The following is a 70,198-nucleotide window of genomic DNA, read 5'->3' on the forward strand; positions in this document are numbered from 1 at the left end:
GAAAGCAAAGGTTCCTCTAGTTCCCATAGGCTATGAAAGGAACACCTGTCATTTAACCAATGGAACAAGTCTGGAGCTATAACCTTTAATTCCTCACTTGCCCCCTCCCCTGCAGACCCCTGTGAAGGACAGCCTAGGACACCATCTGCCTGCAGTGTCCAAGTTGCCAGAGTTGCCCACTTAGGGGCTCAGCAGAGGGCCCTGTGTCCAGGGGGCAGCTGAGGCTCCTGGCCAGCCATGTCTGCCCCTTAAAAGAGACCCAGGAGCTCTGCCTGTCCTAGCTGCTCCCAGAACATGGGTCAGGACTTTGGAAGGAGCACATTCCTCTGGAAAATAAAAGGGAATGTGCTAGACCTCAGAAAGCTCAAGCTAGGGAGCATCAGGCTCTGGAGTTGGGAAGGGAAGAAGCCCGAAGACATTTCTTCAGCTGGTCCCAGCACAGGTCTCCCAGGAAGGGGCGTTCCTTCAGTCCCAGCCCCTCACACTGCCTCTCTCTACAGTTTAGTGCCATTCTCACCTCACTCCGGTCTCAAGGCCTCGGGCTTAGGGAGAGGGCGAGGTTGTCACATTTTGCCTCCAGTATAGTTATGTTTTGCTACCACCTTTAGTTATCATCATCATAAACATTTAGTGAGCATTTATTATGCACCAGGTACTAACTCCCTTAATTCTCACAACAGCTCTACATGAAATATATTAGTGACATGCCCACTTTATAAGTGAAGAAATCTATTATTCTAGAGCGTGTGTCACTTCCCCAGTGTCATCCGGAATACTGGGAACCGAAATGTGAACTCAGGTCAGTCTTACCCCAGGACTCTAGACAGACCCTAACAACTCTCTGCCATCTCCCTGAGTAGCATCTCCTGTTGAGTGGGGTCCTCCTGGAGCATTCATCTTTGCATTCATCTGTTTGCTGAATGAATGAATGAATGAATGTCATGCTCATAGAAGAGTGTGAGTGGTCTCCACAGCAAAGGTACTGGCCAGGATCTGACATCTTCCCCACTCGAACTCAAGTTTCCAACACCTGGGCGCAATGCCACTCAGCCCTCCTCTCCCCTGCACCCTGGCCACACCCTCCAGGGCCCAGAACTCACATGGGCTTGGTGAAGAGTCCTGTCACCTTCTTACAGCTCTTATTGTCTCCCCCACACACCCCACATTTGTCGAACTTCTTCTTGGAGCCCAGGTGTCCGTCGCAGCCGGCCTTGATGCACTTGCCCTGGACGCAGACTGAGGTTGAGTCGGGGGTACACAAGGTACCGTCCACCACCTGCAGCGCCCCCAGGAGGGGAGAAAAGGAGAGAGGGACAGCTCAGCTGGATGTTTCCCTGAAGGCCTTGAACCTTCTCTGACCTCCCGGCCCAGGCTCGCTCACCTTGGGTGCCAGCACGTAGAAGTAGCCGGTGCCGTTGGCTCGGCAGATGAGCTTGCACTTGTCCTGGGGAGACACGCCTGAGTACTTGGGCACCCATGACACAGTGAGGGTGAGCCGGTTGGTGCTGTGGTTGTAGCCATTGAAGGCCTCACACTGTTCCTCCCGGAAGCTCTTGCCAGAGGCTGGGGAGGGAGAAAGCAGGTGCAGAAAGCTAAAGGGAGGGGCCAAGGTGGGGGCAAAGTAGCTCAGCCTCCCATGGCTCTAAACAGCCCTTCCCCACCCTCAGCTGAGTGATCCTCAGCACTGAAGCCACCCCATCTAAAGGACTAAAGCCGGCTGGGACCACCGGATGCAAGGCATGGACAGTAGGCATCTCCCAGGCACTGTGCCACCTTCCCCAGGAATCTGGCCTTACAGCCAGCCAGCTGTAACAGGTGTCCTAATCCTCTGTGCCCTCGAACCAACCCTTCAGCAGTCTACGGAAGCTATTTTCAGAATGTTATTAAATGTATAAAATACATAGATTATGAAGGATACCAATTATATTGATATACAATTACCAATACATTTGAAACATATTGTGATATATGTTCTTTTTAACACATTAAATTAATAAGACTCAATAATGAGTCTAAAACGACTGCAACTTCAAAATAGAGACAAGTGCAAATGGCATTTTGAGAAATCTGTGAGGACTAAAATGTAATGTGAAATATCCATGACTTCTATTGGTGACAAAGTCATAGGTAGGGTTACTACTCAATTTTGGATAGAAAGATTAGCAAAAATACTAAATTTCTAATTGAAGGAAATTCTAAATTTTAATTTAAAAAGGTTAGTAAAAATAAAGATGTCATTTTCTTCCCACCTGAGGTCATGGGCCTTGGGTAATGAATTCCTGCTTATGATGATGGGCCTTGGAGTACGTAACCAAGGGGACTTCTAGTGTCTCATTCCCTTGGGCCATCTAGCCTCCCAATCTAAGCATCCGGAACAAGCGCCCTTGCCCAGGGAGTAGACAGAGAAGTTATCCTAAAAGGAATGTGCACTGTGCATCCTCAGGCTCCGGCCTAAGGTATAGAACCTTGATGGCAGTAACTCTGTGGCCATGAATGACCCAGAGTGGGGGCTGTGGCCTCCAGCCTGGCCTTCCCCAGGCCCAGGGCAGCGCTGCCCTCCCTCCTCACCTGAGCTGGGGCAGGGCTCCAGGCTGCAAGATCGGTACTTCACCCTCACTCCCTCGCAGTACTTGCCCCCGTTGGCAGGGGTGGGGTTGCTGCACTGCCTCCTGGCCAGCTGCACTCCCCCGCCACAGGTGCGGGAACAGGGGCCGTAGGGCTCCCATTTGGCCCAGGAGCCATCCACCTGTGAGGAAGAGTGTGTTATACTCCTGCAGGGTTGGGGTGCCACACCCGCACCCTGAGCCTGCAGAACAGCGACATGGTACAACCTCCACGACCCCATCCCGCCGGAATGAAGCCAAATTCTGCAGTCTCCTCTGCCCTCACCACAGGGGTGGTCTTGAGCAAGTAGAGAAACTTCCTAAGTTTCAGATCCTTCATCCACAAAAACAAGGCCATAATACTCAGGTGTGTAGTCACACAGAAGATTTAAATGATGCAACGTGCATGAAATTCCTAGTGCTGTGCTTGCCACCCTGCCCGAGTTCAAAGCTTCTCCTTATCTGTTGTTAGTGTACCTACAAGTCTCTAAACCTAAGGCATGGCCAGTCCCAGTCTTGCCAGTAAACCACAGATACCTGGATATTCTTATCTGTAAATGTTTATCTGTCATTCAGACTTTTCCTAAAACCAGACTGATCTTAACCTCAACAGGGAGCTGCCTTTAAAAACATTTCACTATAAGCAGTCCCAATGCTGTGCTAAGAGGAGATGCACATAAGAGACTGTTAAGCAATCTTAAAACTCTATTTGGCTTTGGGCTGAATTATGCAGTGTTGTCTTATTTTTAAGAGGGTGGAGAGGGGATAGGAAATTTATAGTCTTCGTGATGTTTTTCTTATGATGACAGTAAAGTGAGTTTTTATCCCCTGAGCACACATCAGTTGGGCAATAAAGGAATCAGCCCCGTTGAACAAGCCTGGGATTAAAACGCAGTCACAGATCATCCAAAACCACTAATCCACATGGAGCTCATCAGGAGCTGGCTGCGTGCAATATAAGAGCTTTCATTTATGCATAGATGCAGCATATTTATTCTGTCTGTCCTTCTGTCAGTTCTTGCTTCATTGTGTCACTATGACTATTCCATCCTGTAGAAAACACTTGCCCTCAGCCCTGCTTTCTCCTCAAGCTGGAGCCCCACCATTCCATCCTTCCACCCTTTTACTCTAGGAGAGCCCTCGCTGTCTGCTTTCTCCCTGCTCCCTGCTCAGTGCTGGCAATGTGGGTCCCGTCCCCATCATGCCTTGGAAGCTGCTCTCCCTCAGCAAGGACCTCTAAAGACTGAAAGAGCCTGCGTAGGCCCTGCCATCTCCAGTTTTTCGGTTATTTAACATTGTTCCTGTGGCTTCTGACAGTTTTTTGCCGGGAATCACTTCTTCCCACCCATTCTACAGGGAGCATTCCTCAGGCTCCTCCCACATGCCAGTTATTCATTCATTCACCGAATATTCAATGAGCTCCTTCTACCTGCCTGGTACCATCTGCAGTAAATCCTCTCCCTCAAAGCGACTGCATCCTAGCAGGGCAAGGTAGACAATAAAAGTAAGCCTGTGCACAGAGTGTCAGGTGGGGCTAAAAGCAGGGGGGGGAAGAGAGGTGGGAAGGAAGGGCCTTGGAGAGCTGGGCTGCTCTGAATTATAAGGGATCACAGAGGCCGCACTACTGAAGTGACATTTTTGCAGAGGCCTAAAGGAAGTACAGCAGTGAGCTGTGCAGAGATTGGGGAAAGAGCATTCCATGCAGAGGGAGCAAACGCAAAGACCTGGAGAAGGGAGGTGCCTGGAGTGCTCCAGGATCACAGAGCGAGAGAAACAAGAGAGGAGGAGAGTTAGGGCTCACTCATTCTAAGAGACAAATAAAGCCCCAGAAGTGGCATGACCTGGCTTACATTTTAAAGGCTCCCTCTGGCTGCTATGGTGGAAATAGTCTGTAAGCAGATCAGTCAGGGAGCAACCACAGTAACCCAAGGAACATGTGATGGAGGCTTGGACCAGGGTGACAGCAGATGAGGTGGTGAGAAATGGCTGAATCCTGGATTTATTTTAAAAATAGAGTCAATAGGAATTGGTGAGGTATTGGATGTGAAGTGAGAGGTAAGTGGCGTTGGTATGAGCAACCGGAAGATGGAGCCAAAGCAGGTTCAGGGAGCTGATCAAGAGCTCAGTTTCCCAGATGTTGAATTTACAGTTTATCGGTTACCCACATGGAGATGTCAAGATCCAGTGGGGCCTGTAGTTCAGGAGATAGGTCTGTGCTGGAGATACAAATCTGGGCATCTTCGACATAGAAATACAAATAGTGTTTAAAGCCCAGTGGTCTAGATGAATCACCTAAGAAGTTAGTGTGAGTGGTGAGGAGAGCTGGGGACTGAGCCCTGGGGCTCTCCGACTTTGGGAAAGCAAGGGCATGAAAAAGGATCCATAAAGGAGACTGAGACGGGGCAGGCTGGAAGGGAGTCTGAAGGGAGGCGGGAACCAAGAGACAGTGAAGACATCTCCCCAGGAGAGAAAGCATCGCCGTACAAATGCTGCTAATAGTCAGGCAATGTGACTTTCGCCACATGGAGGCCATTTCTTGGTCTTACTAAGTTATTGTGGAGAAAAGGTGGGAATGAAAGCCTCATTGGAATGCACTCCAGAGAAAAATAGCGAGACAGGAATTGCACAGAGCAAGTTTATACAACCCTTTCAAGGAACTCTGCTGCAAAGGGAGTCAAGAGATGGGATGCAATACGCGGAGAGGAAGCAGGATCATGAGAAGTTCTGGGTGAGACAGGACACATTACAGCAGGTTTGTACCCTGCTAGGAATGATAACTCAGGAGGGGAAATCTGACACTGCAGGGGAGAGGGAATTGATGGAGTGCTTTCCTCAAATGGATGAGAGGGGACAGCATTCCAGTGCAAAGCATGAAGCCCGGCCTCAGATGAGAGCATGGGCAGGTCATCCGCCGTCAAGGAGGAAGCAGAGTTATCGGCACAGAACAGGTCGGACGGTGGATGTAGTGGTGGGAGTTGGTAGAAATTCTAATTATGTTATTGCTTCCTTTTCTTAGTGAAATAGGAAGGTCTCTGGCAAAAGTGAAAATGAGGAAGAAACAGTTGGTGATGGGAGGAGAGAGGTGACAGTGTGAAATACTAGTTTAGGAGGTTGAGAAAGCAAGTGAACTAGAGAAACAACATCTGATACGACTCCTGGGCAGCATTACGGGCCCACCTAAGCTTCCAAGTCATGAATTTAAACTGAGACCAGTGAGCACAATTGCATTCCTTCCCCAGCCACATCCATCTGTACTGGCACAATCAAGGAGGTGAGAGTCAACAGTGTATGTGAAGGAGTGACTTTAACAACGAGCCAGGGAATCCTAGCTCAGTAAAGAGGTTGGCGAGGGCATGAGAAACGTGAGAAACAATAGCAAGATGGCCAGATCAAAAGATTGTAGGTCCAGACGGGATTGAAGAATTGTTGGAGTCCAAACACTGAAGGGAGGGAGCGAGAAAACAAGGCCTTGGTGGCCAGAGTGTTCTTGCAGCTGAGATCACTAGGGGCTGCTGTGATCACCAGAAGAAGCTTGCGTTTGACCTTGGCTGACGAGGACAGTGTCCATGTGAAGGGCTAGGCTTCAGTTGAAACAGGGTGGAGAAGAAACTGTTTATAAAAGAGGTTGAAGATATAGTGCACTTTGCCGCTGATGGACTGAGAATTCCAGAAAGCATGTGGAAAGGTTGTGATTCTCGGATCACATTTCTGTATCTAATATCCTCCTGACTCATCTCAGGAGCAGGGGCTGGCCAGGGCCTTCTGGTCTAACTGCATCAGCCTGGTGGTCAAGGCAACTGCAATCCAGCCCCAAACCACCTTCCCAAAGATGCTCTGACAGAGCCCTCACCCATCCAATGCTCCAGCTTGTCCCACGGCCCTGACTTGGCTTCGTCTCTGCTCCATCCCTCCTTACTCACCCCTTCAGGCTCTCTTCAAATCTGACCCCTCATCAAAGTGTTTGCAGACCCCTCTAACGATCACTAATCTTCATCGCCTGTGCTCCCATGGTACATTTTCATACTTCTGCCTCAACACATCACACGCACCTCCCTGTCTTGTGTTAATTCCACTTCCAGCTTCCCTACTGGCCTGTGAGCCCTCTGAGACATGGCCCAGTTTTATTTGTTTTTCTGACCACCACTGTATCTTACATAGCTCCCTGAACACAAGGGGTTGTTGCCTAATAAATGGCTTCTGTTTAATTAAAATATATATTCCCAGAACACAGAAAAAGATTTGACATAATTCTGTACCACACCCCTCGCAGGGCAAATTGCTAAAATGCCTAGTGAATGCTTTTGATTATATTGCTCCTGGGTACACACAGCCCCAAACCCAGCCTTCCTGCAGCAGGGTGGTGGTGGGGAGGGGGTGATCCTCACCAGGGTCGAGGGAGCAGAGGGGCTTCCCATTCCTGCCTGGAAAGTACAAATCCCTTTACTGTCCCAACCCAGGACCTGAAGAAAGTTTTTATTATATTCAGAGAATATTTGGGGTTTTAAATGTGTTCTGGTTGGACTGCTATTCAGGAAAAATAAAGTTTGTTCAATTGTGGTTCAGCTTCAAAAAACAAAAATCACAACTGAAACTGACATTTGGTTAGGGACATAGCAGGTTACTGGGGCGTGCCCAGGGGGCTGCTTCCTCTCAGCTCTGAGCCTTGCTCATCTCTGCCCACAGCTCCCTGAACACGGAACACACTCAGAAAGAGCTGATGAGGGATGGAAGGAGCCAACGAATGAGCAACTCCAAATATCAAGTGTTCAGCTTTGGGTCCAGGGCTCCTCCCAGGTGGGGCGAGGTGCAGAGCTCAGCGCTGGGACCCCTCACTCTGGTTGAAGGGTTTGCCCACCTGCCTAAGGCCTCGCCAGGCTTTCTCACCTACATATCTTTTCTCTCCAGTCTTAGAGTCAAGAAGGTAACAGAATCACAGACAGGGAAATCGAGGCACAGCACAGCAATGTGATACAGTTATGGCCCCACAGCCAACCTGGGTTGAGACAAGTTCCCAGTGGAGGCCCCGGAGTCTACCCCCCTCCAGCATACTCACCTTGTACTTATTGAGGTTGTGTCTCTCCACACAGGTCCCCTTGAGGCAGAACTTGCCGTCGCCGCAGCTGGTGCCATCCGCCCAGGGGAAGTGGCGGGTCTGGCACACCATCTGCCCCTTGGCCTTGCCCGTGCACCACAGTTTGGTGCAGTACTGCATGTAGGGACAGGGCTTGGAGCCCACCCCAAAGGCCAGCTCGCACTGCTGGCTCAGGGTGTAGCTGGCACCCGGCAGGTCCTCGGGCAGGGCGATGGGCTTGCTGGGCTGGTCCAGGAGGCAGTCTCCTGCAGGGAGCCAAGGGTACTCATGAGGGATGAGCTGGGGAAGGTGAGGCTTGGCTAGCCCAGTGTCTGAATGCAGCAAGGGGCAATGGAATGGACCCGCTTCAGAGCCACCTCTTTGGGGTCATGCACACTGTGGGTAACAAAGGACAGGCCCCGAGATGTGGCGAGCACCGCCAACCCTGACACTGGCACTCCTGCTCTGTCGCCCTCGCTTACCATGCCCACTGTCCAGGAAGTCAGTGATGATGGCGGCACTGCAGGCTGACCAGGGGTTGGCACGGTCGATCTGGATGAGCGTTGGGGACATCATGTGGTTGGCTTGGAGTTTCCCGAACACCTCCTCACACACTTTCACATTGTCATGGGGCATGTTGAACACGTGGCCTGTGCGGTGAGGCAAGAAGACTCAGTGGGCTGTGCAGTTAGAAGGCATAGGGGAGGCTGGGAAACTAGGGAGCCCATGTCAATGGTTTTCAGGCCGGTAATTTCTACGTATTGATAGGTCGCTTAGCAGATGTCCCCAAGATCATGTTCTGAGAGAGGATCCCTAAGGCTTCGGGACATGAGAAAGCAAAGACATGTCCATGTGTCTCCCCGCTCACCCCGCTGAGCACCCAGGGAACCCAGAAAGACCCGGGAGGGGAGCTCTCCCCCCACCCGAGAGCCCCTCCAGCCTTACCCAGCTCGTGGGCAGTGGTGAAGGCTGATGGGAGCCCATCGTCCTCGATCACAGAACAGCTTCTCTTGGGGTCGCACATGGTGCCCACATCGGCCATGCCCAGCGTGTCACAGGTGGTGGCCCCACACAGGTCCTGCCGGGCAAGGGAAGCAGAAGCCAGCGGGAGGTTAGAGACAGTGGCAGAAAGGCCCTGAAGGGAAGAGAGCATTCCAGCTCATTCCCGGTCCAAGCTAAGGGGGGCAGCACCTTTGCAGCCAGGCCCTTTCCCGGGGGCTGTGGGGCTATTCATGGAATGGACTGGGCTGAGGGGGGAAGGCCTCCGAAGACAGCTTGTGGCTCACAAATCCTATCCAGGGAGAGCCTGTGGGAGGAAATGAGGAGGTACAGAATTAAACTGCAGGGCCACCGCTTTATATAGCACTGGCCTTCCAGACCAGAAAATCGTGGTTCGCACAGCCAGCGAGTCTCCGGTTGTGCCCAACTGAGGCAGGCGGGGGGAGGCAGGCAGCTCTCCAGCAGTCAGCTCTGTGCAGCCTCGGTCTTGAACGGCCACGAATTAAGCTCAGACGCTCAGCCACAGGGTCACTGGCCATGGACCCTCCAGTGCCTGCGATCTGGCCTCCTTGGGTTGGGAGGAGGCAGAGGGAGCCCCAGGTGGACACAAGCCCCTACCCAGACACAGGCCACTTGCTACGGAAGCTCAAGGGACCATGGCCTCAATGGCTGCTAGGAAGAAAAAACGAATTAAGTGGATTGTGACCTAAGCAGGAAGGTCCCTCTTCTACCCTGAAACGTAACTTGCAACAGGAAGTAGGGCCTCTAGCAGCAACCCTGACGGGAAGCACTTCCAGCGGGTGTGGAAGGGCAGTGGGGCTGCTGGGAAGCTGTCTCTAAGAATGTATTGAACATTGTGGGCCAGCGATGCATGTGTACCTTAAAGGCCCAGGAGTCGGAGACAGAATAAGACCCTTGCACACATTCTGCTCCTCTTGAGGGACACTGTTGGACCGGAGATGCTGGCATTCTCCTCTCTCCATCTTTGCCTTTCACGTCTAGGGCATTTTACAGCTGACAAGAAACATTGCATGCATCACCTCATTGCAGCCCCACAACAGTCTTTGGAGCTGGATATAATATTATGCCTATTTGTCAAAGGTGGAAACTGAGACTCCTGATCATAGTTAGTCATGGGGATGATTTAGTAAATGCTGACACTGTGCATGCACTTCACACAGGACCCTGCAGAATCCTCAGAACATCCTGCTGGAGTAACGACTATCATTATCATCACCTTCCGCTCCGACTATCATTATCATCTTCCGCAGGCAAGGAAACTAAAGCTCAGAGGGGTGCATGTCTCGGGCAGAAGCGTGCCCTCGGGGTCTGGAACAGGCAGTGCTCTTTCCCAAACCTCGCAGCCAATTGCCCAGCAACTCCTGAGCTAATGCTCCAGAGACAAAGCTGTGCGTGTTCTCCTCTGGGAGCCACGGTGTTTACAGGCACACACACACAGAGCTGCTCTCAGCTTTGTTCCCTTGAGGGCTGTGCATGTGTGTGCAGGTGCCTGCTGACATGGGGAAAAGGTGAGGTCAGGTGGCACAGGAGGAAAAGTGGCCACAGTACAGAAAATCAGCAAAATTTAACCAGACGCACTCAGACGTTTACCACCTGAGCAGTCAAACTTGGCTTCCCCTGGTCAGGTGATAGTCACACCTCCTAATGAGTGAAGTTATCCGGCCAGAGAACCTCCGGGGTGACCAGGCTGAACCCACAGCCAAGGGCGAGCGACACGCATGAGCAGCCTTGATCTGCTGTCCTGTGCTGGCACGTGGCCTGCCTTCTACTGCTGGGAGTCCCACAGGGTGAACCTCAAATTCCCTTCTTGTCCAACGACCTTTCCCTCCCCAAAGGCTCATGTCCCAGAAAGTTCTCCTTCCCCAGGATTCTGAAACCTAGAAGACAACCGCTGCCAAGACTTGGGAGGGGAAGTTCACCTGACAAGCAGTCTAGGGAACCTGACAGCTGGGGAACAGGAGTAAATCATATGGACCAGCTTGTGATGCAGCTAAGGGCCCACGATGAGGAAGGGGCATAAGGAAGGGGGTTGGGCAATGGGACCCATATGTCCCTGGATGCTAGAGTACAGAACCCCCTAAGGTGGTGGCCTCTGATAAGACAAGCATGCCACACTGCCCTGAGGCCACCACGTACACTCACTGTTGACCTTATGAGGGAGAGGGCTCAGAAATAAAGAGCCTGGATCTGGTCCTGGTCCCATCTCCCAGTAGATGCGTGACTTTGGGCAAGTCGCATCTCTCGTCAGGGCCTCAGCTACGAGCACTGGGGAAGGGCCCATTCTCACCTAGAACCAAGACTATACCAGGGCCTTGAGCCTCTGCTCCCTCCCCAGTGCCAGGGCACTCAGCCCCTCCTGCCTTCTGGGTTGAGAAGGAGCATGGAGAATGGTATACTTTCAGAATGGAATACCCCTGAAGATGATCTTGTCTACTGACCCATGAGGTGTAGAGTGAAACTGACTCACAGAAAGTGAAGGCCACCCATGTGCAAGTTCACAGTCCTATCCCCTCTGCTCACCAGAAATAACTGGAGCAGGTAGGGAGCTCAGACCGAGGTCCAGGCAGCCACTGGAGCTCAGCTGCCCTGCAGCCGCCTCTGTGCTGGGAGGTCCTCAAAGCCAGAGCCTCCTTCCTCTGAGGGAGGGTGGACTCTCTGCGGAGCAAAGACAAGCAGCTGCAGGCCATTCCTGGCCAGGAGCAACCTGTTCTTTCCATTAAGAAATCCCAGTTTCCCTGGATCAAACAAGGGGAACAAGGAGAGAGCCGGCAAATTTCCTGAGGGTCAGGGTGTAGCTGAGAGCAACTGTCCTAGGGTAACCAGTTCCTTCACTGTGGCAAGATGCAGCTGTTTGGGGTCAGAGGCTCTGCCTGTCCCTCTTCCCCTGGTCAGTGCTGGGCCACAGTGCAGTGAGCGCCTGCAGGCGGTGTGCAGGGCCCACTGGGGCCTCATTGGTGGCACTAAATGGCTCCACCCTCTGGAATGAACTCAGATGCACTCAGACTGCTTTAACCTCTTCAGCTCAGGCTCTTGTCTCCATAAATGGAAATTGCTCTGGCTCTTCCCGCCTAGAAAATGTACACACTTCCCAGCCCAGTCCCTACCTGCCTCATGATTTCTGATAATTTGTCATTTCTCCTTGTAGCTGCAGCTGCTGTCCCAGATGACCCAGGAATCATCTTGGGTAAGAGCTTAATCCTCGTGGATTATTCTTGTCTAACTGACCTTTTCTATAAAATAGTTTAAAGATTGGAGCCACAATTTGAAAATAAATAAATAAGAAGAACATCTTGCAGTGGCCAGGCCCATTTTATCAAGGCGGCTCCCTACACTTCCACCACAACTCCCAGCAGCACTCTTCCCACCTCCTCTCACTTCCCCTGCCATGTACCGAGGTGCTCAGCATTTTCCAGCAGGAAGGAGAAACCCACCAAAATCAATCGCATTAATTTTTTCTAAAGGGGCAGAAGATACTTGTGTTCTCTGGTAACCGACCTCCTGCTCACATTGAACTCCCGGCCACATCACGGCACCCACTATTACACTCACGGAGCTTCAGAGGCATCCTGTCCTTCTGCAGATGAGCAGACAGGCTCAGTGGACTCAGATTATCACCCAAGGCCGCACGGCTACCAAGTGAAGAATGGGGTCCCAAATCCATGCCTTTGACACCAAGGTCAACACCTGCATTGGTGTTACCACTGTTTCCCATCTGAGTCTCTAACCTGTTTCCCATCCGAGTGTGTCATGCATCACTGTATTTTCTCATCCAACCCAAATTCACTCTCATCCTCGAGGATGCAAGGATCTCACTTAGCTAGAAGGAAAAAAAATCTAGCAAGTCAGTGCTGGGTAAAGAAAATAACCTGCCCTATAACTTCTATGTGCAGATTCCGCCTCACTGGGATATAAACCCCTCAGGGTGTACAAATGGTAAAATAGCAACAGACTGAGATCACCAAAACCCCAAGATCTACCTCAGTGAGGAAGAAGAGGTACCCAAAGCTTGCAAGAAGACCGAACTTTCTTTAGAAACCATCAGTTCCCGAGGGCGCACATACCAAATTCAGGGAGAGTGGCTCACCTTTCCTGAGTTCCTACTATGTGCCAAACGCTGTTCGAGGAGTTTCACCTGTAGTGGCTCATTCGATCCTCACAACAGCTTTAGGAGGGAGGTGCCATTATGAAGTCCCATTTTACAGATGAGACCCCGAGAAGCTAAGTTACCAGGCCAGAGTCAAACAGTGAGCCCAGGTTGGGCAGAGACGGAGGGGGAGATGGAAGATTGAAATCCAGGCAGTGCAGCCGCAGAACTGATCAATTCCCACGAACCTGAACTGTTTCCAGTGCACATGCACCTCGAGAATGAATGGGCTGGGGAATCTCAAGAGGGCAAGAGTGTGCACCCCACATCCCAGCCCCAGAGCACGGTTATGAGAGGGAGAGGCCAGGGGAGAGGGGACCTGCAGGATTAGGTGCCGAGAGTGCTCTTAGAGCAGTGTCCTCGCCACCTCCTTGGATGAATAAGCCCTTGGCTCCGTGCCCCACACCTGCACTGACACACTGACCCCATCCCTGTTGTGTACTCTGCCCGCTGGCTCCTCAAGGGGCCCCTCCTTTCTCCAGGGAAAAGTCTGATGGCAAAGAGCCAAGATGAAATGCCAGAGGAACCCAGAACTCCCTCTCCCCACCCTGCAGCCTGACAGCCTGCAACAGCGCTGGATTAATGATCCCCGGGGAGGGAGGTGAGCTACCTGAGCACCGCAGCTACGCGCAGTCCTTTCACTATGTCAGCGCCTTCCTCCTGTGGACACATACTGACAAGGGCAATGTGCAGGGGCCCAGCAGAGGGCCACAAAGGTGTAAAGAGGCTGCCTTAAAGGAGCTGACAGATCAGTGGGACTGGCAAATGCTGGAGTCCACAGTTTACACACCAAAACAGGAATGTCATCAGACAGGTGTTAAGTAAACTTGCAAGGGCAATGGGACAGAATGCTTTAAATCAAGCCTGTCGCAAATGTAACATCTGGCAGAGGACCTGTAGGTAATCATTTAACAATAACAGACATGTATAGTCCCCCTCTGCACCCATGGGGTATACGGTCCAAGACCCCCAGCAGATGCCTGAAACTATGGATAGTAATGAACTCTACATATACTACGTTTCTTCCTAGGCATACACACCGATGATAAAGTTTAATTTATAACAGGCACAGTAAGAGATTAGCAATAAAATAGAACAGTTATAACAATATGCTGTAATAAAAGTCACGTGAATGTGGTCTCTCTCAAAATATCTTACTGTACTCACCGCTTCGCTTAAAGGGAGTACTTCACAGCGTCTCGCTGGTGTGCCTCCTGCACTTTGGGGCCACTCAGAAAAATCAGGGTGACTCGAATACAAGCACTGCGACATCACAGCAATCAGTCTGATAGCCCAGAGGGCTACTAAGTGACTCAGGGCACACAATTTAAAACTTATGAATTGTTTATTTCTGGAAGTTTCCATCTAATATTTTCAGACTGCATTTGACAGCAGGTAACTGAAACCGTGGATAAGGGGGAACTACTGTCCTGAGTGACTACCAAGGTAGTGATGAGAGCAGCTGCCATTAACTAACTGGGTGCCTACTCTAGAACACTTGGCAGCTTCTCCTTGCAACAGCCGTTAAGTTAGGTACCATCACTGTCACCCTTATCCTCACTCCATGCCTCAAACAGCTGATTCAATGCCTGTTGCTAAAAGTGCCAGCGTAAGGATTCAAACTCGGCTTGCCTGACTCCTGTGTTCTTCCATCTCGCCAATCAACCGAAGTCAGGTGTCAAGGCAAGCAGAGGGTAAGTGCAGAGAGTGATACAGCTACAGAGAGGTTCAAGGAAGGAGACGACAAGACCCAAGGAGGGAGGAAACCTCATTTGCCTTCCTGACTAAACCAGTGTTTAAAAAAAAAAAAAAAGACTCCAGTGCACATTGCCATTGGCTGACCTACCTGGTATAAGGGAGACAAGCAGGGAGAAGAGGAATCACCCTGAGAGTCAGGGAGAAATCTGACTCCACGCCTTCCTCTCCACCCCCCATCTTCCTCCCTCCCAGAAGGCGTGGTCTTAAGTTTCTACTTAGTGATATTTATAAAATATTAAAAATTAAACCTGCAGAAGCCCCTCTCTGTTAATATCCTCCAAGGCCTGACTTGGAAAAAGATCCTGACAAAACTATGATTCTTTTTATTGTATTGGAAGATACGCGTAAAATACATATTATCATTTTATTTTTTAACATTTCATTTTTTATCTGAATATTACATTTCACTGCCATATGGCAACTAGTTTATTAAAGAAAGAACCGGCTTCTATTGCAAATGAGTTTCCAGAATGCTGCTCCACTCTGCACAGTACAGAGATGTATGTATTATATCCCCCCACAAGGCACAGAAGGACCCAAGGCCCAGGAAGGTAAGCGCCGAGCTTGGGCTTGTGAGAGGCAGAAAGGTAAGAGTATGAATTAAGAGAATAAAAGAGAAGGGAAAGATGGCAAAGAGCCTGCCTCAATAACGTTCTAAAAATGTCAGAGGAGAGCATGGAAGAAAACGGGGAGAGGAGAAGGAGAGGGGATGGGGTGAAGTGGTACCAAGCGCAACAGAAAAAGTAAAGTAAATGAAAGACCAAGAAGGCAGAAAAACCAAAATTACAAATCCTAAAAAAAAAAAGTCAGTCCAAAGGAGGAAGTGTCACAAATAGCAAAACAGATGGCTGGATGGAGGAGAGGTGGCCTACATGGTGGACAACAAGCTTCCTGCCCCCTCACCACCAGCTCCCAACCCCAGGGCCTTTCTGGAGCCCTGTCCCTCTGATGCTTCCCAGGCTCTCGTTTAAGAAGAATGACCCCCTCGCTTGACTTCCAGCGGAGGAGGGGCCAAGCCTCCCCCAGGGTGCTTAATCCACCATATTGTAATGAGCTGTTTTCTTGTTGGGGTCCCTGACATGTGGGGAATTCCTGGGGGCCAGAGGCCACGTCTTACTACTATCTGCATCTCCACAGCCCAGGGTAGTTCCTGGAAATAACAGATGCTCCATAAGTATTAAAAGAATGTATGAACAAATGAATGAAAGCCAGTCTGTCACAGAGCTCCCCAAACAGCAGAGAGTTTCAGGGGACAGGCACTGGGCCTGAAGAGAGAAGGGTCTCAGCATGGGATAGCTGGCTCCTGCCGCCCAGTGCAACAGGAAGCCTCAGAAACTTCTCTCCTCGTAGAAGTAAATGTCCACCCAGCAAGCCTGGCTCAGTTTCTGCACAATCCTGGTTCCAATCCTATGCTGACCTCACCCCGCTGTTATGAGGCTGAAAGCTGATCGCTTTAGAAACTCAGATGTGCTCGCTTTCTCCAGGAACATGAACTTTCTCTGAATCTCTAAGTAAACTCCTCAAATTGTCAAAATACTTGTCGTATGATCAATTTTTTTCTCCTTCGTGCACAGGATACTCCCTGGGTCTTGTCTTCCCAATGTTTTGATTTCAACACCCCACACCCCTCCCTCTGCTTGCCAAGCGGACAGCATCTCCCCACAGCCCGGCCCAGACTTGTTTCATGCACAGCAACTCGACTGTCAGTAGAAAGGGGGGCTCCGGTGCCTGCAGGTCTTGTCGCTCTTACCGCTTTCCTTTCAGGTACCCCTAGCACCTGGAGCCCCAGGGGACCAAGCCCGGCCCCTTCCTAGCCGCTTTCTCTCTGTGGAAACCACAACTAGAGTGTGATCAGTTAGAAAGAGTCACTAGCCTTTTTCAGATTTCTCTGGAAGTATAAAGAAACAGGTGACTCTAAAGGCGTCTATCATTTCCAAGTCTTTATAAACAAAAGGTGACTTACAATTCAAACAAACTACATATATAGTATATGTATATAGATATGTTCAAATTTTAGTTTGAAATGCATTGATTACGTCAACTTTATAAACCAGATTTAAGCAGAGTAGCTCATGCATGTGACTTAAAAGATGACTACTGACCCTTACAAAGTGAAACAAAAGTCCCTCTTGTTGGAGGGTGGCGGGAGACTCCTCCAGGTTCCCGGAGCCCACATCTGCCTGGGTCTGGAAAGCGCAGCTGTGCGCGCATGTTCTCATCGCATACTGTACCTTCCCGGGGGAGTTCGGGAATGAGCCGTTCCTAAGACTCTGGGAATGCAGCAGGCTCCGAAGCCTGCGCTGGCAAGGAGGTGAGGGAGCGCTGTTTACTCTAATGCGTAGAGCACATACGTGGAGAACGGACCTGCCAACCCCGCCTCCCCGCCTCTCCCTTTGCCCTATAGACGCCTAAGAGAAAGAGAGCTTCTAAAAGTCACATCTTGCTAATCACTATTTCTGACCCAAGTGGTCATACATCTTGGACCCCTTACGCATTGTCCACCTAGCCCCCTGGGGGTCTAGCAGACATCCCTGACAAACAGAAGCTGTCGTGCCGTTTGATGGTTTCTTCCTCAAAAGGCGGATCCTCCTGATGGCATGGCCCATATTCCCAGCAGGACTCCTCTTCCTAGGGCTGTCTCCAAAGGTCAGCCCAGCCCCTGGGAAGCGGAGCCTGAGGTCTGGTGCTTTAGAGCCAGCGAGTGACCTCCACAGGGCATCCCAGGTAGCAGATGAACAACAGCTGCTTTGCCCATTAAGATATACTGTTCTCAGCCTTTGCTTTCTTCCCCAGGCAATCTGGCTGCCAAGTTGGCCTGCGTGCAGAGGTCAAGCCACCTCCTTTGTAGTTTCCCCATGACTCAGGCGGTGCTTGCAGGGCTGGGCAGTGGCAGCTCTATAGACCTCAGTTGGAAGAATGAGCGCAAGGAAACAGACTCGGGCCAAAGACCTCCCTAGAGAAACCAGGTGGTGGGAGGGGAAGGCTGGGAAAGGAGGAAGTTCAACTCCAGGAAGGGACTAGCTGTGCCAAATGGGTTAGTGTAGAAGACTCCAGCTCCAGCCCCAAGTGCGCCAGTCCAGCTTCGAGGGGCCATGTGGAAACTGTGGAGACTCAGAGCCCCACAGGTCACCACGGATTCTGTGCCATCCCCAGAAGGCTGTGGCTAAAATAACAAAGCAAGGGCATGGCACAGATTCAAGTCACAACCCCCAAAATCCGAGGGAGCAGGTCACATGAATGCCCTCTTCCTCCCAGTCTCCCGTATCTATGAAATTTTAAGAGTCTAAAAACTTCACAGTACTCCAACATCTACAAATGTAAATTTTCACAGATCCGTAGCAAAAGGCAGAGCTGCTTTTCTGATCTGCTTTCCAATCCCATTATCCAGTCTCTTTCCAACTAGGGTCTTTAAGTGCCCTTTACTGCACTCACACCGCTTCACCCTGCCAGGGGCAGAAGCTGGAGCGCTGCAGTCAAGGGCACCCAGTGAAGTTCCAGTGATTCCAGGTCATGAGCAACCTTGCCCGCTCTGTTCCGCGGCACACATCAGGGCGAACGGGTCACCCTCCACCAACAAGGTCATGGGAAAACTGAAAAGAGATCTCCCCAGCTCAGCTCCAAGTGAAACCCCAAGCTCCAAACAGGTGCCCTAACTAGTCCCCCTGCTCTGAATGCACCGGAAGCCCTTCAAATAGAAGACAGGCCCAGCCCAGAAGGGTGTAGGAAAGGCAGCAATGACAGAGGGAATGGTCCCAGTACTTGAGTCTGTCCTTTCACTGTAACCTACAAAATATCCCAAATGATTCCCTCCATCCCAATCCAGGTTTTCCCAGACCCAGAACAGAGAGGATACCTGAGCGTGTTGCCCATGAGAAATGTAGCCAGGCGCTTAACTGGGCCCTTTGGATCACCTTCCAGTTCTACAAGCAGAGGGAGGAAGCCTAGGTGTCTGAAGCAACTTAGGCGCCCGGGTAGAAAGGGGCGGACTGTTCCCGCCCTCTCCAGTGCCATCCTCAGAGCGCCCCCTATCGGCCTCAAAGACAAAGTGCGGCTCCTGGGCGGCAGCTTCCTGGGCGCCGGCCCCTTGGCGCCGACTCCAGGAGGCGCTGATTGGCCACGCCGGGCCCACACCTTCCAGGGAGCAGGCGCCCCGCTGACCGCCCACGTGCGTCCAGACGCACGCGAGCCAGGGCTCTGCTGAGCAGAGGAGCGGGCTCTCCCTGCAGGATCTAAAGTGAGAATTGGAAGAGATCAAGGAAACTTGAACTCGGGGGACACCGCGCGGCACAAAGCGCATTTGGAGAGCTAAGGGCAGTGACCTTATGAAAGTGAAGGTATGTAGGTCCAGAGAGGTGACAGGTCAACTTACCTGCCTGGTGAAGAGGATGGCGGTGTCCCAGTACTCGGGGTGCTTGTCGCTCACTTTGTTCAGCTTCTTCTGCCAGGCACAGAAGTTGCGCAGCGTCAAGGCCGCGTTGCCTGTGACCTTGGGCCCAGCGTCGCGGTCTCCGAGAAGCAGCACCTTGACCACGACGATGCTGATGGGGTTAAGAATGCTGGGATGGCGGTAGAGTCGCGCCGCGGTGGCCAGCAGCGTCAGCAGATAATGCTCCAAGTCCTCGCCGTGGAACTTGACCATTGACTCGTCCGCCACCACCAGTGTCTCCACGTACCGCGGGATGGACACGAAGCGCTTGGCGCGCCCAGACCTGCGCCGGCTGCGACTCTCCCCTAAGCCGGTCCGCCGAGGCTTGTAAGGGTCGAGAGCCCGCAGGATGGCGGGGTTCCAGCCTGAAGCCACCCCGCAGCGGGAGGTGGGATCCCCGGGAGGCCCGCCAGGGGCGCCGCGGCGCTGGAGGAGGTGTGCGCCCTGGCTGTTGCGCTGCGCCGCCGGCGCGCTGGCGTTGGGCAGCGGGCTAATGACATACTCAGCGCCTCGGTAACCGAAGGCGCCGCGTAGCCCCCCGCACAGGCTCACGGCAGCGAACGAATCCGGCTCGGCGTTCACGTCCCCGGAGTAAAAGCAACGTCGCAGGTCTGGCGAGTTCCCGGGGAGCCCCTGGAGGGGGACACCCAGATGCTCAGTGGCGAAGGCGGGAGCCAGGAACTGAGCATCCGGCGTCAGGTGTAGGTAGAAGTCCTCCTGAAACGCCGTGATCTGAAAAATGAGCCCCTGATCCCCGGGGTCCTCGGGACCCCGCCGGTAGTACTGGCGGCCGTTGATGTCCGGGTCCAGTCGGATGGGCACCACCACCTCCCGCTCTGGCTCTGAGCCGCCCGCGGGTCCCCCGGCGAGCGCCAGGGTTAAGATGCCCAGCAGAAGCATGGCGCCGGGAGGCGCACACCCGGGCTCCCGGAGCGGCCGCCCGCGCGCTCTCCGTGCAGCCCGCGCCCCGGAACCGCCGCCGCTCGGGGCAGCCCGCAGCTCCCAGAAAGGCGAGCGCGGGGGCGGCTCCTCCCGGCGCGGGGAGCGGGCGCCCGCCTGCCCGCCTCCTACCTGTGCCCCCCTTCCCGGCGGAGCGCGCCCCTGGAACTTCAGCGCGGTCGCTGTCAAGTGCAGGGACGGAGACTGCAGCCGAGAGCTGCAGGGAGGCGCCGGGCCGCTGCTCCCAGCCCCAGCCACTCGCCGCGCCACGGACCCGGCGCTGGGCGAGCCTATTAAAGGCCCCCTTCTCTTTGGACGGCCCCGTCGGCGCCCCTCCCTCTCTCGCCTCCCAGCCTCCCAAAGCTTGCAGCCCCGAGCCTCCAGGGGCCACCAAAGAACTCGGTCCCGCCTCCGGAGCCGAGAGCGGGGAGGGAGTGGCTTTGAGCTGAGGCAGGAGGCGTGGGCTGGCCGAGAAACCGGCGCTGGAATCTCGGTTCGAGTTTTTTTGCCCTCTAGTTATGCCCTAGTGCCCGACACATGGGTTACTTCTGCCCCGACGGACCTCCGCCCACTCCCTGGGGTCTTAGCCTTGACCTCAAGGCAGTTGGGTTGAGGAGTTGAGAATGAAGGCCCACCACTGACCCCCCTCTCCCAGCCCCTCCTGTTGCAACATCCCTGCTGGTTCTTCATCACAGTGTCCCCCTAATAGACCCAGAACCGAGAATTATCCCTGTAAATGTCCTATTGCCAGAAAGGCAACTTCCCAGGAACACGGAGAGCCCTTCTGAAACCCAGGGCCGCCTCTGCCCACAGCCTGCCCAGGGGGCCTGGAGCGCTGGATGGGTTGGTGCAGATTGTTACATTTCCAGGAATTTTGCCAGCCAGCTGTTAAACACAGCCATTATTAAAAGCTAAATTACGTAAACTTACAGTTATAAATTATGTTTAGAAAGAAACCTCATCACTTCCTAACTGACCATTAGCCTCGGGACCAGCAACCCTCCAGGACAGCCCACAGCTCCCAGGAGAGCGCAGAGGGAGATAGGAAGGAAATGCTAAGTGGTGTGCGACTCTTCCTCTCCCCACTAGGGGCATCACAACCCGAGCTTGGAATAGATCCTGGAGGGAGTATTTACACCACAGAAATAGGCCAACGCTACCACTCCCGGCTTAGCCAAGGGAGGGGGGCCCTTGTTCAACACTGACCAGCTCACCAGTGCCTGGAGGGGATGTGGAGAATGTGGTTGTCTTCCTGCCAGGGAGGGGCTGAGGGACCAGTGTGCAGTAGAAAAATCAGGGGGTGCTTCACCCATGAGTTTATCTCATTTGATCCTTGACCAAGTACCATGCAGGGCCCTGGCTTGAGAGACTGAGTGCGGGTGGGTGGAGACAGACCATCTAGTCATGAGTTCCCGTGTAGTTTGGAAGGGACCCCGAGGAGCCCTGTTTCAAGCTCTGGTCCTTGAGATCCTCCATGTCTCTCGGTAAAATCAACTGCATTCTTCTGGCAAGGAAGGAAGGCAAGCAGAGAAAGGAAGGCTTTCCTTGTTTCTCCTGATACCTAGACTATCTTCACAGAACCCGAAGGCTCTGAGTTGAGTTTAGAAGAAGAGAAGACAGAATTATGAAACATAACAAGGAGGCGGTGTGGAAGCATTTTGACATTTTCTTAGGGTAGTGGCAACTCACGTAAACAATTCCATAGTTGAAGGGAAGGGGAAGCTGGGACTGCTCCATCGGTGAGGAGCACTTTGTATCCATTATCTTCTCCCCGATAAAGGATCCACTCTTCCAAGAGCCCCCTGGGGCCTCGGAACAGGAAGACTGCCCGGATGCCCATCGCTCTCCAGGGGCCCCTCTTCCATTGAGATTCATGGGGCTGAAACCCATTATGGGCGTGAGTAAGACAGGGGTGTTTATGCTCTGTAAATGAAAGGGAAAGTGTGCATGTGGGAGGACTGTGTGTCAGAGAGAGGGAGTTCATGTTTACAAAGGCCCATGTGTTTGAGTGTTTAAAGAGGGACTATAATTAAAGAGAAACTCAGACAACCACGGGCAATCATAAGCCACTTATATAGGGCAAGCAATTGTTTTCCTATACCCAGCAGTTATCATGGTGACTTACAAGGTTTCCAAAGACATTTTACTTTCACTGTGATCAGCGGGGTTTGGCCAGGGCTGCAGCATGTCAGTCAAGCTCCCTCTTCCCCAATCTCAGCGGAACCGGCTCACCTCTGGGCACAGAAACCCCGCGTGTGGACTTCCTCAAAGTCACTAGCATGCATTGAGCACTTACTCTGTGCTAAGCACTGCACCAAGAGTTCTACACACATTGTCTTACCTAATAGCAGAGGTTCCTAACCGGGAATTGGGGACTCTAGGTATCTGCTGAGTACACAGCACGCTGGAGTAGAAGTGAAAACTCAGCATCGGTACTCCATTTGCATCACTGATCTGATTCTCTGACTTGATTTCCTCGCCTGTCGAAAGAAGAGGGGTTATCCTAGGTCAGAGGTCTTCAGTCACAAGACTGCATTAGGAATCTCTGGTCTAGATAAAATCTAAGCTCACTTCCAGATCAAACATTACAGGACTGATCGAGGCCTGCGGAAGGCAACGTAGCGCAATGATTAAGAGCCCAGGCTTGGAGAACCCAGGTGTGCATCTGGGCTCCACCGGTCTCAGTTGTGCAATTGCAGATAAGTTGCTCTACTCCCCAAAGCCTCCACCTGTTCATTATTAAAATTAGGATAACAATACTGCTCATCTCTGTAGTTATCACGAGGACAAAATAAGTTAATACTTAAACAGTGCTCAGAAGTGCTTAATGCATTTTTTTCAAAAGTTACTTAAATGTTATCTAACAGTGCTGTTAATATTCTCATTTATTATTATTATTTTTTTACTACCACCAAGCCTTACTCGGCCCCCCAAGATGACTGCCATCATCAACTTCCAACGGTTTCTGGTATTTCTAACTGGGAAGGGAGGAAAGCTAATGGGAACTCTCAGCTTCCAAGGTTCCTTTAGCAGCCCTACGTCCATATTTGGACTCTATAATTGTCATCCTCTTGTTTCTCCCTGTCTTCCATGATTTTTGAAAATAAAAAGCAACTCCTTCCCCAAAACAAAGTTGGGGGCCTAGCTCATGCAGTGAAATCTAAATACCTCAGCTTGGCCTTTTAGGCCCTTGGACAACTCAGCTGACCTCTCCCTGCCCTTCAGGTCTCAGCCCAAGTGCCACCTCCTCAGAGAGGGCTTCCTGGGCCACCCAACTGAAGAAGCCTTAAATCATGATTGCTATTCCATGTCTTATTTTCTCTGTAACATTTACTTCTATTTAAACCTATTTCGTTCATTTGAATCTCTACTTTTTTATTGAATGTCTTCCCCTTCTCCCCCAACTGTGCATCCCCTGGGGCTTGGCACAGTACTTGACAAATAAGAGCCCTTCATTAATAAGGACTGACTAATAAATGGGCTCAATTCTACTCTTGGCTTGTCACTCACAGCCTGTGAAACTTTGGACAACATACTTCATCTCTACAATGAGGATAAGGCCACATCTCCTAGGAAAGTTCGGAGTGCCTACCACACTGCTCCCATAATTATCAACTTCCTACACCTCTGCGACAGAAACCTCAGCCCAATACCCTTGTCACTTAGCCCAGCATTCTCATTTCAGAGCTGAGGCATCTGAAGGCCAGAAAGATAAAGTTACTCGTCCAAAGCAACCCAGCCAGCTGCTTTGCTCATCTTATGAACTCATTTCTCTTTACCCTTTACATGGAAACCTAGCTCTACCTAAATTAACTAGCTTGGCTTCTTCTGCTCTGAAGCTGTTATTTCAGGACGCATTGCTTTGCGTAAGCCATTTCTCTCTCCCGCAGAGGGGCCCTCGCAGCCTCACCTCTGCCTGTGTGGGCAACTCCCCTCCTCTAGGAAGCAACTTAATGGAACTCACACAGATTCGAGGGCTCCATCTTCCTCTGTGTCTTCAGCATATGTGTAATCCATTTCTAGCACAGGAATATTTCATTTGAACTTACCTGCCCTTTGCTAATTAAATGTTAATCCCATTTGCCAAGACCAGGCTACAGCCACCCTAAACTGGAAACTCATCAATACCGAGGCTTCCTGACTTTTCTGGCAGTCCCCAGAGCAGGTGCAGGCTGGGTGGATGAGCCGGGGGGCGCAGGAGGTTCCAGGTGGATGCTCAGCCCAAAGGTATGAGGCCCTGAGGCCAGAGGGAAGAAACCACAGAATTCAGCTCGGAGACTTAGAGTTCGCTTCTCTCAGATCCTGTTGATTCGCCAACATCGGGACCAAGTATGACTTCTGCCTGCCTGTAAAATCAAGCACCCCAGAGCATCTCCCCAACAGGAGTAAAGAATTAAGGAGAGAAGAGAGTAGGATAAAAAAAACAAGGAACAAACCCTATGATCTCAGCAAGGGGGAAGGAAGTGGCTGAAAGAAATCTCCCAGTTCCTCAGATCAGACATTATTAAGGCATTGATTTACCATGTGAGGATTCAGACCAGGTTTTACACAGAAAATAGATTAAGAACTTGTCATTTGTATGTGTGTGCGCTTTACATCTCCACCATTCTTTGCCAAAGATCCCTAAAAATCCCAGATGTATTTAATCTGCTCTTCGTGGAAACTGCCACAGAGCTGGGCAAAGCAGATGCCATCTCGAAAGGCACCGGCTTTGGGAAGCTGCTTGGAAGGCTCAGGGAGTGAGAGCATCATCTGCTGGCTTCCTCAAGCGCTGGTCCCCTTGGCCAGTCCTCTCCCAGATGTGGAGGCAGCTGAAGCAGCTGGACATTCATCTAAGGACCCATGAATTATAGCTCTGGGCCTGGGTCCACTCTTCTTTGCTCAGAGGAAATATTTAACTCTATTTTTTCCCTCTCAGCCACCCACTCTGTTTTTTCCTCTGGGACCTAACTCCTGCGTTTGTTCTCTTGGACCTAGGAGGCCAGAACAAAGAGTCCAGACCAGACTTGGGAAAACTCAATAATAGTCCAGGCTGCCTCCCTCTGGCACCCTGAACCTCCCCCCCTTATACATTGGGTTACTTGGGGGTGCTGGTTAACTGGCCCAGTCTCCTGGAACTTTGAACTTCTCATTGAGGAAAGAGGAGGAGTCTTACAATCATTAGTGAGGACACATTGAGTTGCAGAGTGAAGAACATTATTTGGGGCTCTTGTAACTAGAAAGCATGATAGATACAATTCTCACTTCAGGAGTTTGCAATTTATTTGTTGAGTTCTGCCAAGAAAAACCGAGGTGGGCTACAGGCTCTTGCTCTCTTCATTTAGGTAAATTCGGGGATAGGCCCGTGTTCCTCCCTTCTCTCCTCTCAGCACAACCCTCTCCCTTCCACTTCTACATCCTCCGTCTGGCCTCCGCAGCCCCATGCTTTCTGCCAGCTCTAATTCTTCTCATGCACCCTCACTCCCTACTGCCAGCATCTTCATTGACACGAAGGGGAAAATCGCTGCCAATAGCTTTAAAATGTTTCCCATTCACATATATTTACACTGTGACAGGATGGAGGCCTTTTTCAAAACCAAGTTCTGATAGTAGAATGTCAGGCAGTGACCACAGGGGGGCTCTTTAAGAGGGGAGGAGGGGTGGCCAAAGACCTCCCTAGGCGGGGTCCCCCCTGGGTACTGCAGGTAGTGCACGGCCCAGCACTAGGGGGGGCAATTCTTATAAACTAGAAACAAATGACTCCATCTATCCACCTGCTGTCGCTCATCACTCTTGCTGAGCCCAACAGGTTGGGAGCGTTCTGACTGTACCTCCCAGGATGGGAGGGTTTCCAGTTAGTAAGCTCCTGCCCTCAGTTTCTTCTCTGGCATCTCATTTAGAAACGCTTTGTGGATTGCCCGCCTCCTCTGTCCCCACCTCTTACTGACCTCCTCAGAGCACATTACCTCGCTCCAGGCTTCACACTCCTTCAGGTCACTCTTGAAATGGAGAGGTGAGTGAGCAATGGGTTGAACAGCATGATTCCAAGGTGAGAGAAGAGAGCCCAGGCTGGCAAAGAAAATCACTAACTGAGCATCCACAACCTGGTATGAATGAGGCTTATACGTGTGAGTTTTCTCTGATCCTCAAGACCATTAGAAACTAAAGGGCAGAAAACTCTGGTATTTAACTAAAGAACGACATAAGATCATCCCTTGACCCAGGCTGGTGGCAGGAGGAAAGCTGTCTGTGGCTCTCCTGGCTCAGGCCCACTTCCCACCTGAGTGTGGGTCCCAGAGAGAGCCGAGGTGCCCAGCAGAGCCCTCTCTCCTCCCACCTTGGGTTCCCCAGTGCTCTGCTGAGAAACCAGATGTTATCTCCTTTTTAAAAAGGCTGTCCGTGCTCTGCCTGCCCTGGCTTCCTCCTTCCTGCACCTCTGTGCACCCTCCCTTGTCACTGTTGAGAGCCAAGAGGTGATGGGATCCAGCAACGTCACTTCTTAGCCAACCTGGCAGGAGCAGCCCAGCGAGTTGTCCAATACTTTCAAGCTGTGGTTGGTAAGTCTCCAAACTTCAAGTCCCTCCAAGTAAAGATTTCTCCGTCATCCCCTTTCCTCTCCAGCCTAGCCAGGAATCTTCTCCTCCACATCGGGACACCCCACCATGATGTCTTGAATCAGCCAACAGACCAACTGGAAGACACCTGTAGACCACAGAGCCCAATTGGGTGAAACCGCTGCATTTCACAAAGAAAAACCAAAAGTGCCTACTGCTTCTGGAAAGGCCCAGATGTGGAGGAGAGAAGACTGCAAGAAGGGTACCCGGACAGGCAGCTCCCACCTCTGCTCTTAGAGGTGTGGAAAGAAAGAACAGTGGAGAGATGGGGAAGCTGAAAGGACAAAAGTAGAAGTTTAAGTGGAAACCAAGAGAATCCCTACTTTCATACATGTTCATACGGCAGAACACACTCCCAGCTTTGGCTCCCGGGTCCACATTCCCAGGCCCACCACTGCCTGAGCTTCACTGACGTGTATCCATCTCCACCTGACTTCCCAGAGAGGCCTTAGATCTAAAACCAAACTCCCTTCTATGCACATCCACAAGACAACATACATGTACATACATACCTTTCCCATTTTCCTCAACCCAGACAATGGCATCCCTGTTCCCTCACCACTCAACTAGCCACCCTCACACCTCCTTCCCATGGCCCCTGCACCCATCACGGGTCCCCATGGGCTAACCCAAAAAGGCTCCAGGGTATTTCCTCTCCATCTCCACCGCCAGCTCCTTAGCTCAGCCCACACCATCTCTGGAGAGCTCGTCCTAACAGGTCTCCATTACTCCAATCGCTTCCTTAATGCAATCTTTATTCCACATAATCATTAGAGTTATCTTACTAAAAGACAAATGCAGTCATATCACTTCTTTGCTCAAAAAACTTTTTTTTTAAATATATCTTTATTGATTTCAGAGAGAGGAAAGGAAAGGGAGAGAGAGAGAAACATCAATGCTGAGAGTCATTGATCGGCTGCCTCCTGCACGTCCCCTGCTGGGGATCGAGCCCAAAACCATGGCATGTGCCCTGACTGGGAATCAAACCTCGATCTCCGGGATCTTTGGTAGATGCTCACCCGCTGAGCCACGCAAGCCGGGCTCAAAAGTCCTTAAAGAGTCCTCATCACCCTCTGGAAGAGATCTCACAGTACCCAGGTAACCAACACACCGCATCACACGCGGGCCCCAGCTGACTTTCCTAATGTCATTGCCTCCCACCCCTTGTGTGCGAGTGTGTATGCGTGTGGGTGGGTGGGGGTGGGGTGGGGATGGGGGGGTGTAGCTCCACCTTTCTGAAATGGTTTCTTCCCCTCCAGTGTCTGGTGAACTACTCATTCATTAAAGTCCAATAAAAACAGCACCCAAATGGAAGCTTTTCCAACCTGATCTTTGCCCATCAAAACACAGCTATCACTACCTTCCCTGGGTTCTCATAATTTATTAATCAATTCACTCAACAAATGTTTCCTGAATTCCTGCTCTGTATGCCAAGCTTTTTTCATATAGCTTTATTATTGTACTTGCAACATTATATTATAATTATGTGGCTATTTAACCTTCCCTTCCCCAGACTAGGAGCTGTCTGGATAAAACAGATGCTGAGAGCACAGGAGCCGTCTTTCGTATTTCTTTGCCCGTGTTGCCTAGGACCACTGTTGGCACATAGTAGGCTTATGAAATGATTTACTAAAAGTGAAAATACAGGGAATGGAGATCTGAGAAAGGGAAAGAGGAGATAAGAAAATGCAGAAAGAGGAGAACATTGAGTAAAGCCCGAAGAGAAGAGAGAAGACAGGTCAGGAGCTACAGAGATGAGAGCATGAGAAAGGTAAGAAAGAGAAGAAGCCCGGCCGGCGTGGCTCAGCGGTGGAGCGTCGCCCTAGGAGCCAGGAGATCGCGGTTCGATTCCCCGTCAGGGCACATGCCTGGGTTGTGGCCTCAATCGATTCCCAGCAGGGGGCGTGCAGGAGGCAGCCGATCAATGACTCTCTCACCACTGATGTTTCTCTCTCTCTCTCCCTCTCCCTTCCTCTCTCTGGAATCAATAAAGATATATTTTTTTAAAAAAAAGAAAGAGAAGAAATGGAAAGGTGTACCACTTCCCCCACTACTACCTGTGTGTGAGAGAGAGAGAGAGAGACAGAGCAACAGAGGGAGAGTGAATGGGCATGAGTGTGTACATGCACACGCACACACGCACACACGCACACACACACACACGAGGCAAGATATGAAAGGAGCTTCACCACTGGGAGCACCAGGCCATTCCATCCGTCCCCCCTTCCTCCCCTCCGCATGGCTGAGGGTGGAACTCTTCCTAAATCCTCAGGCCTCTCCTGCTTCTCCATCACCTTTGAGACATCCAAGAGGTACCTTCACATCCTCAGGTAGTTCCACACAAGTGAAACCCTGCTTTGTAGGTCACTAACATGGCTAAATGCTAAGTACTTGGAATCCTTCCATAGGGGAAGGTTCTTTTACTCGGGGGAAACTCAAACACCCCGAGGACAAGTTCTGAGTGAAGACAACACGGTCAGGTTGGGTGGCAGTGGGGCTGAAACAGAGCAGCATGTCCCACTGCGCTCCATGGACTTGGGTTCTCCCCCAGGCCCACCTCCAGGCAGCTAGCCTGTGACCTGGGTGGGTTCACGCGAGCCCTGGGAGCTCGGGTCTGCTCTGCAGAAGAGAGTGGGATCAGATGCGACACGGAGAGAACGTGGGACTGAGAACCCGTGTTCCAGCCCTGAGTCTCCTGTCGGCCGGCTGTGTGACTGGGACAGTGACATCCTCATAGGCCTCCACTTGCTGTGTGCAAAGTGAGAGGTTAGAAAAATGATTCTCCTGTGCACCTCTAATGTCTACGTCCCTCTTTAAATTCTCTAATGCCAATGGGCCTGATGAGACTTCACACCGAGCAACTGCATGGAAGAATGTTCTGCAAAGAAATAACCCCAGTAATCTCAGGAAGTGGGATTGGCGGACAGCGCACAATTTGCACTAGACCTGGATGTCTAAAAGAAAAAGAAAACACCTGAATCTTTTTACCCAGAGTCAAAAGAATGCTAATTTCCTCTACTACTCAAGAATACTTGAAAAGTAGGATGGATGGGGCTGTAAAGTCCTCATAATCTCATCTCCCACTCAACTCAAGAATCCTCTTTCAACATGTCTGTGAGTGCCCCTGTCTAATGCTTCGGAGCCCTGACATATGTCCCTGGCCCTCGGATTTCTCCTTCATGTTACAGCCACAGTGTCTGAAACTCTACCATTAGTTGTTTATTTCTTTTGGCTCCCCTCCCTCAGGTCTTTTAAAATTCAAACACTCCTAGCAGTACCTGTTATCACGCCAAAGTGTTCATAGCTTAGATTCCCTTCTGCCCATGAGAGCAGAAGGTCAGGTGAGCACCCTGGGCAACTCTAAAAGAAGGGAGTCCCTGCCCTGGCTGGGGTGGCTCTGTTGTTTGGGCGTAGTCCCGAGGACCAAAGACAGAGTTTGATTCCTGGTCAGGGCATGTGCCCAAGTTGTGGACTTTATCCCCAGTAGGGGGCGTGCAGGGGCAGCTATTCAATGTTTCTCTCTCTCCCTCTCTCTTCCTCTCTCTCTAAAAAATCAATTTAAAAATCTAACAAAGAAAGAAAGGAGCCCCTGAGGTTGAGGGACCAGTGCCAAGGTGAAGTCCAGATACTATCCTGCCAGGCCAGGTGGGAGCACATAACTGTGAGGGCAATGACGACAATGATGTTAGGACACAATGAACATTTCCGTACGCTTACTAAGGCTCTGAGCACTCTTCTTAGCACTTCACACTCTAACTCATTGTAAACACATTCTAAAAAATGCATAGTTTTTTACATCCAGCCCCTCAATGACCTTGAATAAGCACCTCATCTGCTTTGAGAAATCACCCTCCATCCTGAAATCCTGGCTCCTTTCTTTTTGTCTCTCTTTTCTTCCCTTTAAGACCAGGAGAAAGGGGTGCAGCTTGGCAAGTTAGTACAATACAATATATATTTATAGGGGGCGGGGTGTGTGTGTGTTACTGGCAGTGGTGAACTAGACCCATGGTTTAGAGGTTTCAGAGCTTCTTAAATCAGCTATAAAAGGTAAGTGGGGTGAGACTGCCATCTGGTGGTTGGAATCAATAATAATGGTTTGAGGAAAAGGTCTTGTTTGCATTAAGTAATTAACAGGAGTACAGAAAGCAAAGCGTTCTCACGACTAAGGTGGTCCCAGACCCTAGAGACATCCCAGCTTGACCAGCTGTCCAAGCCTGTCTGATGAGTGAAGCGTCCCAGGTCTGATGGAGACCAGGCATCCGGGTGAAGAAGGGATTGCAGGAAGGGGAGACGTGAAAGTTACGTGCAGCATGGCAACCACACAACACCGCCTTCAACCCTCTCCAGTGAGTGCTTGTAAGAAACCTAGTGAACGTCCAGTTTTTTATTTGTACAGTTTAGAAGGACTGCTGTCTCATACTTGGATGACATGTTAGAGGTTTCTAACTTTTGAAAAAGTTGCTCTGAAAATGGTCCAAGAGGGTAAATACCAAATTCCAACAGTGCCGCCTGCTGGCCATAAAGTGGTAAAAACAAGCACGTCCTCAGCCTCTCTTTCAATTTTCAATCGTGGTCATTGTAATTGCACATAAGACTCAAAATGTGCCAGTAACTCAGCAGCCAGACGCATTAGGGATCACAGGTTGTAATCCGGATGCATTCCACACGGAACCTCAGGAAACTTTATATTTTGGGTGCCCCACAATGAGCCCAGTTTGTGGGCACTGAAAATATAAAGGATAGAAACAAAAAGGTTTGTTTGCTTCTTGAAGTAATAAAGCCAGTTAAAGTCTGGTGAGCTGGCACCAATGTCAGCATCGCGCTACCGTTCGTAGAGATCTGGTTTCCAGTGACCTCGATGACAGGGCTGGGAGCGGACCCATCGAGGGCACCTGTAAACAGCAAACCGGCCCCCCGAAGGCAGGAAACTCATCAGGCTTGTGCTTCACAGGAGTTAGGAAATCGAACTTAGAGTAGCCTCAAGAATATGAATTAGTGGCTTTCTAGATGCTAGGAGAAGTTACAACGGTTCCAAAAGATAGAACATTTAGGATTAAGAAAGAATTAAACAGATAAAAATAAATAGGAATGCTTGTGTAGCTACAAGTGATAATCACAAAATCCAGAGGGAATATAATGCGAGTGTGAGCACAAAAGCGATGTCAAGAGTCAGCCCTGGCCTGCCCGGATGTGTGCTCAGCAGCATGACACATAAGGACCAGAAAGCTCTCTCTCTGGTACAGGCAATGTGGATTATGGTGATTGCAGAATAGCCAGAGTTAAAGAACATGAACATAAATTGTGGCAAAAGGGTATTATTTTGCTTAAAAACAAAAAAAATCTCTGTTTATATTTAAGTGCTGTAACAGGCTTTTGAGAAAATCTGTTTACTCCCTTCTTTGAGCTCTTTAAAGATGAAGTCCGAGAGTCCCTTCCAGCTCTGTAATACCATGATTTAATCCCTGGTTCTAAACAAAGGAACACTAATTCAGCCCCAGAGTCATCACCAGAAAAATATTAAATTTAATTGGTAGCTTATGAATGTGACCTTGGTTAAGAATACTGTTTCCACCCCTTACTAACTGAGTGACCCCAAGCAAGTTACATAACGCCTCGAAACCTTTCTTTATCTGTAGGTTGCCTTTTTCAGAGGATTGCCATGATGATAAAGTGAAAAGCACAGTGCCTGGCCCAGAGCAAGCACTCAAAACATGATGGAAGCTATTATTACTAAAAATTAAAATTAAATGAAAATGAGGCTTTAGAACAGTGCCTGGCCCAGAGTAAGCATTTAATTGTAATAAGAAGGTATGAATTGCAAATGAAATTTAAAAGCAATATTGTTCCTTTATCTACATAGTATTTTAAGGGGGGAAAATCGCAATATTATGTGTCTTTGGGCGAGTCTGTATTTCTGTTTCTCCTCTATGGATACAAATGTAAGTAGATTAGATGACCACTAATGTCTCTTCCAATAGGAGAGAGGTTCTAGAGAATACCAGAGCTTGGTAAACACTATAAATTCATGACATGCACTCTATAAAACTCTAGTTATAAAGTACGAAATACCAGTTACTAATAATTAATTAAAAACTCAAAAATCACTATAAGACCTATAAGGTACTATAAACATAAAAGTCCTTTGATTATTTAAGGGTTAATTCAATAATGAATAATTGCTAGATACAGAATTCAAGACAAACAGATATTTTCAATTTAATTTTTATATAATTTCCTTCCATATTCAGAGCAAGAAATTGTTAAGCTGCTTATTTCGTAAGAATCACATATACTGAGTCTAAATAATCCCACATTCGAAATTTGAGGACTCCAAGTTAATGCTGCTTTACTGTAATTCAGGAGTCAGCAAACCCATCTGCAAAGGACTAAGTAGTAAATGTATTTTGGGTAATCGACCCTGCCCTTATGGCACAAGAACAGTCCATGTGTACATGGATGGCTATGACTGCACGCCAATAAACCTTTACTGTATTTATAGACACTGAAAGTTTAATTTCATACCGTATTCAAGCATAAAATTTTATAATTTGTTTTCCTTTTTTTTTTCCCAATCATTTAAAAAATGTAAACAGCATTCTTAGCTTGTGGACCATACAAAAACAGGCCGAGTGCAGGATTTAACTGGGCGCGGTTTGCCAGCCCCTGCTGTCGTTCTATATTTTGGGAAGGAACATGGTGATGTAGGAAATCCGGAATTGGCAGCTATCCCTCTGGGATTTGCGCTGTTTGGCTGGTGTTTGTTTTCCGTCTTTCTCCTAAGGGCTTCCACCACAAACCAGTTTCTCAGTCCTAGAGGCAAGGACACGGGCTTACGCATAGCTAAGGCAAGCCTGACACCTTGAGGTCGCACTGCAAGCGGCAGGCGCTCCCTGGCTGGGAAGGATGAGTCCAGGTGGGTTGGAGGGAGGAGGGAAGGAGCAGCCCTGCTGGCTCAGTCCAGCGGTGAGCCAGCCAGGAGTTGCTGCTGCTGTTGTTGTTGTTGTTGAAATGGGGCAGGATGGGGTCCTTCTCTCTCCACAGAAACTTCCAAAGGGCTCTCTCCAGGGGCATTTCATTCTATTAAAACAAACAAACAAAAAACAAACACAAAAAAACCTTCCAGAGCCTTTCCAACGGAGACCAGAAGCCTCCAAAGACATTCAAGACTCTCTGGTCTGCTGAAGTCTCCCACTTGTCGCCATGAATACGCATTCAGGGGGAGGGGGAGGGAAACTGGGCAGGACCACCCCATCCCATCCCTCTCAGATGCTTGCAAAGGAGAAAAAAGGAAAACCTATAGGAACCTAACTGCTACTGAAACCCAGGAGTTTTACTCTGGGAAATGGCAAAGGTGCTTTAGGGAGCAAAGGCCAATGATGGAAACGTCACAACAGGCCCGAAGCAAACAGGATTACGCATCGCCTGCCCGGTCAACCGCCCAGGGCTGTCGCACCCCTGTGCTGGGAGACAGTGTTGTGCTCGTTTTTGGAAAAGGGTTGAAGAGGCCATTCCTTCCATTCCCCTGCCTCGAGAAGTGTTCTGGGGGGGAACATCTGAGACTCCAGTTATCCCTGTCTTGTAAATTATCCTAGAAAGCCAGCTCGGCAGCATGCCAGGCTAGGAAGTCCACCCTTCCTTTCATTTAATTCAAGGCCATCCTTCCCTGCTTCTGAGAAAGCAGAGAGAGGTGGTTCTGTAGCCACAAAAGTACTTCCGCGGCTCTGAGAGCCGCCTCGGTGACGGTACCAAGCCCGGAAAGTTTCACGTGCGTGCTGAACCCCCATCCCTGCTGGAAGGAGTTTGATGGGCTAAGAAGAAAGGTGGACAACCTCAGCGGTCAGTGCCCCCAGCACGGGCAGGAAACTGGTGAGCAGAGAGGAGTGGCTCCCGAGCCTGTCCTCGGAGACCAGGACCCCGAGCCCAGCCTCCAGGCCTGTGCAGGTAAGGGTGCCAGGAGGCGCTGTGTTTTGTGGTCTTGAGAGAGGAGTAGAGACCACAGCGTTCCCTCCTTTGTGCTTCAGTCCCCTGATCCAGGGGGAGGTGGCAGTGGGGGACAGAACGAATCAACTCTCACCCTGCTCGGCACCCACAGCCACCTTCCATGACGTGTAGTCGCCCACCCCACCCCACCCCGGAACTGAGCAGAGTTCCGTGGAGTTTTCAGTACCAGACCTGCAGCTCCTGGTGACCTGGTGACCTCCTGGGGAAAGGCCTGCCTTCCTTCTGGGCGACCCCACTTTGGCGCCACCCTCACTCCTGGTCATTTCCCACTGCGCTGGGCTCTGCCCTGCCGGCCCTGGCGGGGGCAGTAACAGCATCCTTGGTTCCGCTGGCCCGGTGGAAACTTTTCCCTGTCCCCAGCTTGCGGTGAAAATGCGGTTTTTTAGTGGGGAGCATGATTTAAATAGGACCTTTCCCATCTGTCTCCGTTGCTTCACAGCTGAAAGCTCTGGGACCCTCTCGGGAGCAGACGTCTCCTCTGCAGCCCGAGGCCCGGCGTGACTCCGCGGGGCGCCGAGCGCTGCGGCCGGGCCGAGGCGGGGGCCCCTCGGGCGCTGCGTCCCGGGCCCGGCCCCGCGGGAGGGAGCCCGGGGCGCCCGCGGGACGGCGCCGGAGAGCCCAGCGCCGCAGGAGTTAACGCGGGACCGCGCGCTCGGGGGAGAGAAGTTGGAGTTGACACTGGGGAGGGTGGGGGGTGGAGGGGAGCGAGCCTCGCTGACTCCTGATTGGTTTTACATCTCATCCAAATTTTTTTCTCTCTCTCTCTCTCTCCTCTCCCGCTCCCTCTTTTCAGTTTCTCTCTCCGATCCCAGGGGAGGGGAAACGGGGATGGTGAGAGATCAAAAATAAACCTCTTATGTCAAAGCCGGGGAGGCAGTATAAATACGGAGGGCTGGGCGGCGCGCTCGGCGCTCCCCGCGGCGGGCAGGCGGCAGGGGCGGAGGGCGCGCGGCTCGGGCGCCGGGGCGAGCGCTCGGGTCTGCGGGCGAGCGGCGCGCGGCGCGGCCGGAGGCGCGGCCAGGCCCCCGGGCCCGGGCGCGCGGGCCCCCGGCGGACCCCCGTTCCCGGCGGGAGCGGCCGGGCCGCGCTCGCGCCGCCGGCACCTGCCCGCGCCGGGCGCCTTCTCCCCGCGCGCGCCGCGGCCGCAGCCCCCATGCCCCGCGCCGCTCCCCGGAGGCCGCCGCTGCTCCTGCCGCTGCTGCTGCTGCCGCTGCTGCGGCCGCCCGCCCGCGGCGCCCCGGCCCCGCCCGCAGCCCGGGGCCCGGCCTCGGCGCTGGTGGTGCCCGCGCGGCGGGCGGGCGGCGCGGGCGAGCTGGCGCTCCACCTGTCCGCCTTCGGCCGGGGCTTCGAGCTGCGCCTGGCGCCCGACGCCAGCTTCCTGGCGCCCGGGCTCAGGATCGAGCGCCTCGGGGGCGCGGGCGCGGGCGCGGCGGCCGGGGGCGAGCGCGAGCTGCGCCGCTGCTTCTTCTCGGGCACCGTGAACGCGGCGCCCGGGTCGCTGGCGGCCGTGAGCCTGTGCGGGGGGCTGAGCGGCTCCTTCCTGCTGGGCGGCGAGGAGTTCACCATCCGGCCGCGCGGCGCGGGCCGCTCCCTGCGCCGCCCGCACCTCCTGCAGCGCTGGGGGCCCGGCGCGCGCCGCGCCCGCGCCCACCCGCTGCCCCCGGGACCCGCGTCCCCGGGCGCCGGCCCGCGGCGGGGGGCGGGCGGCGGGCGCGGGGAGGCGGAGGCGCGGGGGGCGGTGCAGGAGGACGGCGGGCGCGGGGAGTCGCGAGGCGCCCGCGCGCCGCCGCCGGGAGCCGCGCGGACCAAGCGGTTTGTGTCCGAGGCTCGCTTCGTGGAAACGCTGCTGGTGGCGGACGCGTCCATGGCCGCCTTCTACGGCCCCGACCTGCAGGTAGGACGCGCTCCGCCCCGAGTCTCCCGCTTCTCCCCTTCTCTGTCCCCCTGAGGAAACCCTTCCCCTTCTCCACTCTCCCAAGACTGACGCCAAAAAAAAAAAAAAGTTTCTTTCTTTTCTAAGAAAGCGCAGGGACTCTCGGCTCAGCCTCTGACGCCGGGCTGCCTACTGCCTCTCCCTGCAGGTCCCCCCCCCCCCCGGTTTGGGGCGGAGGTCCCAGGGCTTCCCCTCTCAGCTGCTGGCCCCCATCCCTCCCATCCTGAACCTCCCGCAGCTCAGCACTGCGCAAGCTGGACTGAAATGGGGTTTTTTAGCACCCCAGGCACCTGCCTCTCCCAACAGAGATGAAAACTGAGCATTTTGCAAGAACATCCACCCTGCCCCCCATTTCTCAGCCCTCTGCTGTCTCCAGACCTGAGAGGCCCCGGTGGAAAGATGTGGCTTCTTCGTTACCTTGAGTACAGAACTGAGGTTGCCATAAATAAAACACAATGTTTGGAGGGAACTGAACCTGGAAAGGGGCTGCCCCACTTCTGTGCGCCCAGCTGGTTCTGATCAGGGGGCGTGGACTACCTTGCCAGCCTGGCCCTGGGCCCTGCAGAACTTGGCAGTGCCAGCACCAGCGCAGAAGGGAGGGGACAGGATTGCTGCCTGGGGGCTCCGTGCGGGAAACTGAGCTTCAGTGGAAAAGGGAGGGGAGAAGGGAGTGGGGATATGAACTCTCAGTTATTGTTCCTAGCTTGGTCCACCCAGCTGATCTAAGCCCAGACACAGCTGTCTACTGAGCTGGGGCAGGAAAAGCTATAGGCACAACCCCTATAGCCAGCTGGCTTCTGACTAAACTCAAAGATGGTGCAGGCGCAGCAGGAGGTGTCTGTGTTGCCCTGGTCCCAACATCTCCCCCACACACCAGGTGACATGGAGAGGCAGCATTTTCTCTTCCCTGGGGGCACAGAACCAGTAATGTGCCAGGTAGAGAAGAACTGACCTGCCTGGAGGTCAGATGCCCTGAAATGGGGATCCTGGCCACTGGGGCAGCTCAGTTAATGCTTTTCCAGTGATGGCCATCTTGGCTGGGGGCCCTGTTCTAGGCTGAGCCTGTGCCTGGCTGTTGGAGGCACTGAGCATATCGGTATCACCTGTGCAGAACGGTCCAGACAAGATGCAGTCGGCTCTCTGTTTCTCACCCCATCTTTCCCACTCTGCAATCGCTGGGACATGCATTCTAGATGGGGGGATGGGAAGCACTGCAGGGCAGGTTAAACCCTGGGCAGGCTCCCCTGCATGCTGCCTGGCTGTGTTCAGTTCTCCCGGAGCATGGTATGAGAGCTGGGAGCCCTCCAGAAGTCCGTTCATTGCAAGCTCAGAGCTGAGCTGCTGAGCCTCACCCCACACGTGGACCAGTGTCTGACATCTGCCAGGAAGTACCAATAACAAGAACACGGAGAAGCAGCAGAAAAAGTAATTGCCTGTCAGTCTGTGGAGCCAGAATGTCCTTCCTACTGCCCTCCTACCGTCTCGCTGTCTAAGTTCTTCACCTACACACTGAAGATGTTGGTTTTTTGCCTCCAGGGCATACTTGGCTTCTGCAGCCACCAGAGCCATCTAGAAGCAGGCTTGGCTTGGTGCTGGGCTCCAGGATGCCCAGGCCACTGAGCAGGAGGCTGGGCTGCGTTTTGACCCAAATTTGCTGCACCAGAAAATCAGCTTTCTCCTTGCAGAGCCGCCCAGGATGACACCTCATGTGTTGCCTGGCTGATGACCTAGCTCACACTCCCCCCCCCCCCCCCCCCCGCATACATTCCCAGCCAGACCAGGTCAGGAGAGCACATCAGAATGGGCCTCAGGTACCTATGAAGGCTGTGTTCCTCTCCCTAGGGTGTCTACTGCTAGGTCTTACACCCCAGAGAGAAGTCCTCTCTCAGCTGGACCAGTCCTGCCACTTCTCCCTGCTCTCACTATGTCACAGCCCACCTGTACCCCTGCTGGGTGGGGCGGGCTGAGGCACAGCTGTTTCTGTGACTGCCCACTGGCCCTTCAAAGCTGACTGCTCACCAGCTGTGGAAATGCCACAGGATAAACTTGAACTTCTCAGCTCCATCCCCTGGGCTGAGAATGGGCCCGTGAGCTCAGCCAAGAGTGAATGTCAAATCTGGTTCCCCAAGACCTTGCCTGCCCAGACCCTTCTCCCCAAAACAGAAAAGGGTCTGGGCAGGCCCTTTATAAGTAACAGGTCTTTATAAGTGACTCTCCAAGGAGTCTCCTGGAGACTTCATCACACAGATGGAGGCACTCTGGGGTGTCAGTGACCAGGAAGGACATTATGAGGGCAAGGAGAGACTTTACTCCCTCAAGGGCTTGGATTTCTTCATCTGTGAAGACAGACACCTGGACTAGGTCACCTGTGAGCCTGCTTCATGACGAGTCTTCTGGAAAGCTCAGCGCTGTGCAGGGACACCCCTCTGAGTGTGTTCAGTTTGCTGAGTGGTTTCCACCCGTCACCTCAGTGGAAATACCTGTGAGGGGTTAGAGGAATAAAGTGCCTGCCGCAGAGCATAGGTGACTCTCCAGGTCACGCAGGGCTGGGGCTGCCACCCACGTCCCTGAACCCGAGTGCAGTGCTGTTTGTGCCAGGCTGCCTTAGCTCAGGGAGGGCATGCGACTGTGGCTCTGTGGCCTCCTGACACTTGTCCATACTGTGGGAAAGGATCCTTGAAGCCAGCAGTCCAGGGATGCCCCCCCAAGCCGGATACCAAGAAGAAACCCCCATAAAGGCCGAGAGCAAGAACCAGCCATGCTCCAGGCTGGTCTCCGCGCTGAGTGACAATGAAGTTTTCCAGAGCTTCCTACACTTTAGTTCACTTAATCCCTCCACAGAGGGGCCCCTGCTTCCCACCTTCTTATCTGGTTTCAGAGTGAAGGAGCCCAGACAAAGGGGGCTTTCTGAAAGGGGGGACCACCTCAGAAGAGGCCATTAACTCTGTCTGCATCTACTCGCTCTGGAGGAAACTGGAGCAGGAGAGGAGTGAGTGTGGCTGAGCAGCCCCATGCTCAGTCTGGAAAATCGTCCTGCCAGGGGACAGCGGCGAGCTGAGCTTCTGAATTCATTCTCAGCAGAGAGGATCCTAGGAGTGGCACTCGGTGTCCCCAGAGAAGACCAGAGGTTTCCCAAGATGTCAAGCTACTAGCAAGTGACTTCAGGGAAGGGCTAAGTCACAGCCATTTCGTCTCCCCCTTAACCATATCCTCTGGGGGAAATGTCACCCACAAGCCCTAACGCTGCGGTGACCATGTATCCTACTTTGCCCAGCAGAGTGCCAGTTCAGTGCCATCTAATTGTCAGCAGTGTCCTGCTTTGGAAAATAACAGAAGCAGATACATGCCCCACTCTCCCTCACCACCCAAGTCTTCGTTGGATGAAAGACAAGTGATGCTTGAATGTGAATTATGTTCTCTTCCCTGGCACAAGAATGAGTCTTTCCCATCTCTTTGGTCTGCTGCAGTCAGAATGATGGACGATATGAAGTATTTCCTAAGGAAAATGCCTCAATGTTCAAAGGCTTTGGTTCGCCATTTCCGCCTGCCCCTGCGCTGGGGGGTGGGGGTGCACATCAACGGCGTCAGGGCCAGCTTGCCTGCGGGCTTCCAGTGTTTCAGCTGGGCCGTGATATTCCTTGAGGCAGCGAAAGGGGTGGCAGTCAGTGTCATGATCAAGAGGATAGGCTTTGAAGGGCAATAGAAAAAATTGAGTGTCCTCGAGCAAGCTGTCAATTTCTCAGCACCTTCCTTTTCACCAGCACAGTAAGAACAGCTGTACAATGTCCTGGCATTGTGTTGAGGGTGCAATAAAATATGGAAAGCACCCAGCCCGGTGCCCTGCACACAGTAGGTGCTCGACAAAGCATAACTGATACTAGAGTTGCCTTCAGTGATGGCATTTGTCAGAGTAGGAGGGCAGTGCGGTCACATGCCATCATAGCCACCGCTGTGTCAGCTCTGCGGTCCCACGGCAGAGAGGTGTTCTTTTCAGTTTGCTTGGCTCAGAGTTTTACGCTTGACATCTTGAGGTTCTGATAAGCGTGTGCTTTGGCGAGGTGGCCTCACCCTTGCTGTTTTTGTTGGGGGCAGCAGAACTGGCACCAGGTGTTAGACCGGTGGGGTCAGACCGGGCCTCGGTTCAGCAACCTCAGTACTTGGGTTCTAGCTAGGAAAGAAATTAGAGCCAAGGTTTAAACTATAAGAGAACATTTATTTGGAAAATCACAGAGGTAGAAAAAGTAATTTGTAGAAGAAGTAGGCTTAGGAAACAAGTTATCGAGGCAAAGGAAGGGCCCTTGGAGCTTGAGAGTGAGGAAGGTCAAGGTGATGCACCTGGGGGGCGTAGGGAGGGGGAGGGGAAAGGCTCCAGCTTGCTCCGGGTGGGAAAGCAGAGCTGGGTCCTCAGTCCTAAGGGTTTTAAAGGTGGAGTTTTCAGGGGCAGTCCCAGGGGAAGATCTCAATAGAATATTCATCAGTTTTTCAGGTGTGTCCTTTCAGGGTCGGGGTCTCCACTGACTGATTGTTCAGCGCCAGGGCAGGGGGTCATTCAGTGCAGCTGGTCCTGCGGTCAGCTGTGATGCTTGTCTGGTTTTGCTGCTTTTCTGGGAACTGGAGCTGAAATACAACAGGCCTACATGTTATCTCCAGGGAGGAGAGGTCACCTGGGGATGAGGTCCCACCCAACAATTGTCCTTTGCTAGGCGCCCAGGGCTTTCCACCCTGATGACCTTTTGTACCTGTCCCATGGTCCCTGCTTTGCTCATGTCTGTCTACCTGCCTGCCACATCTTCAGAAAAACAGACACAGTATAGGGCTCTCTCTTCTATTCTTTCCTTTTCCTTTGCTTCTTCCATCTCTTCCTCTGCACAGTCTCAGGCCCTAGAGAGATGCCCAAAAGGCAAAAGGAAGAGTGGGGCACAGGTTGCTGAGGTCAGAGGGTTTCCCACATTTCCACACTTCCTCTCTTTGCCTCTCCCAGGCATGCTGCAAGGAAAAGCAGGAGGACCCGCAGTGCAAAGAGCAAATGAGCAAAGCCTAGCAGGTGGCACTGTGAGCAGAAGAAGCTGCTAGAAATACATCTGACCCAGGCCCCACCTCCCCCGGACTCCCACCCTGGTCGCTTTGGCTGCACCAGAGCTCTGGGGTGGGATCTCCTTGTTTGTAGCTCAAAGAATCAAAACACTTCTCCAAGCTGGCTGGGGAAGTTTCCTCTTTTCCAGGTCCTGGGGGCACCAGTGCAGAAGGAGGCTCCCTGAGAGAGTGAAGCGCGGCAGATCCCCAAGTCATTCAAAAGCAGGGCTGTTTAACCTGCTGGCTGGGCTGGCCATGGGTTCTGTCCAGCCTACCAGTTGTGTTCGTGGGAGGTCGACGGCTGTGTTGGGACCCCACCCTCCAGGGGCATGATCTTACTCACCTGCCTCCTCCAGCAGCCTGCACTGGTGTGCAGGGAGGTGTAAATAGACAGCAGGCGGTGAAGCCAGCCACCTGCCTCTCTCCTTCGTGGCTCTTGAGCCCACTCCCTGTGGGACTATAACTCATGTCTGCCCTTTTGGCCCAGGGAATTGGCTGAGAAACAGAGGCTCACCGACTCAGGGCCACTACCCACCATGGCCCAGTGGTCCTTCCCCTGGGAAACCAGGCCTTGCAGGTGTCAGGCATTCTACCACTGTTTCTCAGAGGGGCCGATGGTGGGGATAGTGACCCTTCCATCTTCAAAAGCTCAGTGAGACAGAAAAGGGGGGTAAGCGGGACAAGGTTTGGGGATTTTAACAGAAACGCTGGGCCACATTGCAGCCCTCCTGCAATGGAGATTATCTTCTGAGAGAGCAGCCAGAGGACCTTCAAACATCCTCACATCTAACCCACTGCCTTAAAGGAAACTGCTCTCAAGCCAGCTCAGCCCAACAGTTAGTTATTCATTGTCTGGAGTAGATGCTATGAGCTACCTCAGCTGCAAAGGGGAGACTCCCTGAAAACCTCAGTGTTGGGAGGCATCCCAGTGCCCCACCCCATCCTTTGTGCAGCGAGTCTTTGGTTCTGTATATGTTTTTCTGGGACCAGTGCTGAGCAGCTGGCATCTCTTCTCTTCACACCTTCTTTGTAAGGCATCATCTCCCCAGTTGTGAGATTGCAAAATCAGAACTCAAAGTTGTTATGAGGAGAACTGCAGGTTGCTTGGGAAGAAATCCCAGGAGTTGGCCCCTGGCCCATCAGACTCTGGCCCTTCCTAGAGTAAGAGACCAGGAGACTCTTCCTGCCCCCTGGGAGCAGCGGAGACCTGGACAGGAAGCGGCCTCAGCAAGCTCCCATTCCTCAGCCCTCACCCCCAGTTGCATAATGATGTGATTGCTTTTTCCCCTTAGGAATCCAACTCCAAGAGCAAGCCAAGTTTCAGCGTTGCTGATAAGATGTTGACATCAGCCTAAACATAGCTGGAGTACTTAACACCCTCAGTAACCTGCCAACCCCAGTTTGTAGGGCTTACAAAATACCTGGCTTATTGCCTTCGAGGTGAACAGACAGGTCCCATTCACAAATGATGGGGTTCGTCTGGAACTCCCATACATGGCCTCAAACGACAGAATGAATGTCCCCCTCTAGCCTTTCACGCTCCCTTACCCTCCTTCCACTCCCACTTTCCAGACCATTGGAGGGGAAAAAAGAGAGGCTTGCAGAGACAGTGCCCCAGAGAACAGGGGGCAGGGCCAGCGAGTGGCCGCTCAGCTGGCCATGCTCACGCTCATGTGCCTCTGCCCCTTTGTCTCCTCTTCTGCAAAATAACCCAAGAGAACTTACTTTTAGAGGCAGGAGAGCGAGCTCCAGGCTGGCCTCCTCCAAAGCTGTGGGAGCAGCTGGCAGCGCAGTGACAGGACAGAGGCCAAGCACTGACGTAGACTGTTTCAGCTGGCCCGGGCGGGACTGAAAGCAGGTGTGATCCTAAGCATCTGGGTCTCATTAGGCCCACTGGGTTCTCTCAAGCCCCAGGCAGAAGGGAATAAACTCTTTAGGGCTGTCCAGGCAAACCCCAGAAGGCCAAGCGCTGGGGAACTTAACAAGAAGAGTGTGGCCCCCGGAGGTGGACACGCCTGGGCTGCATCCTGGCTTGGAGAGCTGTGTGGCCTCAGAAGTAGGGACTGCAGTGCCTCCTTCATAGGGTTGTTGTGAGCATGTGATGAGGTAACATTGGTGAAGTGTGGGCCCTGTGCCAGGAGCAGAGTGGCTATTGTTCGTAGTGATTATCAGAACCAAGTTTTCAGGGTTAACATTTCATCCTGAATAGTAGAGGCTACCCCAGAAGACACCAGGAAAATGCTCACTTGGACTCTAAGAGGGAAATTCTACTCACCTGGAGGACTCAGATCACTGCTTCTAGGCTGAGAGTGGAGAGGGAAGGGGTGGCTGGTAGGGAGCCGGTTGGGGTCAAGGTCAAGGCAGAATAACCAGATTTGTCCAATAGAACTCTCCGTGATGATGGACTGTCCTGTCTGCTCAGCCCAACACAGTGGCCACAAGCCATGGACAGCAACTGACGCACTTGAAATGTGGCCAGTGTGACAGGGGAACTGTCATTTTAATTTCACTGAATTCTAATTAATTTTTATTTACATAGCTATACACATAACAATCTGGTCAAGATATTAAATGCACGCGCTTTGGAGCCAGGCAGTCTGGGTTCAGATGCTGCTGTGCACTCATTAGATTTGGGGTCTTGGGAGAGCTACTGAGACACAACTTGCTTTCATGTAAAATGAAGGGTCTCGAAGGTGTGGGTTGTCAGCAAGATGCTATTTATCAGACACTCAGCACAGAGCGGGCCACAGGGCGGGGTAACAGGAGGTGATGGCCGTGGGCAGGCAACGGGTTGAGAGGTCGAGCCCTTCACTGTTCCTGTTCCCTCCTTCCCGACAGAACCACATCCTGACGCTGATGTCCGTGGCCGCCCGCATCTACAAGCACCCCAGCATCCGGAACTCCATCAGCCTGGTGGTGGTGAAGGTGCTCATAGTAGAAGATGAGAGCTGGGGCCCAGAGGTGTCCGACAACGGCGGGCTCACGCTGCGCAACTTCTGCAACTGGCAGCGGCAGTTCAACCAGCCCAGCGACCGGCACCCAGAGCACTTCGACACGGCCATCCTGCTCACCAGACAGGTCTGGGATGGCTCCCGAGACCCCGCGGAGGGAGGGCGGGGGACCAGCGATCAAAGGCAGGGCCACTGGGCCTGCCCAAGCATAGGAAATGCCTCCCTGCTGGCCCCAGCTGGAGCCAGGAGCCCCGGGTGTGCAGTGAGGAGGTCACGAGGACAAGTGTGAGGTATTTGCGAGGGAAGGAGAGGAATCTCATAAGGGCTCTTTTCCAAACGGTCGTGACCAGCTGTCTGCTGAGGTCATAGCCAGAGGAAGCGGGCCACACCGCCCAGTGAGCGACCTGGAGCGGGAATTGAGAGAGGCGGTCCATCTGCGGGGGTTGTTAAACATGGGGCCAGGTAACCAGGCAGTTACCCTCAAGAGTCCCCAGATCAGGAGGCTGCCCCCTGTCTGGTGTGATTGAAACGGGCAACGTCCTCAAAGCTAGAGACGTGTGCAGAGCCCTGTTTACACCCAGTTCTCACAACACCCCACGAGGCAAGAACTGTTGTACGGTTCCCCATTCTACAGCCGAGGACACTGAGGCCCAGAGTATCACAGAGTGGCAGCGCCCACACTCCAGCCCCGGTCAGTGCTGCTCTGCCTCCCCACACAAGCCGCCCAGGCCCCAGCCAGCCCAGCACACACCAGCACAGGAGAAAGGTCCTCCTCAAATGAGTGTCCTTTGCGGAGAAATGGGGATTTCGGCTTGAAAAACGTCCTTCAGCGCAGGAGGAGCAGGAATAGGGAAATGTTCTCCTGTGTCTGCTCCCACACTCTCACTTTCTCCCCATGCAGAACTTCTGTGGGAAGGAGGGGACGTGCGACACCCTGGGCGTGGCAGACATTGGCACGATCTGCGACCCCAGCAAGAGCTGCTCTGTGATCGAGGACGAGGGGCTCCAGGCGGCCTACACTCTGGCCCATGAGCTGGGTAAGAGCTGCCCTGCCCGCCTCCCCCGCGCCCTCAGAGCTGCCTCTTCCAGACCCGGGCTCCCCCAGCTTCCCAGGACCGCAGCCCTCACGGCCAGCCAGGTCCCCTCATGGTCCTGGCAGGCTGGTTGTGTGCCAATACATGCTGTGCTTCCTGCGCTCCCACCCTGAGCACGAGGCCAAAACAGTAAAAGAGAGTCCTGGCCCATCCCCAGAGATCGCCAGGAAAATGCCCACACGTGAAACGGCCGGGCTAAAGTTGCCATGCCGTAGCCAAGCTAAGCGGTAGGAATCTGAGAAGATTAACTGGGAAGAGAGGGCGAGCGAATAACCGAGGTGAGCATGTCTCTGAGACAGGCTGAGGCAGAAAATGCAGGGCTAGCGGGGTTCCTCGGTGCTCTGAAGAAGCTTCCTGGGCGGGAGAAGCCCAGAGTGAAAAAATCTTTAAGAAATAAGGAGAGGACATGCTGCTCCCTCCCTGCCTCCCTCTTTTTCTTCCCCTCCTTCTTTCTCTCTCTGCCTCTCTCTCTCCCCCATAAAGGGGAGGGAGGGGCCCTGGGCCCTGTGGGGGGCCCTGGAGCAGGGTGGGGAGGGCTGCAGAGCAGGGGAGGCTGTTGGGGTAGACTTTGGTCTCTCTCTGTACCCAGGGCACGTCCTCAGCATGCCCCACGATGACTCCAAGCCCTGTGCACGGCTCTTCGGGCCCATGGGCAAGCACCACATGATGGCACCCCTCTTCGTCCACCTAAACAAGACGCTGCCCTGGTCTCCCTGCAGTGCCATGTACCTCACGGAGCTCCTGGACGGTGGGCATGGTAGGCATCCCTGGCCAGCTGCTGGCAGTGGAGCTCTGCCCAGCCGGCTCCTTAGATCACTGTGGCACCTGCTGTTTCTGGCTGAGCTCCATCACGAAGCATCATAGCCATGTAGGGTTAGAAGAGGCTTCAGAGATCTGCCCCTTGCCCCACGGCCTGTGCCACGGCCTCACCACCCCCACAGAGCATGCTCTTCCTTGCCCCATTCTCCAGCAGCCTGAGTGGCTGGCTAGTCTAGCTTGTTAGTCACAAAGCAGGTGGAATTAGCCTGAGGTTTGTCTGCAGGAGGTGGGTTTGAACAGAGTTTGAAGGGACAGAAGAATGTTTGCAGCACAGAGGAGGGAAGAGGGTCCGGCTGGAGTGGGACATCGTAGGATAGTTAGAAACAGCCAAGAGCACAAGGGGGGGGGGGGGTGACGTGGGCTGGCAGTGTGCACCTGGTGAAGACAGCTGGGCTTGTGGGGTAAAGCAGTGAAAACACAGTTTATTCTTGATTCCTCTGCTCCAAGGAGACAGGGACAAATATAATACAAAAATAATGGATTGTCCGAACATCAGTACTTTGGCTTTATTTTGCATAACATGGTTTTGAAGAGTTCATTTACACCCCCAATTATATCGACTTAAATTAGTATTACAATCAGCGGGAATTCCCTAGGTAAACTCTGAATCGTGAAAGATATTCTAGATCACAAAAGAAATTCTACCTTGAAGGTAAATTTTGTGACTGATAGTCAAAAATTGGACAAGTTCTATCTAGATGGTGAGTGTCGAGTTTTCAGATTGAGGTCAAGGAGAGCGTGACATCTGGACATTAAACCCTGTCAGTGGGGATTTAAGGGTAATATAGGAGCCAGGGAGGGCTGCGAGAGGAAACTCTGGCCCCTTACTCGTGTGCCTCCGTTTCCTCCATTTCTCAGGAGACTGTCTCCTCGACACCCCCACCTCGGCCCTGCCCCTCCCAACAGACCTCCCGGGCCAGAGGGCCCTGTACCAGCTGGACCAGCAGTGCAGGCAGATCTTCGGGCTGGGCTTCCGCCACTGCCCCAACACCTCCGCGCAGGACATCTGCGCCCAGCTCTGGTGCCACCTGGAAGGTCCAGAGCCCTTTTGCCACACGAAGAATGGCAGCCTGCCCTGGGCGGACGGGACGCCCTGCGGGCCTGGGCACCTCTGCTGGGATGGCAGCTGTCTTCCTGTGGAGGAAGTGGAGAGCCCCAAGGTGAGGAATGGCACTTGGGGACACAGAGGTGGGGCGAGGGGTGGTGTAGGGAGAGCTGTTTTTGAGGAGAAACCACACTGGAGAGCCATGAACTCTGGGCCAGGCGGCAACTAGGGCTTCTGAGTAAAATCACTCTTTTTACAAACAAAGCAAAGCATATTTATCCAAACACAAGAGGAGCCTTTGAAGTGAGCTCGTAATGAAAGGAGGGTGCCACCGGTGCCCCAGGCATTCAGGGAACTCCCACTGGAATTCTCTGGAGCTGACCTGAGGCTTGTGAAGGTGGCGATAAGCTTGAAACACTCCAGCCCAGAGACTGGCACGTGGGCACTCAGTCCACGGAAGCTGTTCCGAATTCTTTATCAACAGATGAGAGTGACTCAGAGGAGGAACATTCAGTCGAATGACGGGAAAGGGTTCCTATCCTACCCACGTCTGAGCTGAATTCGTAGAAGTCGGGGAATGAGAGCCATCGTGGGGGTTCCACACTCAGAGAGGAGGCGGGAGGAGAAATGAGACGCCTCTGACAGGCAGAGGAAACTTGGCCCAGGACACAGCGAATCTGCAAGAAAAGCCAAGGCAATGCCGCTGAGAGCTTCAGATGATTCGCTTCTTTGCCCTGCTCTTAATACTTCCAAACTGTGGGCTGATCGAATTTCTCTTACTGCGAGTCACTGAGCCGTCCCTGTGGAATGGCATCCGTGGAGTTAAGCAGCCTGGTCCCAGCCCAGCACTGAATCACCGGGGTGGCTCGGGCAGTCTCTCCCAAGGGCTGTTCTCAGTGACAAGTGTCCTCTGCACTGAGTCTCAGGAGCCTGCCGGGGCCAGGTGAGCCCCACCCTGGTTCTAAGCCTGGGCCAGGGTAAGATTCACAGCTTCACCCTCAGCCGCCTCTCACCCTCCCATTCAGACACAACTTCTGGTCCAGGGGTCACCCTCTCCTATAGCACGTGCTTCACACACCACTGAGGGCAGGGAAGGGGAGGGGCCCATGCAACCTGCGCCGCACCAGAGCCAAGCTCAGTGCCAGGAGAGGTTGGCACGGGAAGCTCATGGAATGCTATTTATCATCTAATACTCTATATATGACAGATATAATCATATCTGTATAAAATAAAAAACACCACATTCTTTACGATTATATATGCAAAGCAAAAGTATGAAGGGATTTGGATGAAAATTATGCCAGTGGTTTTATCTGGGTAGCAATGCTTTTTTTTTAAATCTTCACCCAGGGATATTTTTTCCATTGATTTCCAGAGAGAGTAGAAGGGAGGGATGGAGGGAAGGAGAGAGAGAGACAGAGAGAGACATCGATGTGAGAGAGATACATCTATTGGATACCTTCCGCAAGCGCCCGGACCTAGCCAGGAATCGAACCTGTAACCCAGCTATGTGCCCTTGACCGGGAATCGAACCCATGACCCTTCAGTGTGCAGGCCCATGCTCTAACCACTTTTTTTTAGCACTGTTTTTTAAAGTGTTATTTTCTTTTTTACACTCTTCTGTATTTTTCATTTTTTATTTGAGCAAATATTATTTTTGTAGTTTTAAAAATTATTTTCATTTTGAAAACTCTATGAACCCACCAACGGCAGCCGTAAAGTTGGGAGCAGTTCTGTTTATTTCCCAGGGATCATCTGCCCCCTGAACTGGCTGGTGGACTAGCAGCCACACCTCCCAATGGTTATTTGTTTAGACCAGGACTCTCAGCCTCGGTGCTAGTGACACTGGGGGCTGCATAAGTCTTGGTCCTAGGGGGTGTCTTGTTCATTGTTAGATGTTTAGCAGCCCCGCACCAGCTACCCACTAGAGGCCAGCAGCAGTGACCCTCTCCAGTTGTAACAACCAAAATGTCCCTAAACACTTCCAAATGTCCCCAAAGGACAAAACTGGCCCCGGTGAAGAACCACTACTTTAGGCCCAACTTTATTTATTCCCATAAAAGAGGCTAACACCAAGTACCTTGCTGAGGGCAGGGCACTGTTTTAGATGCTGAGCAGTCAGCCGTGAACAAGTCCAGCCCCTGCTGACAAAGCTGATGGCCCGGCAGGCCACATAGTCACGACACGAATGATTAGGGCAGTTTACTGAACTCCATGCCCTCCCCGCCATTTATAACTCAGCTCCTGACTCTGTGGCTTTGTGTGTTGCAGGCGGTGATGGACGGAGGCTGGGCCCCCTGGGGACCCTGGGGAGAGTGCTCCCGGACCTGCGGAGGAGGGGTGCAGTTTTCACACCGCGAGTGCACGGACCCTGAGCCTCAGAACGGAGGAAGATACTGCTTGGGTCAGAGAACCAAGTACCAGTCATGCCACACAGAGGAATGTCCCCCTGATGGTAAGTGCCACTTATGGCCACATCTGCCAGAGCAGCTGTTCTTGCTGTCACCTAAGATCCCAGAAGAAGAGAGAGCAGGGTGCATCTCCTGATACAGAGCTTTCCTGTGACCCAGATGTAAATGGGCTCTGCGAGGCACCAAGTTTTAGGGCAGCCCTTGGTGACCCAGGACAGCTCCCCTTGTGCTGGGGAACATGGCAAACCCAGGAGAGGAGTAGCCCTGGTTGTCCAAGATGTAGAGATAGAGGCTGTCACTCCCAACCAAACTTGTGTCGGGGGAGGAGGCTTGCAGAGGAGCTAGCATCTAGGATAATATTCCTCCTGGAGGCATCTGAACCCACGTCTGTGTGCAGAATGGAAGCAATTTCCAAAGCAAGTGTCAGAGCCAAACCTCCAACGTCTCCCCAGTCAACATCCAGCCCAGGGCGGACGGAGGATTTCTGAATCTGATCCTAGTGCACATTCTTTCAGAGAAGAGTTGCCCATGTTCCCTTGGGGCCATGGCAGCTGCCGGACGGAACCTTCCCAGGAAGCAGCACTGCTCTACCTCCCTTGGCATACTCCCACCCCTCGCACCAGCTAGAAAGCACACTCACTGCCTCAGAGGCAGCAATGGGCAGCAGTGAACTGGTGAGAGGGAGTCATTAAAGTTGTTCCCTGCCATCCCTCTCAGCTCCCCTCTGTGCAGCTCTGGGAAGTATTGGCAGGCAACAGAAGACAAGCAGAGCTTAAGAGAGCTCCATCCAAGTGCACAGGGTTAGTGGCTAATGGGGAAATCTGTAGTTTTTGCAGTTTTACAAGATGGGAGAATCAGCAGTGGCAGGGGGCTCTGGAAACTTCACCCAGAATTGTGAGTTTGCCTGGCATATGGGTGAAGGGTTCCTTGGAATTGTGAGAGTTTGCCTGGCATACAGGTGAAGTGTTCCTTGGAATTGTGAGAGTTTGCCTGGCATATAGGTGAAGCATTCTCTGGAGTTGTGAGAGTTTGCCAGGTAGACACGGACAGTAAGTGATACCATGATTTCAGGTGCCGGGATGTTCTTAGTGCCTCATGTGTGGCTAGACTGTAATAGATGTTATAAATGGCATAAAATATGCACAGTATGGTCATGGTCCTCAAGGGAGTGCAGTTTAGCTAGAGATCCAAACCCCCTTTACAAGGCAAGTAAAACTTAGTCTGTGAAGCAGAGACTACAGGCTCGTGAGGAATCCAGAGCAAGGCCGAGCCCGGACCAGTCAGAAGCTTCAGGGAGGGAGATCTGAGCAGAGCCTGGGAACTGAGCTGGTGAGGAGGTGTGGGAGTATGGGCCGGGAGAGGAGGGGTCTCAGAGGGGCTCTGACCCACTCAGGTGGAGCCCGTGGAATGGACCAGCATATCAAGGGCAGATGACAAAGGTCCGTGAAAGATAAAATGGCATCTAGAATTCCTCAGTGCCAGCTGTTTTGCCAAGTCACCTGGAAAGGGTTTTCAAACACAGAGGCCCAGGCCCCTCAGGTGTACTGGTCAGAGTCCGAGGAGTGGGGCACAGTCATCTGAAAAGTCTCCACAGTCCTCGTGGATGTCCAGCTAAGCTGGAGGACCTCAGTGACAAGAGCAGGGTCAATTTCAGGACTGAGAAATAAAGTCTTGCTTCAGACGATTGTTCTGGAAGCAGCACGATGGGAAGGAGGCAGCTGTGTGTAGACACTAGGTCCCAGGTGAAGCCATGAGGCCTGGGCCTGTGCGGGGTACTGAGGTGGTGAGAGTAGATAGAGACATTTAATACTACAGTTGTCCTGAACATAGTAGGATTTAATGAAAGCTTGGGAGTGAAGGGTGGAGATGCTCAAATGTTCAGTCTCAGACAGGAACATACAAGTTTCACCAAATGAAAATCAACCCAGTTCATGGAGGAACCATATGGAGTTGGGCTGTGCTGAGCTGGGGGTAATCACAGCACCTACAAACGGGGTCCCCTGTAGACACCCAGAATCACAGCATGTGGGGTGTAAGGCGAGACTAAGGGTATAAGGCGAGACCAAAGCTGGAGCTGGAGATCTGAAAGTCCACAGCCATGTGTCCAATGTCACTGAGGAAGTCGAGATAGAGCATGAGAGCAGAGGCCCAAAAATATAATTCCATGTGTCAGCCTGTGCCTTCCACACTTACTGAACTGTCCCGTTTTCACCTAAGTTTATTTATCTGTAAAACAGAAGTAATATTACATCTTCCTCAAGTGGAAAGGATACTTACCAAGAAAGCCGGCTGAGGCTGGATGCCCCTTTCCTTGCCCCTGTGAGTAAGGGTCCCACATGGACCTAGATTGGGAGTACCTAGAAATGCTGGGCCCAGATGATGCTGGACCTGTGTCCTGGGCTCAGGGTAAAACCAGGAGAAAGAAAAGTACCTGAATCTAGGCACTTCTCCCGCTAGGTCCTACCAGCTTTAGCACAAGGCATTGACTCCATGCCTTTTCTTATTCTTTCCAGGGAAAAGCTTCCGGGAGCAGCAGTGTGAGAAGTATAACTCCTACAATTACACTGACATGGATGGGAACCTCCTGCAGTGGGTCCCCAAGTACTCGGGGGTGTCCCCCCGGGACCGCTGCAAGCTGTTCTGCCGAGCCCGGGGGAGGAGTGAGTTCAAAGTGTTTGAGGCCAAGGTGAGAATCCTCCTGGAACAGAGATACACAGATGAGGACCAAGGTCACCTGCCAACAACCCCCACCCCACCCCATCCCCCAGCCATGGGCTGCCTCTGTGCCCACCATGCCCTCTCTTCCTTCCCCTTCCCCTGCTGCAGGTGATCGACGGCACCCTGTGTGGGCCCGAGACTCTGGCCATCTGTGTCCGTGGCCAGTGTGTCAAGGCTGGCTGTGACCACGTGGTGGACTCACCTAGGAAGCTGGACAAATGCGGGGTGTGTGGGGGCAAAGGCACCTCATGCAGGAAGATCTCTGGCTCCCTCAGCCCCTCCAGGTGAGCCTCCTAGTAGTTCATTACCGAGGTCAAAAGCCAAACAGGCTTTAGAATCACATCCCTGTAAGTTCGATTGTAGCCGCTTCTTAATACCCATGGAGTACTAAGCTTCAGTTTCCCAATAAAATGTCAGCAGTCCTCCGTACCTCAGAGTCATTGTAAAGAGCCATGAAATGGGGCATGCAAAGGACTTGGTACAGGGTCTGGCTCATAGAGAGGACCCTGCACGGGGCAACCAGAGGCCACATGGCCAGGGATGGATCATCCCTGAGTCCACTGGCAGTAGAGCTACACTGAGCACCTGGGACCTTTGCCAGAAAGCAGCTCTTCCAGGCCTGTTTAAGGAAGTGCATCTCACCCCACTCCAGGTGAGCCTATCCTTCCTGTAGCTGAATCATTAGAAAAGGGGTAAGGGAGGGGGCCTCAGTGGCCTCAGTGTCTTCATAAGTCTGAGCACTCCAGACACTTTCTTACAACCTAACAACCCGCATTCATAAAGCTCCCACTATTTGTTTCAGTGCTTTCACCTCTGTGGCCTTGTTTGATTCCTAAAATCAGTCTCTGAGGCTGGCAAGGCCAACACGATTACTCCCCATTTACAGACGAAGAAACTAAGGTTCCATAAGATTACCTGACTCTTCTAAAGTCACACTGACCATTAATAATAGCCAGAAGGAGAACCCAGGTTTCTTAACTCCTGGAACAATCTTCTTCCTGCCATTTTAGGCACTTCCTGGAGAGGAAGTCAAGGGCAGGTGTTATGCAGCCACTCTGGACTCCTCTGTATCTCCCTGTCTTACATGTCATCAGACTCAGGAAAACAGAATCAGCCCACAGCAGACAACCTGGGGGTCTTTTCAAATTTAAAATAAGAGGATAGAGAAAAAAGCCTGGGATGTGGGATGTTCAGATACTGGGTCTCCTAGCTGGCTCTCTCTTAGGCAATAGACAAATTGGCCCATGGATACTTTTACATGGACCTAAACTAAGCAGCTGGCCCCAGCTGAGCATAAGGCAAAAACAGTGAAGAACCGACTTGCTGTGCTCCTCAGTCCCTTTCACTTTCTTCCCAACCTGTATAACCCAAATGCTTTCACCCCAGAACATGAAAATAGGAACCAGCTTTCCTCCAGCCACATAAAGCCCTATAATAAAGCCAAAGCATTTTCCCAGAACAGCACCCATCCACCCAGAAACACAGCTTATGGTATCTGGGTGCAGCAGAAGATGGCTCCCCTATGCCCTAGTTCCTGCCCTACAGCCATGTTAACCAAATACTGAGAACTGACTGACTCTGAGGTGGGGTGAGGAGCCAGATTCTGGAATGAGCATGTCTGGAAAAAAACCCATATTTTTCCACATGGGTTTGAGCTCTGGGTATGAAAGTGGCCAAGCAAAGTTTATACCAGTGCAGAAAACTAAATGTGTTTGAGGTCTCATTTGAGCCAAGAGCTGCCAGGCTTGGCAGCCCCAGTGCGGCTTTCAAACCCCTCTGGGCTGCCTTCCTCCACGGGCTATTGTCAAGACCCACACATCCAAACTCCTCAGCCCCGACATCTGAAATGGAGTTGCCAAGCAGAGCAAAAGCCCATGAAAAGCCAGTGTACAGACCACTCCTGTCAGCCTCGGCAGCTAATTGATTTAGAACTTCGAGGCAACTGCAGAATTATTTGCTGCTGGTTTTCATCTGCCAACCCCAGACACCACCAGCAGATTCACTTCCTTAGGCTCTGGGCTAAGAAGCCACTGATCCTAAGGGTTCCTTTCTGTTCCTGTCCTAGTTATGGCTACAATGACATCGTCACCATCCCAGCTGGTGCCACGAACATCGATGTGAAACAACGGAGCCATCCAGGGGTCCAAAACGATGGCAACTACCTGGCCTTGAAGACAGCTGACGGGCAGTACCTGCTCAACGGGAACCTGGCCATCTCCGCCATAGAGCAGGACATCCTGGTGAAGGGGACCATCCTCAAGTACAGTGGCTCCATTGCCTCCCTGGAGCGGCTGCAGAGCTTCCGGCCCCTGCCTGAGCCGCTCACCGTGCAGCTCCTGACAGTCCCTGGTGAGGTCTTTCCCCCCAAAGTCAAGTATTCCTTCTTTGTTCCTAATGACGTGAACTTCAGCATCCAGAGCAGCAAAGAGAGAGTAACCACCAACGTCATCCAGCCCCTGCTCAACGCACAGTGGGTGCTGGGGGACTGGTCTGAGTGCTCCAGCAGCTGCGGAGCTGGCTGGCAGCGACGGACTGTGGATTGCCGGGACCCCAGCGGCCAGGCCTCCGCCACCTGCAACAAGGCTCTGAAACCCGAGGACGCCAAGCCCTGTGGAAGCCAGCCGTGCCCTCTGTGACCTAGCGGGGCAGGCCAAGTCTTGTGCTCATGGACTCGGGGTGCTGGGGTGCAGACAAGTGTCCCCACTGTGGTGACCCTCTGTGAGGAGATGGTGTGGCTTACCCAGGCCTCACAATGCACCAGCCCCTCCAGCACAGGGAGGGGAAGAGAGGATGGGCCAATTGATCATACTGTCTACTTTCTAGTGAATGGGACCTTGCTTGGGTTCAAGTAGAGGGCATAGGTTAAAGGTAAAAAGTGCACTTGTTTAACCAAACAGCAGACTAGCAAAGGACTAGCCCAAAGACTAGCAAAGTTAAATGGAAAAAAAAAATTGTTTTCTATTTGGTTTCCCCTATAAATAATCTACCTCAGAGGGGAAAAAATTAGTCCAAGAGAGGTGTGGGGCAGGGGGGCAATGGTGAATGTCAAAGCAAGCCCCTAAGCTGGCTTTAAACATGATCATGACTCTCTTCAGTATTAAAATCCACTGTCAAAAGGGCTGCAGGGCTGTGGAGAGCCACGTGTTCTCAGGCTTCCACCTGCAGGGGTGGATCCATTTCAAGTATTTATGCAAATGTGTCTCTGAACTAAAGTGTGATCTTGTGCTAATGTAGTGGTCTGGTCTGATTCAGTCTCTCTTTCGAAAGGGCAGGGACCAAAAGCCCAAGGACAAAGGCTGAAAGTAGGTCAGCACCTTGAGCACACAGGGAAGAAGCACCTCGCCCGAGTCTTCTCAGGCCTTCCCCCTGGGCTCTCAGACACCCCCAGCATCCTGCTCATCCCTCATCTTGGCAGCTGTTCATTTGCATAATCCAGACAAATGATCCTCACACTTTCTTGGGCATTAGGATCACTAGAGAGCTTCTTAAAACACAGATTGCTGGGCCCCTTTGTTTCTGACTCAGCAGGTCCAAGGGGACCTGAGAGTCTACATTCCCAACAAGTTCCCAGGTGACTTGGGGCTGCGCTTTGAGAATCTCTGCTCTAGTGGAAACTTCCAGCTCAGAGGAAGAGTTGTTATGCGGTGCCTCTGGGCTCGTTTTTCCTGAGAAAGACTCTCCCCTTCCTTTCTGAACTTCTACCTTCTGTTCAGCTGGAGGTACAAGATCCCTCAGGATCTGGGGAATTCTGAGTCCCCAGATCTCTCCCTACACCAAAACCCATCCCCACTTCACAGTTCTGGACCCGAGCTGCTTGCCACTGCCCCAGCCAGTCTTTTCACACAGGGTGGCATGTCTCACCAGCCACTGGAAACCTACCTGAGAGGCTTTAAAGTCCCATCTTCCGTTCCCTAGCTCCTCATATTTCCCTGGCTCTCAGAAAGCCCCTTGCTCAGGCTTCCATACTGTCTGGTGTAGAGGTTATGTAGTCCTTGGTCATAACTAGGCGAAGAGAAACAGGCAACCTGAAGAAATGACATTCTAGTGAAAAGAGAAAAAATATTTAAATTGTCATCTCTCTTTTGTCACCTTTTACCCATTTGTCTTCCCTTTAGCTTTCTCTTAAGACCCCTTCAAATATATGGTGACATGGTCAGGGAAGACCGTGTTCCCTTGATCTTCCAGGGAAAGCAAGACTTTATTTCTCAGCCCTGAAACTGACCCTGCTCTTGTCACTGAGGTCCTCCAGCTTAGCTGGACATCCAAGGGGCCTGTGGAGACTTTTCAGATGACTGTGCCCCACTCCTCGGACTCTGACCAGTACACCTGAGGGGCCTGGGCCTCTGTTGAAAACCCTTTCCAGGTGACTTGGCAAAACAGCTGGCACTGAGGAATCCTAGATGCCATTTTATCTTTCACGGACCTTTGTCATCTGCCCTTGATATGCTGGTCCATTCCACGGGCTCCACCTGAGTGGGTCAGAGCCCCTCTGAGACCCCTCCTCTCCCGGCCCATACTCCCACACCTCCTCACCAGCTCAGTTCCCAGGCTCTGCTCAGATCTCCCTCCCTGAAGCTTCTGACTGGTCCGGGCTCGGCCTTGCTCTGGATTCCTCATGAGCCTGTAGTCTCTGCTTCACAGACTAAGTTTTACTTGCCTTGTAAAGGGGGTTTGGATCTCTAGCTAAACTGTACTCCCTTGAGGACCATGACCATACTGTGCATATTTTATGCCATTTATAACATCTATTACAGTCTATGGAGCCTTGTGTGAATGGGAAAAAACAGCCAGCAGAGGACTCAGGCCCTTGGGTACAAGAGAGGCAAATGGGATTTCAGCCCCAACTGTACCCTTTGCTGGTCACATTTGTGTGGTGCACGGTGGCTGTCGACTGAGAGTTGACCGCTTTCCCGTCTGCTCTTCCCATCTGCCGACTCTTCAGTGAGCGGAGGCGGACTTACCTAAACATAAACAAGCACTCACGCAGGCATGCTGACAATGACTAGTGACACCAGATTTGTCCTTGCTGTGCATCAGTCTTGTTGAGGCTCATCTATGTTTCTGCGGTTCTTCATCTCCTTTCGTTTCTCATTCTCCCCAAAATTAATCAAGGCCAAGCGTGTCCCCTAGTAACTGCCCATGCCAGTCCAGCTGTGCCATCCCCGCCGCCTGCATCATTACCAGGCACGGCGTTTGCCCTGGAGTTCAGCTGGCAGCAGAGCCGCTGATGTGCGAAGCAGAATGGAATCCCGCTTGGCTCTTCCTCGCTGTGTGGGCTCAGCAGGCTCACAGAATACATACTTGTTTGTGTCTGGAAATTCAACAGCTGCAGCTCAGGGACTCGGAAAACAGATCTGCAGAGAGAGGCCTCATCTCTATTTCCCACCGCCAACCACGACCACCCTTTGTGCCCCGAGAAGAAAGGATGGTGAGAAGCTGTGTTTCCTCCGCTGAGAAGCGGTGTTTTCCAGTTGGTGGGCCTCACGAACGCTGGTACTGGTGCCTCCTGATGGGAGTCCCCATGGCCCCAACTCGGCAGGTAGTTTGGTCATTCATCTTTCTCCAAGTACCTGCCAGGGATATTTCAAAGGTGGTACATTAGCATCAAAGTTCCTTTCCAGCCTTTTATCCTTAAGATAAGTGAATCCTTGTCTGGAATTTATTGTCTGCCTGTATTCTCCTGTAGCCAACCAGAGGGTATTGTGAATTTACAAAAATATGCAACACAGTTCACTTCAGCAAAACACCCCTCTCTCCCAGGAACATGTTCTAGGGGTAATGGGGCCATCTTCCCACCAGCTCTGCATCTTGCTCTCGGATGATGTCCACTAGGTTCTAGATCTTTCGTGTTCGGGCTTTTTAACCCAGTGGGCCCCCTTAATGAGGACTGTTTCTCCTTCCTAGGATTCAAACATGCAGCGCTGCTTCTTTCCTCTGGAGCCCTCTTCTTTTTTCCAAGCTTCTCTTCTCCTGCAAAAAAAGGGGGCCAAAAAAATGACAAGAACAATAGGAAAGTTCTTAAGAATATGTTGGCTTTGGCTTTGGCTTGATATTTTCAACTCATGGTCCAGGGAAAATAAAGAGAGCTGCTTTGTCCCCACTGCATTCTTGAGTGTGTGAAGTGGTGAGGCAGTGTCGCTGCGAGGTGCCAGGGCTTCACACACGGCCAGGCTCCCAGTGTCCGAGTCTCCCCTGGTGGCAGGAAGAGAGGCTCAGGGGCCCACAGCCTCTCTGCTCCACGTGCTGGCCTCACATCACTGGTCCTTATAGGAAGCAACGGTGTCCCCTGTGCTGTTTGGAAACTAGAAATGGTTTGTCTATAAAAGTGAACAGGATTTACTAAAATCTGGAATTTGCTAAAGAGAATCAGATGTAGTATTATCCCTGAGTTTCCAGATTTCCGCTGCCACGGCCTTATTACTTCCTTTCGCCTCCATGGCGAGTTGAGGCTAACTTACTGAACACTTGGCCAGGATAAAACATGAGACGGGCTGAGCTCGGGGAGGACAGTGAAGGCGGCCTTCTAGGTGAGGTTACCTGACTGTCTGACACCTGTCCTCCGCCAGCCCTGCTCTGCTCTGTGGAGAGTGGGAGGAGGTCCCCTAAGTGAAGAGAAGAATATTCCCACCAGCATTCCCCACCCCCAGTCCACCATCAGCTAGACGATGTCACCCCGTGACCCTGAGCAGGCTAGGACGGAAGGCAGGGGAAGGGAGCACCCCTGCCCTGGAGAAATATAAACAGGGACTTGCTCACCTATGATGGCCCTTGGCTGAAGGGGAGAATGTCTCTATGAGAAAGTTATCTTCCCCCACGGCGCGCTTTCCAGTGGTCCCTGGCTGAGCTGCAGCTTCCAGAAAGCTGCGTGTGGAAGGTGAAAGGGAAAGAAGTTCCCAACCTAACTGACATTTTGATGGTTCAATCTGGGTAATCACTGAAGTGACATGTTGTGGTCATGTCGATCTTAGATTTGAAAAAATTCTAAACAGAACAAAACAACACACTGGGGGGAGCTAAAAGTTGGGATGCTGAGTGAGCAGGGTGGTTGGGCTATGACCCCTGGGTTCTTTCAGACTCACCAGCACCATGTCGGCCCTTCCAGGAACCTGTCTGCTCTCTAGGCTAAAACTTCCCAACAACCTGGTCAGACACATCACAACAGTGCACCCCATCACAACTGTCCATCTTCCGCCAGGTGTAGAGCTCCTCTGACATTCCAGTTCGGAGGTAGGTAGCCTTCCTTGCTTAAAATCGAGTGGCAGCCAACCCACACCCCCAGAAACTAAGTAAAGGGGCTTCTCAGAGACACATCTCAAGTACTGGGGAGAGAAAGACGAGACCCTTGTACAAGCACGTTCTGCACAGTAATGCTAGTGCTGGGAGAAAGAAATACAGGAGGCCTCTAGGACACCTGTCTCTTCGAGAACATACTTTCCCTCAGGCCTTGGATTGAGCTGGTGCTGGAAGGTGCTGGCTAGTCTGCCATCCCTGCGAGCTGCCCAACCTGCCCCTGGAAGACGCACAATTGCCCCAGGAAGGGAGAGAGTCAAGAGGCCCTTCTCAGACCTCATCATTCCTCATTCCAAATAACGTGTAAGTCCCAGGCACTCTGAAGAGCCTGTCCTCAGCCAAACACAACTTCCTGTTTCTAAGAAAGGGAAGAAAAAACTAGTTGAAAGGGTTTTTGGACACTGGAGATTTCAAGTTTCTATAAACGCAAATGAATCAGACACATGTGGAATAAATTTCTCCGGAAGTAAAAACGATGCTGTGAGTTCCTCTTGCTGGACCAGAAAGAAGGAAAAGGGTAGCTGGGATGGGAGGTGCACCAGACACCGAAAGGAGAGAGAGAAGCCATGTGAACGTTGGATCAAAGAGAGGGTCCCAGTGATGACAAGGGTCAAAGGGTCAATGTGGGCCCTCCCAAGGCCACATCCTGAGCTTGCTGATTACTCAGAACTTCTCCACCTCTGAAGTCATACATGTAAATATCCTACTTCCCGACCACAACTTCCTGTCCTTCCAGATCCCTCACTAGCTCCCACTACACATATTCTAGGGACCCCCCCCCAGATCTTTGGTCACCGCCATAGGCACCCGTTCCCCTGTCTTTATTTCTCCTCTATCTCTACTTTCCCTGTGCTGTTTAGAGTTCATGTCCCAGCACCTCAACTTCAATCTTGCCAACATTCCCAACTTGCTTGTCCCATTGACTCTCCGTGGCGCTCCACAGGCAGAGCCCAGGCAGGGCCAGTCAACTCTCTGCCACAGGCCCATCATCATTAGGCTACAACCAGGCTCCACACCCTGAGGGAAATCACGCCACTGAGGGCATAGTTACCACTATAAAACTCATAGTCGCCAATGGAAAGTCTGGCCAGCCACCCAAGCAGCCTTCCCTAGTCAGCTCTATTGCTACTTCTCTACAACATTATTTTTTATTTTCTCCACTCTCAAGTTCGTGATTCCGCCACATTTCCCCTCACTATGAGTAGATGACCTCACCTCCTTCTACTAACCAGAAATCAACACTGCATCTCCCATGAGAGAAGAGAGAGAAGGGACACAGTCTCAGTGTTAACAGATCAAGTTACAGGCACAGATCTAGAGGAACATTATGATTCTACCTTATTTTGGATTCAAGAGGCACTTTCCAATCCCTATGAAGTCCACAGATGGGTACAGGTTCAGAAGATAACTTCTCGACCTTATTAAATTAATCTCCTGGCTCTTCTAAAAGGCACGGAGCATCAGCTCTACACATCCAAGACCTCCATGTGGCTCAGCCTCCCACCCCCATCATCTTTGTCGGCCCCTCTGTCCTCTGCCGCCTACCCAGAGTGACGCGTCACTTGGGCTTGGCCCCTGACATGATCTACCAGTCATTTCGTTCTGTCTAGTTTCACTGCTACATAAAGCTGGGTCTCCAGATTTCAAGGGTGGGGTGAGGGAAGATGGAAAAGTTCTCACAGGGACAAAATCAAAGACAACATGTCTTAAAGACAACAGATTTCCACCGTGCTGACCTTGGCCTCCTGTGAGCCTTTCTCCTGTGTGTTGTGAGGCTGAAAGAATGTCTCTCTCTTCTCCGTCTTGAGTCACATTACCAAAGACCCCTTTTACCCTCCTGGTCTTCAGATGTGTTCAATCTCAGGAAGGGGCGGGGGGGGGAAACACCTGCCCACAAGAATAGGAAAGTCATGATACAAGAAGGCACAGTCCCTTGCCACCAACCCTAAGGTCTTACCTGTAGCTACAGCTATCCTTTTAAACATCTATCTTCTTTTCCTGTTTCTGTTACAATGATGAGGTGTTTTCCTACCATCAGAATCAATCCCTTCTAGATACCACAGCCCTCCAGGCTCTCAAGGTCCTCAGCCCACCGACGATCCCTTTCTGTCCTGTGGATTGAGCTCCTCTCTGTGGCTCCTCCCCATCAGCGCCTGCAGGTGCTGCGCCACCTGCTTTGCAGCCGTATCTCTTCACCCCTTCCTTACTCTCGAAGTTCCCGTGGCTCCTCCAAAGTACGCACTCTTTTCTCCCTCCAGACACTCAGGTATAGTCTTCCCTCTTCCAGAGCTTCCCCTTTTCCTTTCTCTCCTCTCCCCACTTCAACAAATTATTCCCCAAGTCCCTTCCTCAGAGGAACTCTGCAGTTAGGCTGAGCCCCCCCCGATGGCGCTGTGCACCTCCCATCTCAAATACACGGTGCCCTGCTAGTCCTCCCAGTCTTCGTGGCTGGACCACACTCCTTAAGGCCAGGCTACATCTTTTTTTAAATGTCTTTGTTATTGTTGAGAGTGTTACAGATGTCCAGACTACATCTTTTCATTCTCATCTAGCCTAGAGCGTGTCACACAGCAGGCACTTAATAAATGAGAAAACAAATGATCAAGTTTGTCCCACCTTAAAAACAATACGTTTATATTGACCCACATTCCTCTCCTTCTTCCATGGTCACACTGAGGGGATCTCTCCCCTCCTCACCTCCAAACAAGCCAGCTCTCCCCCAACTGTCCATGGGGACTGTCCCGCCAAGTGGTCAATGACCTAAATCCAGCAGACAGTCCTGTCTACTATCACCTGGACTTTGGCCTCCTTTGGAGTTTCTGTCCCCTTGACCATCCCTAAGTTCCAGGGATCCTCAGGGTTTTATCTACTCTTCCTGGGTGATCCCCAATGCTCTCACGGTTTCATTTTTTCTATATGCTGATCACTCCCAAACTTAAATCTTGAGGCTGTGTTAGAGGTCCCCAAGGTCATCCCATTACTCAGAGATTTGCTAGAACTCATGTGACAGCTTGCAGTTGTTCTCATGTCTGAGGTTATTATAGAGATGCAGTAAGGATATTTAGCTGAATTGTAAGAAACCAAGACACAGGTAGAGTTGGAAGGAATCTATGAGGCTTCTATATGCTCTCTCCCTCCTGTGAAGGGTGCACAAAGCTCCCTCCTCCCCCACAAACGTACATGTGTGTGATGTTTCTGCTCAGGGAAGCCCATGAAGGACTTGGTGCCCATGGTTTTAACTGGGGGGCTGGTCATATAGGCTCTCTCTCCCTAGCATGTACCAAAGTTCCAGACTCCCAGAAGAAAAGCAGGTGTCCGGCATAAATCATATTGTCTGCAAAAACAGTCTAGCTGCAGGGAACCAGCCTTATCAGTTGACTGTTGCCTGAGGACACTGTGAGAGCCAAGTTCCCAGACACCAGCTGAGGGCCAAGTGTAGTCAGGACTTTCTAAGGACAGCAGTGGCCGGCCTGCTGTGTTTACTCCTTTCTGCACAGGCTGGATCCGTCTCCTGAACCACAGGCCCATATGTTTCCCACATCCCACCAGACTCAGCGTCCTCAAACTCTCTCTCTCCCTCCCAGCTGCTGTCCCTATGACCTACCTCCTGTCCCCCTTCTTCCCCACCCATCCTACTCGCTGCCCCTCAAATGCACCCCTTCCCTCTATTCTTACTGCTGTTCAGGACACCTCATACCAGCATGGCCACGTCAGCCCTCAGAACCAGCCTCTCCCACTCCATTTGACAGCCCTCCAATCTGGTTCTCACGTTATTCAGAGTTATCTTTTAAACAGGAAAATGGGATCATTTTATCTCTCCACTTAAACCCTTTAATAGCTCCATAATGCACCAGGAATATAAATCTGAAACTTTAACAAGAACTACAAGTTCCTGTGCGAACCGTCCTCTAACAGCTCCCAGTCTTACTTGACGTCACTTTCCTCCCCTGGTAACACTCGTGTCTGGTCAGTTCTCACCAAGCCCCAGACTGCCAGAAGCTTCACAGATGCCCTTCCCCAGGCTGGGATTGCTCTCCTCTGCCCATGCTGGGCTCTGCTCGACTCATCCTTAGGGTATCAGGTTGGCAGGTCCTCATAAGTCTTCTCCCATCTTCCCCCATCTAAATGAGCTCCCCACCCTCTTTCATAATTGGTAACTGTGTATGTCTGGTGTGGATTGCTCATTTCATGGCTCCCTCTCTACTAGACTTGCAAGCATGTAAGGACAAGGATTCTTTGCTCACCGCTGACTACCTAGAGCCAAGCTAGAGCTGGCTGTATGGTGTGTGGGGTCTTCATCAGCTCAGGCTGCCATACAAAGTACCATACATTAGGTGGCTTAAACAACAGAAATTTATTTCTCACAGTTCTGGAGGCTGGAGGTCTGAGACCAAGGTTCCTGGTGAGGGCCCTTTTCCTGGCTTGCAGACAGCCGCCTTTCCCTGTGTCCTCACATGGCCTTCCTTGGTGTGGAGAGAGAGAAAGAGAGCACACACTCTCTGGAGTCCCTATTTATACAGACACTAACTCCACATGACCTCATCTAAACCTGATACCGTTGCAATTAACTAGTTATTAATAATACGAAAGGAGCAAAGGGAAGACCAGACATTATGGGCATGTCATTTGGGAAGCTTCACCTGGAAGCTACAACTTTACAATCCCCAGGGATCCAACAAAGGGAAAATAGATGCATGTCCAATAAAGTTGGGATGACACAGGGAAGATACTTGCTGTCAGTCACACCTAGGGACAGATATGGTTGGCCAGGATGGGAGTGGCCACTGCAAGGGAGCAAATTTTGGGGAATATATAATCCCCAAACAAAGGAGTTTGCTCTTTTGGTTCCTCTTGGCACACTTGGCTTCCTGGCATTATCCCGTGTGGCCCATGGCCATGCAGACCCCCACACCCAATGGACTAATGGACTGCAACTAGCCTGATGCTGGACTGGACTCGGGTCCAACATGGAACGGAAACTCTGGACACTGGCTCTGATTCTAGCTCTACTTGAAACCCCAGCTACATTTCTTCTATGATCGGACTAAGGGAAATGGGACTTTGGAAACCCAAGGGTGTAATTCTGTGGAAGTAAAGCTCCCTACTATATTACATCTTCCCGTGTGAGTCTCAAAAAATTTCTTTTCTCTGGATATAGCAAGGACCCCAAAAGCAACCAAGGGAGACGAATCACATTTTCTCTGATAACAAATTTATTTACCTCTGAAAAGTCTATCTCCAAATGCCATCACACTGGAGGTTAAGGCTTAACATATGAACCGGGGATGGTAGCGGGAATGGGGCACAGACATTCAGTCATGGCAGGCACTCAGCTTTTAGGAAACAAATGAGCAATCAGCAGACAGAGTGGGATTTCTAAAATTCATATTGAATCGTGTCCTCCTTTACTCGAAGCTCTGCCGTCTATAGGGCACTTCTTAAAGTCCTTAGCACAGCGTCTGGGCCCATGATAACCCAGCTCTGCCTCTGTCCATGTCACCCTCAGCCCATGGAGATGGGCTTTTCAGTTCCCCCTGGAAAGCTTCGTTTCTCCTTCAGGATTGTGCTCAGTGCTCCTGTCCTTTCCCACCCCTGCCACCTGGGGGACAGCTCTCCTCTCAGGGATGGCACTGGATCTTGGTCCCAGCTCTCTCTCAGCATAAGTCGCTGCAGCAGGGGTAGCTCATCTGAGGATGGATGCATTAGAACAGACAGAAACCTGGGCTCCTAGGAGCTGAGGAGCTGCCGGAGAGAAAGTACATCTGCGGGAGGAGATCCACACACCTGAGCTTGACCTGAGACCCTCCTTGGAGGGAAGAGATTGAGACAAGCACAGTCTCTAACACTCGGCACTGTCACCAGTTACACAGCCCCTTGCCACCCTGGCCCCCACCTGCTGGGCAGAGCAGAAGCAGTCGCACCAGCCAGCACAGCCACCACTCCACCAGATCTGGAGTGAACCAGCTGGCCTCATATAGCTGTGCAGGTACCCCTTCCGAGTTCTGTGATTGACAGGTGAGCATGGCATACAGAAGACACTCAATAGGTACACGTTCTTTGCCCCTCTTCCTGTCCCCCAGCTTGCAAGCCCATCCCCTGACTTCCACATGACACATGTGCCCCAACATCAAAGGCTTCCCACCTGGCACTCCTCCACCATTCTTTCTCCTGCCCTTGTCATGTGTTGCCCCATTCCAGTGGATCAATGTGGATAAATTGGTCCATGATTCCTCTTGTCTGAATCGCCTCTGCTGATGGGAATGAAGGATTTGTTGCTCTGGCCAGTTTGGCTCAGTGGTTAGAGTCTCGGCCCATGGACTGAAGGGTCCCAGGTTCGATTCCGGCCAAGGGCACGTACCTTGGTTGAAGGCTAGATCCCCGGCCCCCAGTCAGGACTCATGTGGGAGGCAACCAATCGATGTGTCTTGCTCACATTGATGTTTCTCTCTGTGTGTGGGTCTCTCTCTCCCTTCCATTCTCTCTGAAAAGCAATGGAAAAATATCCTTGGGGGAAGAATAAAAAATAAAAAAAAAGAATTTGTTGAACTTCAGCCTCCACCATCTTCCAAATTGAAAGCTGACGTTACTGGCACGTACACGGTAAAGGGTTAGCATGTGTATTAGAAAAGCAGCAGACTGAGTTAGATGCTCTGGCTTCAAGTTTTGTCTGTGTCATTTATCAACTAGGTGACCTTGAGCAAGCCACATGGTCCCTCTGAGCTTCAGTTTCTTCGTTGAGAAAATGTCCTGCCAACCTCAGAAAATTTGTGTAAGGATTAAGTGAACGAACGTTATTTGAAAGTGCTTTGCAAATTAGAACATGCTACAGAAATTCAGGGAATTCAGTACCTGACGTGTTAGGCGATTGGGAGCATCACTTGCTGGGAAAGTATTTTGGCTGCAACCAAACCCCTAAGTTGAAGGAGATTGTAGGCGGAAGAAGAGGGAAAATTACCTAATTTAGCGAGCGCCAGCTTTCACAGCATAAACTCTCTGCGTGGTGACAAGTTGGAGATGATTAGGGGAAACAGAAGAGAAAACCTGGATGTGTCTGACTCACTGACCTGGGACTTCAAGTCCAGTGCCAGTCTTGGCCAACACGTGGAGTGTGGGCCACTCTGCTCTCCGCTCGGAGTGCTAAGCCTTTAGGAAAGAAACACAAGACCTAAGGACCAATATCAACTTTATTTTTTTGTAAGAGCAAAAGATTGGAAACTACCAAATTCCCATCCAGATGGGACTAGTTAAATAAATCATGAAAATGTATTCAATGAAATACTATGCAGCCATTTAAAAAAGTGGGGGGGGGGGACAGAAAGATGGTGAACAAAATATAAAGTATGGATTTATTTGCTGATGTATGTGTAAAATGTGTCCAGAAGAATACACTAGACACTGTAAACACCAAGTGCCTCTACAGAGGGGGCTGAGAAGCTGGGAGACAGATGTGCAGGAATATTTTTCACCGTATGCCCTTCTGGGCCTTTTGCATGTTGAACTGCATGACTGTTATACTGTTTTGTGGACATGTGTGTATGTGTGTGTATCAGCTTTATTGGACTGGGTAATCGTCTTGGACCAGAAGGCAGTGGGCTCTCTGCTTCCTAATACTTAGGTCTCCACCCTAAGTTCAGACCCCATGACCCACGCGTGGGGAAATGAAACCCAGACAGCACCATGAAAGACAAGAGCAACAGAACACATGCAATCCAGCCCTGGGAGAGACAGCCAAGGGCTAGGGACAGCAGCACCCTTGTCTCGGTCGCCACGGTGGGAAGAGAGGGATCAGAAGTCTCTCCAACAGGATGTCCTCGCCCCGCTGCGGCAGGGTAGGGGGCTGAGCATGCTCCCCGATAGGACAGGAACAGGCAGCTTCAAGTGGGGGAGCACATGGTGGGTCATGTGTGAAACAGTGGGGCTGGGAGGCGAATGCCAAGAAGGAAGCTGATGAGAGGTTTCAAGGCTGAGTTGAAGGCGTACGAGAAAAAATAAGTGATGTCAGGGAGTCATGGGTCACAAACTTTCGTGAGGGACAGAAAGTGAGAGGATGGCCCTGGGGGGATCCAAATATTTTCTGCTGCATCCGTTAGTGAGATCAAAGAGTGAAGGGTACGTAACCTTTGCTCTGGCTCGATTAGCGGGGATGCTGACAAGATGAGACCATGACAAACGCTCACCAGAGCGTGATTCAGTCTGCTTCTAAGGAAGCCCCTCCCTTTCCTGACCCCCACTGGCCTCGCTGCATCCCCAGCCCCCACATTTAGAAAACTCTCTCCGCTCAGTGTTCCAGGGTTCTGTTTTCCATTTGGTTTTGTTCAACAGCAGCTTCTGCTTAGCCAACTTCTGCTAAGGAGCCAAAGCACCAAGAAACGACACAAGAAGAGCAGGGCCTGGGCAGGATCAGAAAATGCCAGAGCTTTTGCCACCAAGCCTCCTCACCAAGCAAGACTGCCAGGAGAGTTTTGCAAATGGAATCAATCTGAATGTGGCTGATGAGAAACATCTGAGGGAGAGAGGAGCCAGTACAAATAGAAACCGGTTGAGTTTCCCACCTCAGTAGCCTGGAGTGGCTTCCCCAAACCTTCTCCTCACATGTGCTGGCCTTTCTATCAGAAGGAGGAAACATGCTTCTTCCCAGAAACACCTCCAGAGTATGTGACTAACGCTGACCTCACAGACCCCACTGTTCCTCAAGTTCACTTAGTTCTCTGGGCTGTCATTGGCCAGGTGGCCCTTTGCCGCTGTTACCATGTTTGATCCATTTTTGTAGGAGATAAGTGGAGGTCTATTTTGTTCACAGCATTGATGGGGAATTCAAGAATTTAAATTTTTAGCTTTGGTTATATAGTTAATAGGCTTGGTAATTAATGCATGTAGAAAGCTATTGTTCCAGTGACTGGAATGTATGACTGGACCTGCCTGGACTTCAGTAGATCCGCCAGCAATTCGACAATCTTTGTGCCCCAGGAGGCCTGTGAGTGACCAAGACAGTAACTGACCCATTGGGTTCTGGGGACAGAAAGTCCACTGCCCAGGAAGCAGATGAAGGGATGCTCAGAAAATCACTAACTGCAGCTTTCACCTGATTAATCTTTTCCATTGAATTCCAAACCCCTTACCTGCTTTCTCCTGAATTCTAAACCCTTTACCTACACTTTTCTTCTCCTTATAAAAAAGGCCGGCTTGAGATGAGATGTAAGGCGGTCTGTAGGGTACATAACCCGCCGTCATCTCAGATCGCCGGCCGTCTGAATAAAGGGCCCATAAAGATCCAATCTTCGTCTGTACTTATTGGTTCTGGCAGAGACCGGCAGCACTCACCAGCTTTTCTGGATTCCGTATGATGCTTCCTTTTCCCTGGAATTTGAAAAGTTCAGAAAACCTCACCCACTGACTAGATATGTCCCCTTCACTCCCAAATAAAAGCCCAAGATACCTCCCAAACATAGTCAAGGAATTTGGGGCGTTCTCCTGTAATTTCCTTCTGGGGAGCGTACCTGATCTCAAACAAGCGGTGACACCGTTCGCTGTAACATGTCTCAGATGAGGTTATAATAAAGGAATGTGGTTACTCGCCCCGAGCTGAGGAGAAAGACAGAGAGAGTAAAACCTGGACAGAGGTTGTCCAGCACGTTCCAGGGAGAACAGCCCGATTCTAAGTCATATCTGCTATTGGATCCTAGACGGCTGTGCCTCCGGAGTGGAATACGGGACAGAGATCGCGACCTGGGAGAGAGGATTTCGGGGCAGGTCCTCTGGCCTCTCCCAGCCCCACCCTCACCATGCAGCCTCCTGGGTTGTAAGAGAGCAGCTGGCCAGCCCGATGGCCCGCAAGATACTGGCCGTTAGACACCTTGACCTTGTGCTGCATCAGGCGCTCTGCGTAGCCCCCGTGAATCCCAGCAAATGCCACCTGGGGATTTGGCATCTGCAAAGCTTTGGTCCGACCTGGGACTGACGGTGATTGATGGGGCAGTGATTGAACATTAAGGAACTGTCGAGCCGCCAGTTCAGAAACAATTAAACCGTTGGTCAGGGAGTTGCTCTGCTTTTTAGGTTCTCTGAAGAATAACTTACTATGTGTTACTCTGAGCATAAACATTAGGCTGACCTCGATCCAGGAATTTAAACAGTGTCATTTAATGTAAACGCAAGCAAATACCTTCTTGCTGAAGTGGTCCGTTTCCAGGCTGGGCGGGGGCTGCTCCTCTACTAGAGCCCTTTGGGGCCCTGGGTTTTAAACTCACCCTCAGGCGAGTTCTCCCATTCGCATCCCGGCCTTCCTGCCTCAGCCCCAGCTTCCAAGGCG

General features: G+C 51.8%; 2 protein-coding genes across 2 annotated transcripts in view; one reads left to right on the plus strand and one right to left on the minus strand.

Moving 5' to 3' along the window:
* Positions 1 to 20,001, minus strand: part of ADAMTS15 (ADAM metallopeptidase with thrombospondin type 1 motif 15) — a 21,877-nt gene extending 1,876 nt beyond the window's left edge. Inside the window, exons 1-7 of the mRNA XM_087828380.1 lie at positions 18,966 to 20,001; positions 8,620 to 8,752; positions 8,157 to 8,324; positions 7,657 to 7,940; positions 2,569 to 2,746; positions 1,382 to 1,563; positions 1,101 to 1,276 (exon numbers count right to left, since the gene is read on the minus strand). Coding sequence (XP_087684506.1) covers positions 1,101 to 1,276; positions 1,382 to 1,563; positions 2,569 to 2,746; positions 7,657 to 7,940; positions 8,157 to 8,324; positions 8,620 to 8,752; positions 18,966 to 19,922 — 2,078 coding nt within the window. The 5' untranslated portion in view covers positions 19,923 to 20,001. The remainder of the gene's footprint in view (positions 1 to 1,100; positions 1,277 to 1,381; positions 1,564 to 2,568; positions 2,747 to 7,656; positions 7,941 to 8,156; positions 8,325 to 8,619; positions 8,753 to 18,965) is intronic.
* A 15,707-nt stretch (positions 20,002 to 35,708) lies between these two features.
* On the plus strand, positions 35,709 to 55,378 carry ADAMTS8 (ADAM metallopeptidase with thrombospondin type 1 motif 8). The gene is made up of 9 exons (XM_016204285.2): positions 35,709 to 36,449; positions 44,400 to 44,639; positions 45,414 to 45,549; positions 46,196 to 46,363; positions 47,284 to 47,585; positions 49,742 to 49,925; positions 52,395 to 52,567; positions 52,708 to 52,883; positions 54,665 to 55,378. The coding sequence occupies exons 1-9, from the start codon at positions 35,709 to 35,711 to the stop codon at positions 55,233 to 55,235; spliced, it is 2,691 nt and encodes an 896-aa protein (XP_016059771.2). The 3' UTR covers positions 55,236 to 55,378.
* Positions 55,379 to 70,198: the final 14,820 nt, after the last annotated feature.

Source organism: Miniopterus natalensis, chromosome 20 (assembly GCF_054644295.1).
Source record: "Miniopterus natalensis isolate mMinNat1 chromosome 20, mMinNat1.hap1, whole genome shotgun sequence".
Classification (NCBI taxonomy): Eukaryota; Metazoa; Chordata; class Mammalia; order Chiroptera; family Miniopteridae; genus Miniopterus; species Miniopterus natalensis.

Bases quoted from the DNA above. Each gene is read 5' to 3' on its own strand.
- ADAMTS8 (XM_016204285.2), top strand. From the start codon at position 35,709: ATGCCCCGCGCCGCTCCCCGGAGGCCGCCGCTGCTCCTGCCGCTGCTG. The intron at 47,586-49,741 runs GTGAGGAATGGC...TGTGTGTTGCAG, and splicing joins AGGAAGTGGAGAGCCCCAAG to GCGGTGATGGACGGAGGCTG. The intron at 52,884-54,664 runs GTGAGCCTCCTA...TTCCTGTCCTAG, and splicing joins GGCTCCCTCAGCCCCTCCAG to TTATGGCTACAATGACATCG.